The sequence below is a fragment of the Stegastes partitus genome, unplaced genomic scaffold (genome assembly GCF_000690725.1).
Source record: "Stegastes partitus isolate 25-593 unplaced genomic scaffold, Stegastes_partitus-1.0.2 Scaffold532, whole genome shotgun sequence".
In the NCBI taxonomy this organism is placed as follows: Eukaryota; Metazoa; Chordata; class Actinopteri; family Pomacentridae; genus Stegastes; species Stegastes partitus.
This window is the reverse complement of record NW_007578263.1, coordinates 20,174-92,262: the sequence shown is the minus strand read 5'-3', so window position 1 is coordinate 92,262 and position 72,089 is coordinate 20,174. Positions and strand designations below refer to the sequence as shown.

General features: G+C 39.7%; 1 protein-coding gene across 1 annotated transcript; it reads right to left on the bottom strand.

Moving 5' to 3' along the window:
* Window positions 1–41,062: 41,062 nt before the first annotated feature.
* On the bottom strand, window positions 41,063–43,477 carry msx2b (muscle segment homeobox 2b). Its single transcript, XM_008287970.1, has 2 exons — window positions 42,985–43,477; window positions 41,063–42,506 (listed from the first exon to the last, which is right to left on the bottom strand). The coding sequence occupies exons 1-2, from the start codon at window positions 43,364–43,366 to the stop codon at window positions 42,052–42,054; spliced, it is 837 nt and encodes a 278-aa protein (XP_008286192.1). The 5' UTR covers window positions 43,367–43,477; the 3' UTR covers window positions 41,063–42,051.
* Window positions 43,478–72,089: the final 28,612 nt, after the last annotated feature.

Here is a 72,089-nt window from a genome sequence, read left to right as displayed (position 1 = left end):
CTACGGACAATTTAGAATCACCAATTAACCTCAACATGTTTTTGGACTGTGTGGGAGGAAGCCGGAGAACCCGGAGAGAACCCACGCTGCACGGGGAGAACATGCAAACTCCACGCAAACTTCCACCGGGAAGCGAACCGGCAACCTTCTTGCTGCGAGGCAACAGTGCTCATAAAGGAGCTCCTTGTTTGTTAATAACTTCACTGTAACAATAAAAGAGACGATCCTACCTTGATTCTCCTTCACCACGTTGGGAAAAAGTTAGTTTAAACAAAGGTATATGTTGTTTTTGCCAGGAGAAAATAGAAGACAACGCTGCCCAGCTTGAAGAAGGGAGTCAGGGGATTAATAGAGCGTCTGCACAGCCAGGTGTTCATTCATCAAGCTGAAAACTAATTAATTAGAACAGCATCTCAACTAGATGGAGAGGTCAGACCGCAGTCTACATAACAAATGTGTTGATTTTCACTGTAGCTCCTGATTGCACGTAATCTTTCAGCGTGTCTGCGTTGCCAGCTTCTAATGACGAGACAGGCAGGCATGATGGTGATTATAATTGCACGATTATATTTGCTGCACCGAGGTCTAAGGATGTGTCAGTGGCATCATCAGGACGTGACCTCTATCGCACACAGATGAACCAGTTGGCTCCGATACCCCGGTGACAATACTGTATTTGCTCAGTGGAAAAGGTCGCCGCACTCGAGGTCTCAAGCAGGGTTGACCTCACAATTTTTTAAGACGAGTGCGCTGAGGTTCGGCACAGCTGCTCTGCAGTATTTACCAGTTGTGGATCTTTCATGCTCAGTGGGAAAGCTCATGTTCAGTTTGGTGTGACAGGCATAAATGTTTAGACTCTCCTGTTATCAGAGATTTATTTTTTTTAACTGCTTGTCCAATGTTTCTGAATCAATGACAGGAAAGGAAATAACAGTGACAATATCAGGCTTTTTATATTTGATCATTTCTGAGATGTTGTCGTTCAGACATAGCATCAAATTCAATCAGATGCCATTTTCATGATTAAAAAAAGTTTCAAGCAAGTTTGAGATGGTCGAGCAGATGTCCCACTGATGATTTGAGGTGAAGGCGCTTACCATTTACGTGTGTGCAGACAGGTTCTTCGGAGTACACGGCTCTTACGTATACTGTCAGTTCTTGCGAGTTTAATTTTTGTTATGTTTTGTCTCGGTTGGATACTATGATGGGCAGGTGTTTGACAGGCTGGTAATACATCTCTGTTCGCCGGCACTGCTGCAAAATATGGAAATTTGATATGTAACGGTGACACTTTAATTACGCCATTTAGACCTTTTTGTGTGTTTTTCTAGAAGTGGTGGGGATTGCATTATAATATCCTACAACTGTGTGAAGAGAGTCACATAAAAGAAAGAAAGTAGACACCTTTCATGGATTTTTTTTTTTTTTTTGGCTGCTCACTTGTGCATCACAAACCATTTCCTCACTTCATCATAACTGATGGCTTTGAAATAATCCGTTTTTGTTGTTGCATTTAGGTGTCTGTTTTATTATTTAAGCAATGCTTTAATCTTGAGCATCAATTTGTTTAGTCCAGAGACCGATGAACGCTTTAGACGTTCGACCACAATGAAAGACGTCTGTAATTCATGCCGCCCTCTCGAGAAAAAAGAATAATTGGCTTTCCTGACAGAACAGCTCCGAGAAGAGGAAGCAAACATTGACTTTCTAATTCGTCCTGGTTTGAGGAATACCTGTTTTAAGTTGGCAGGGTCTTTGTCTGGGCTGTCTGCCGCAGTGAGATCAGCTGACATCAGTCAGTGTCAAGATTTAAATCACAGGAAAAGAATAGAAAAAGTAGCCCCGGTAAAAACTTGAAACAGCAGTGGGGGATCTCCTCGCCGAATCTCAGTTGTCTTGTAAAGTTTAAACATTTTAAATGCAGTTAAAAAAAGATAAATAAATAAAAAATGTACAGATTTAGAGCCGATTGTCAACCATAGTGGGATTCATTAACATGTTGTAGAGATGCTTCACCTTTTGTACCTAAAGGCATGTCTTATCAGAAATACATAGCACATAAAATATGCTGCTGTTCAGAAAATATATAATTAAGAGTGCAATTTGTAAATTTCAACATTTATAGTAACACAATTTTGCTGTAAAATATCACCTTTAAGTCCTGTTTTTCACCTGCAGGCAAGGCAGGGTATGTGGAGAATGATAAATGTTGACCTAAAAATTCAACAATGAAATTTCTTTTATTAGACAAACTGTTAGCTTCGTGAAAAAGAAGAAGGAAAAATCCACTTGACAGGAACGTGCTGCCTCTGTTCTATTCATAGTCTGTATTGTATGCGCATATGAAGGAGACCCAGTTTGTTGTTTCATGAGATCTAGGCTGTTTGCTCTTCATCGTTCAAATGAATTGAGTTGTTCAAAGACAGAAATAAGCAGAAATGCAGATTTTTACTCACCCTCGCTGTTATATTCGACATCTCACAAAGGCCTAATTAGTTTATCACCTCACTAACTTGCAAAATATCTACAACCACGGCCGCCTCCTGCTGTTTTGGAAAAGCTCAGCTCTTGTTTTTTAGGTCGACCTGCTGAATCTAGGAAGGCTGTCTTACGAACCAGAATAGCAGGTCTTCTCCCGGCCTGAACTTCTGTCTTTCAGCGGTGATGGTGACTCACTTGTTAACTGGGAACATCACCATGGTAACACTTGCTGCACAGCTAAACTTATCTGGAACAGTTTGAGTTTAGACAACCAGGTTAAAGCTATTTAAGATGTTTTTCCTTGTCAGAAAAACAAAACAAAAACAAAACAAGAACCATTTATGCCAGATGTCAGTATGGATTAAAAACAGTAACTGCAATGCTTGACCACATAGGAGTTATTAGACAACATTACATATTCTGTGGACGATGCAACTAACTGACAGAACAGGAGTGTTTATTTCAGGACACGCCACAACAGCCAGCTGACAAGATAATTGGGGGCTTTAATTAATGGACATTATCGCATGAATGCAGTCGGGCCTGAACATGCAGTAGCCCTTTGTAATGCTTGGCAGGCCATTGTTTAAGTGCTAATTTAGACTCAATGAACTGACACATTCCTAGACTTATTGCTATTAAAGGTCATTTTCTTTTTTAAAAAAAAGAATTTCAAACAATTTAAACAATATCCTCTCTAACCCCAAGAGCAGGAACAGTCTGTGATCTGTTAATTATGTACTATATTTGTTATAATTGCTAGTTTTACATTGAAATGCCTATAGACCAAAATGATAATCCACATATATTACAATTTAATTTATACAGGGTTGTGCTCACTTTTGACTTTTACATTTATGCCTTTTATATTCACTTTGTATGCTTAAATCTTTAACCTTCCCAAATCACATTTTGTTTTCAACTGCAATAACTTCTTAAGAATTAGTGTTTTTTTTCTCCCTTATCTAGCATCAGATTCCTCATCATCCATTGGTGGTGAACTCTTCTCCTTCCTTGTAGCAGATATAACTATGTCAACCTAAACTAGGTTAGCACAGCAAGGTGATGAATAATCCCGTGTTAATTAGGTCAGGTGATAAATAATTCACATCCAAAAGCATCCGGTCATATATAATCCTAGCGCAAAAAAGCCGAGTGAAAAATAATCTGGTTGAAATGGCAGCAATAGCACACAACCAACCCTGTGTCCAGAAATGTACAGTCCTGTACGACTAGACTGCATCGTGTTTGGAGGAAACACTCCCAGTTAGAAACAGCCGCAAAATTCACATGAAGCCTCGAGCATACTCCCTTGCAGACAGCTTCCAACACCACAGACACGTAGTTATTTTACTGATTTATAGTCTGCTTGGAGGACTCTGTTCCACACGTGTGCGGTAGACCATCACCTATGTATTCCACGTGTTGCCAACCCAGTCGCCACAAAGTTCCGTTTCTATACACCTACACTGCATTCTCAACTGTATTTTAAAGGATTTTTTTTTCTGCCACATTGCATTATTTGTAGTTTTCTAGAAATCTGTTTTGAACAAATGCATCTTTCCTACTTAATTTATTGCTTCACACGCAACCAATCGTATAGTAGACAAGGCGGGGCTTGTCACCATGGTGACCCTAAAAATAGAGGAGAAGCTTTAAACATCTTGTTAAGGGTTATATTTGAAATTAAACCAGGATGTTTTCCTAAACCTAACCATGTAGTTTTGGTGCCTCTAAACTCAACCAGAAAGTTAGTGAAAACTGAACGTAAATAAAGACAAAACGTAACTCTGAGACTGATGGTCCCTCATCCATCACATGACTTGCCTCCATCCTCCCCTCCTGCCTCTTAATATGGACTTCTTGGCTGCTAAAAAGGTGATAACTTTACTTTTATACCAAAATGAAATTATGTTTCCCTCAAAATGTAATTGGGGATGCAGATTAGTTGTAGAGGAATATAATTTTGTGGAGACAGGGTTGTACATGCAAACTACTGCCCTTATGGCATCGTGGCCGCAGGAACTGTTTACACTACTTTTAGGCTGCACATGGATGTCTGCAGAATTGGGGAGATGACAACATTTACATCATGGGGATCCTATAATGTCCTGTGTGTGTCATTATTCTTAGATGTAAGATTTATTTGCTTTTTGTTTACATCAAAAATCCTTGGTTAGATGTAGGACAATATTACGGTTTGGGTTCCTTCGTTTTTTGGGTCAGCAAGGTGATGAGTACCATACTATCAAATATGCGTTTGGTTGGCTGAAAAGAAGCAATGAAGTCAGTGCTAAAGATATGTTCATTAGAAACCATTTCTTACACGCCATGAACAAACGCATGGGCGAAAGTACATTTCCTACTAAGATAATTGAGAATTCAGTTTAGTTGTGAAGAAACATAATTATTAGGAGACAGGGCTGTCATGGACATGGATATTGGAGGGGTGGAAACAGAACCCTGACAATGCTGAACTTGTGCGATTCACTTCGTGTCCTTACTTTAGAATGTCAAACTTTACTACTGCGTTAGATAAATTAACATTTGTCATGGTAACACAGTCACTTTGCTTGGCTCTGTTCTGACACTCTGCAGTGTTCTGGATTGTGTTTGCATCAGACGTCTGCACGTGTTGCAGCGTTTTTCTAATTTTATCCTTCTCTGCACTCAGTTCAGTGTGAAATGATCTATAGGCTGCTGATATTCAATCATAACATTTATTTTTGCTCTGCCCTTTCCAAAGGTGAATTTGGCTTTATTACATTGGCACTCACTCCTACACAGAGTGCCACTGAGATGCTGCGCATTATTAGTCATTACACTCTTTTAAGTATTTGTGCCTTTCACTTTAACGCCTCCTTATAGCAGCTAATGGAGGATAACATGAGGCTATGCATGCCTTAATGTGTTCATCGTATGTGTGTGGCTCAATGAGTGCGTCTGGCTTCTTGTGCCCACACAGGTCTGTCAGTTGATAGCAACGTTCAGCACTGTGAGGGGAGCTCACTTTTCAGCTGACGTGGCATAACATTGTGTTCTGCCTTTTTGGCTTCTTCGTCCTTGTGTCTGCAAAGGCACGATCACCATCCACCCAATCTGCCCGCATCATTTCCCTCCACCGGGCACCTGTTGCCCAGCCGAGGTATCCAGAGGTCACATTTTCACATCCTGAGCCACATCATCCAGTTGCAGACGCCCTATCCTTTCAGTGCTTGGTTATAGAAAACCTGGCGTGTGTTTCATACAAACCTTTAGCATGAATAAACCAAGGTGCATACCATGTTCTGCTCCTGCCCAAAGGGCCCATGCATAATAGAAAAGAGTTCTCTGTGCCATGTTTTCCTGTTTACACCGGAACCCACTACCAATGCTAATAAGCGATAGTGAGTCTCTATTTTCTCAGATGATTAAAAGTGAGAGGAATTCTTATACACACTGGAATATGAGCAAACAGCATATCATTTTTGCACATCATGCCTAATCCCTTTGAAAAAAACTCCAGTTTTTGTATTTAAATATAGGTGTCTACTTCTGACATGTATCAATCAAGCAATGCTAAAATCTTGAACATATTTTTTAATACAGGCTCACGGGAGGTTTGTGAGAGTTCAAGATGCCTTTGAAAAACTTTAGACATCCTGTGATGACAACCGCAGTCCCAATAAAAGACGTGTGTTATTCAAGGCCTCTCAAGAAAAGAATAATTGACTTTCCTGACAGAACACCTCAGAGAAGTGTAAGCAAACATTCACTTTCTAATTCGTCCTGGTTTGAAAAATACATGTTTAAGTTGGCAGGTTTCTCCGTCTGGGCTGTCTGCCGCAGTGAGATCAGCTGACATCAGTCAGTGTCAAGATTTCAATCATTGTGGTAAGAATGGACGAAGTAGTCCTGGCAGAAGTCACAAAAAGTTTGGGGAATCTCCACATGGAATATCAGTGCTCTCATGAACTTTAGAATTTTTTCAATTATAGTTTATCAATTCAATTCAATTCAATTATACTTTATTGATCCCTTACAGGGAAATATCAGTTTCAATAGTTTTAAAAAATGTTAAAACAAAGCTCTGATTGGCCCTGGTCAGTCTGTTGTTACAGGAATCTCTGAACTAGTGATCATTCATCTTTTTAAATTGGTTCAGAAGTCTTGCCAGAAATATTTGGCAGATGTAAGTACATATTCACAAGAAGAAGAAAAAAAGAGTAAGAATTTAATTTGCAAATTGCCACAATTGGAATAATGCAATGTAGTTGAAAATGTTGGAAAATGTGACTGTATGATCTGTGGAAACATCTCTACCTAAAAATATAGTGCTTATATACATAATCTGGTATTCATAATATATTCTATTTCTGGATACTGTTGTTTTCTGTACACTACTGATAGGATAGTACAAAGATAGTGTGTTTAGTTGGTACTGAAATCTATATCGTGTCGTGCAAAGTGAATTTCAAGGGAACAAAAAATAGTTTATCAAACTTTTTGACTCATTCAGGAACCAAACATGTTTGTTGCAACAGTGGTGCTGAGGTTTCCACAAATATGTGACACTGGCAGGTGGTTTTGCTTTCACTCTGTTGTCCGGTTCATCCCAAACTAGCTCAATGGGATTTTAAGGCTGGATACTGTGCTGGTCCTACCGTCTAGTTCTTCTAATGGTTTGGGTCGTTATCCTCCCGTCGGATGAACCCCTGACCATCCAGTCTGTCATCCTTTTGATTCTTTTTCACAGCATTCAGGTAGCAATTTTCAGTACCACTTCCTGCACTACAGTATTTTTCAATTCATGTGCCAGTGAGTGTGTAGCAACACAGCTTGTTCCAACACTGACTTCCTACAGACAGAGAAAGTGTCAGTAATCAGCAGTGTATGACTTTTGGTGACCTAATTTTACCTTGATTGAACACTGCTAAGTGTCGCACCGTTTGAAGTTATTTGCTGGACTTCAGCTGCTTTTATTGCAGTAAAATGTAGAGTTATGGTTGTTAGTCATTAGTATTTTATATCTGGGGGAAGAGACAATACCCAGGTGCACAGTACACCTGAGAAAAGGTGCTGTCTGTGTTCTATTTATAGTCTGCACTGTATGTGCTCATAAGGAAGACCTAGTTAGTTGGAATGAATGTACACTGCTGTGCACAGGTGTGGGTGTTTGTGAGATCGCAGTTATTTCCACCTCGTTCTTAAAGAAAGTCTAACTGTTCCAAGATAACAACCATTTTAAGCACGTCTTTTTATTAATGACCAAAACTCTAAAGCTGTATTAATTCACATGGAGATGCTTAAATGTGAGAAGAATTCAGATGTGTACCCGGTACAAAATGTGAGCTTACCATTTTGGTATAGTGGATAAAAACATGTCACCATTACCATCACATTTGCTCTGCATTTCTGTGCAAATGAAAGCATAGCTGCTGTGAGATTCTAAGGATGAAAGCATCCATTAAACATTTTCTATGTTAAACCCTGGCAGAGGTGTGTAGTGCTTTGCTAGATAATCATGATTGAATCCCACATTTGCATTAGTCCAAGTGTCCTTGAAGAGCTCTAAAATGCTCTTAGCTAACTGCTCCGACATTGCACATCCACACAGTACAGCACTTTCAGTTCTTCATTAGTCCCACATTCCTCTTTGAAGTTGTTGTTATTATTGTGACCCACCACATGGAGGTCAGCGAGATGGCCAGTTTTCCCAGCAGCACTGCCAGACATACCAGCGAGTCAACATCTTGCTCAAGGACGCTCAGCGGAAACCACGTATAGCAGTACACAGCTTAAAACCGAACATCGTGTCCTCTAGTGTTAAGGACACTAACTGATTTCCTCAATCTGGGGTAAAGCATAAATATTTGGCAGACAATGAGTTATCAGATGACTTCATATGCTTGGATTAGGCTATTGAGTCAGATAAAATATGGCTGTTCCCTCCTCCACTTGTAATTATCATAAGTAGGCCAGGCGGCTGCTATATGGCAGTGGAAATAAAAGCAGGAAAGGGTTATGCTGAAATAGATGGCCATCTGAGGAGCCCTCTGGCCATAGGAAACAGACATTCTGCCTGGTTAAAGCACACCCTCGGAGTTTGGCCCAATCTGTCACCTCACATAGTGCCTCCTGTTTTGGCTCACCATCAGTCTTTCTCTCTTTTTGTCCACTTGCTCCTCCATCCTGTCCGCTACTGTACCGTCTGCAGGGTCTGTTTCTATTTAGTTCACTGAGCAAACAGGTTGGAGAGGCTCTATCTGTGCCCTCCAGTTGTGTGCATCGTGGGAGTCCAGCAGGCAATGTGCCCAGTCGTCTGCTTGCAGGCTTCCCCCAGAAGTTTTTGACTGTCTATGTTTTGCTTTGTGTGGCATGTTTCTATTTGTCTTCATCCGTCTGTCGCTCGGTTTTCTCCCGCTCACTCTCTCTGTCAACGCACGGCACGACGTCGTTAGTGGATCAAAATCGGAGCGCGTCCCTGGCAGGCTTGTTGCATCAGCAGTCACAAGCAGTGCTTAGAAATGCATGCATTGTTCATGATACTGAAAGAATCCTTTACTCTTTCTGGTTTGAGCCAACCTTTTAAGCAATCAGCATTTGACCTATGCATAGCACCATCGCCCCGAGGGCAACATGCAAGCTCGTCTCCACAGTCTCTGTGTTGGCTGAATTCCCATCATCCTCCTCATATCGCCATAAATCCACTTTGATGGTGGTTGGCACCGTATGTTGTTTAGAATATTTTATATTCCTGTTGTCTGTTTAATGTGTATTTTTTTTTAATTTATCGCTTCTCTGCATTGCCAAGGAAGGGTGCATTATGTTTTTAAGTTGTCCCACTGTTTAACTAAATGGGACGAGGGAAATTCTTCAAGTTTGACATAAATCCTTACTTGGGCTCAGCAATGAATTGACTAGAATGCACATTTTTGACCATAAATTAAGAATTCGTACTCCAATTATGACTTTAGGGTATAAACTGTAATAATTTCATAAAGATTAAAAGTCAAGTCTGGACAGACCACAGTAATTCAACCCTTTGGTGAAGGTTTAAAGCTGTGGGGCAGTAGTTCTGGTTTTAGTTATGTTTCAGTTTAGTAGCCTGGTATCTCAGATCATCATTATAATTTGGTAGATTAAATGCATTACACCAGGGATAGTTGAACATATTCATAGTGACAAAGTACCACAAAATAGTCTTTTGACCCACTTAACACTTAGAATTCAAAGCAGAAGCAGAACCACAATGGTTAACACCTTTAAATATAAAAATACTAAAAGTTATTTTTGTAATTGAATCCATTTGGTATTAAAATATCCATTAAAATAAAAATCATGAAAAAAATGAAAAGTTTATTTTATGCATCCATAATCAACTTAAATCTTAAATAGTGCGAAAATAAAACTATGCCTTAAAACTATGGGATCAGATTTTTGCTACTATAGAAAACATCATTTAAGTTCCATCACTTTGCCCCATTTATTACTATAGCTTTACAAAGATTGTTATATATAATTGTTGCAAAACAAATTAAAATCATCAAGGCAGTTATTAAAAATAATCTAACAAAAATATTCACTAAACTTGTCGCTCTGCACATTTGGAGCCTTTGTGAACAGCCCTGCTTATGTGGAAAATGGAAATGGAGTCAATTACTGCGATATACTGTGTCTAAATTTGGAAGCCAGGGCTCCACTCTCCAAGGCAGAACAGGATAAATGTGAACCGGCGGCTCCCATGGGTAGGAAAACATCTGCCAGCCAAAGCATAGGGTGGGGGGTGAGCTTCTCCTCTGGCCACAGAAATACAGTATTTAGGCCTGCAGGTCCGACACAGAGCTACACTGCTGCTTGCTCATCACCAATGTTTGGAAGACACATTTGCGTCTGAGTGAAGCAGAGTTCTGTTACTTTTTTTCCATTCATATGCCGCAAAGGAAGTCATGGCACATCCTCTAGAGGCCTGTATATTTGGGACGCATGCAGGCTGCAAACAAATTGGTGATATTTGATTCTGTGAGAACGTGTCTGCCAGTGCAGATAGTCTGTTTATGTATGGAGGATAAAAACAGGAGAAAGATTACACAAAAAACATGGGAGGCAGATAGGGAGAAGCTCTAAAGCTGTAGTTACAGCCGATGCCTCTTCTGTTAAGACTTTAGCAAAAGTTTCCTCTCTGCACCGTAGATATACACTTACATATTAACCACCTCCTCATTGTAATGCTACATAAAATGTCTTAGAAACATCTGTTTTCACCTAAAAAAATAAATACAGCAGAGCCTAATATTTTCATCTCCTAAGTACATACGCTTGAAATGCTTGTGACGTGATGGAACCCCCTGGGAGAACTGCACTCCGTGCAGCCAGCTAACGTCCTTCTTTTTCCTCTATCTTACCATATTTGGTACTCCTCCAAATCTGCTGTATTTTTCTCTTAATGAGTTTATTGATTTTGTTTGTGTGCATTTAACCATTCCCATATAAAATGATGGAATTGGCTGCAGTGCTAATCTGTTTTCGTTGTTTATATGCATTGGCTGCACACTGGTTTTCTCACAGGAAATCAGTAGAAGAATGAAAAAGATACAAGACTACAGCCTTTTACCTGTAGGTTAAACATGGAAATAGCACAAGAAAAGAGACAAAACTCTACCGTATATGTTCTCTATGCAGTGCTGTATGTTGCATTTTAGATGAAAAACAGAACACTTGTCTAGCAAGCACACTGTCTACAACCTGTCAACCTTCTTGACCTCAGCAAAAGGATCTCAGTGGCTTTATATAGATAGCAATCAATGAGCAACACCACGCACCGTGCATCCACGATAACCTGCTGTCTAAAATAGATTTTGCTCAAGCAGAAACCAAATTTATCTTCTTGCCCGAGCAATATAAGCCATATGGAGAGGCATGTGATAGATGTCCCTGCGACCCTTCGATGCTCATCATCGCTGTGGTAGGAAAGCACTTTTAAGCCACTTGAAATGTAAATCTGGCGGTGATGGATAGTAAGAGATCATAGGTTTTATTAAACTTCAGAGAGAGTGCAGTCGAGACCATAAGTATTTTGACAGTTGCATGTTTTTTTGCTGCATGAAGTGACCCATAGACCAAAACAGCCTCTTTCCATCTTCAGTGGTGATGCTTTCTCCCCAGATGCAACCAGCTTCAGCCCGTCGTTGGGTCTCGCTACTTTTGTTCTCGGCTCAATCAGACTGAGATCAAGTGACTGACTCATTCAGTCGAGATACCTCAGAACCTCTTCCGATGTTTTGATCGTCAATGATGAAATGTCATCCAATGAATTTTGATGCATTTGGCTGAATCGGAGCACGGAACGCTCCTGTATGTCTCTGCAATCATCGTGGTCATTGATCCTGCAGCTTCCATTATCAAATGTCAATATGTCATTTATAGTGGCTGCCATACATTCCCATATATAGTAGTTTTTTTTAAGATGGGTAAAAAAAAAAAAAAAAGGCCAATCTGTGATGCCAGTTATAGCAGCTGTAAAGGTCACATACAGACCGAATGTATTGAAGCCATATATATATACTGTATATATGTTTTTATTTCTTGTCAGAAAAAGAAAAGAACACTTGTCTTGCTGATCCAAACAGTTCCTGCAGTGACTGTCTAAATGTGAGATGTGATGCATTAAAACACATCTGTAGCAACTTTAATATTGCAATGATAACAAATGGTGGTTTTCTTAAAATTAGAATGAAATCACATTAAGATTGATGTAATTTGTAATTAGTAAGTATTCCTGAGATTTGTTACTTTCATTTATTTTTTTCACAATACTTTTTATGCATACAATATAAATAATGACACTTTATTATAAGTGATTAACAGTCAGGTCAACATTACATGAAGGACAACTTACAACTGTATGTTAATTGCAGAACAAAATACATTTTGGCATTAAGAAGTAATCATTTAATGGTGTGACCTGTGCATCACAGTGGTGAATTCATTCTCCTGCTTTTTTTTAATTGAGAGACACTAAAAGACGGAGTACATTTTCTATCCACAGTCCTCCAGGTCTGTGTTCTTATGGCTGTAAAAGCTTGTTCTGACAAAGTGACAAGAACCACGAGTCCCTGCTTATGAAACTAACCAGGCCTCCGTTAAAGTGTTCATTCTGCAGTTCGTCTTCCAAAAAGCCACTTTATCATCTCTAAATGAGGTATTGTTTATTTCTTACTGCACCATTATGTTTGGCCCTTGTTTTGCTCGCAGCCTGCTTCTCTCTTTTTTTTTTTTTCCACATCTGCACTCCTTCTTCTTTTTTTCCCCCCCTTTTTGGCAGAGTTGCTGGAAATGAATCGCTGCTACCCACGCAAAAGGTCACGGCTTTGAAAAAACATAACTACGCTTTTAAAATGATGTTGAACTAATGAGACCAGTGAGAGCATGAAGTGGTAAGTGGCTTTCGAATTTCATGACGAGTGGAAACAGTGTTGCATTCACAAAGAAGAATATTTCACCATCCATTTCTGTCTATGGGAGAAGAATGAGGATATGCTGTGATCTAATTGGGCCTAACGGTTGTTGCATATTCTCGCTAGGTGCTAGGCTCTTGCCGTGTTTTCTAGAAAATGAGGCAGACTATGGCCTTTTGATGGTGGAGCCTGTACCAGCTTAATATGGTCATTTTAGCTGCTATGTTAAAACATTCAAACAATGACTGTATCTAAAAAAAAAACAAACAAACAAAAAAACAACTGTATAGTCTGTGTAGCGTGACATATGAGGTGTGTCAGAAAAGTTCCAGGACTGGTGTCACAAAAGTTAGATTTCAAACCCAAACTGCAAGCTTGGAGTTTTTCCCTTCAGATGATCAACCAGCACATCTACAAAGAAATCCTGCATCGTTCAGTGCACGAGAAGAGGTGAGAGTTGTGGTAGGACAAGTCGTGGCTGCTTCACCATGACAACGCGTCTGCTTACAACGCCCTGAGCATCCAACAGTTCCTGGCTGAGAAGAACATCGCCGTGCTGGAGCTACCTCCCTACTCATCCCACCTGGTTCTGTGGGATTTTTTTCCTCTTCCCCAAGCTCTAGGGGGTCATCAAGGGGACCCGTTTTGAAGACATGGACAACATGAAGATGGCTGTGAGGAAAAGCTGAGAAGGATCCCAGAAGAATCCTTCCAGGAGTGCATGGCGGCGGGGCAGAGAAGGCTGGGGAAGAGCGTTAGATTCCAGGGGGATTAAAATGAATAAAACTTGTAGTTTGGATTTGAAATAAATCTGTTGTGACACCAGTCCTGAAACTTTTCTGACACACCTCATACACCGCTGAGCAACAACAATAAAACCACTTACAGAAGAAGTGAATAACATTGATCATCACGCTGCAATGCAATGTTCTGCTAGGGAACCTCAGGTTCTAGCATTGATGTGGATGTTACTTGGACATGTCAACGGCACAAATCAAGAGCAGTGACCTTCCCCTGCAGAAAAAAGGCAACCTGCCACACTGTGGAAACTGCTCAGGAATGGTTCGAGGAGCACGACCAAGAGCTCTAGGCATTGACCTGACCGCCAAACTCACCACATCTGAATCTGAAAGAGGATCTGTCAGATGTACCGTAATAATCCTGATCCCTAGAGGTCCTGATCTGTAAACCACAAGATCCAAAGAATCTGCTGCCAACGTTCAGATGTCAGGCACCACCCTCAGAGGTACTGTGTTCACACCCAGACAGGCCAGATCTGGTTGGTGGCATGAAAGGGACTGAAACAAAGTTAGGCAGATGGTTTTAATGCTTTAATGTTGTGGCTGCTAGATGTTGACCTCTCTCACAGCATCCAGCCTTAATCAATTATTGCTCAACGTTGTTGGCTCATGAAGATCAACCAGTTACTTTAATGAGGTTTGTTTGTGGGGAAAAAACAAAACACTCAACGACAGTGTTTTTGTGTTCTAGTGATTTAGATTTTATGTCCTCTTTCACATTCACTGACAATGTATGAATGAATGACGGTCATTGAAACCTTCCAGTTGGTATAGACCAACCAAACCATTGGTATAAAAGCAACAGTATGCAGTGATTCAGTCAGATGATGCTGATATTGTAATATAGGGTTAAGAAAACAAGGGGATTGCTGTCACTGGAATTCTTTTTTTTTTTTTTTTTTTTTTTAAAGAAATGGTTACACATGTTCGCACATCGATACTTTGGAATTGCCTGATATTACTTTGAAATCTTCTCAAATTTGTCCATAATGATATATTGACCAGGTTGCACCAAAACATGTTGATGGTTATCGGCTCAAAAGGTGAAGACGACACTTATATGGAGAGCATCATTTGTGATATGGACAGGCTGACTGTGCGATCATAAGCCTGCTCCTTCAACCATTAAGCCGCTGCTGCCATCGAGGAACATCTGTATGTCAATTCGTGACGACAGATTGAGATTGCATGGATACCTTCCAGCATAAAATGCCACATTCGTGTAATGCATTTTCATCAACAGCTGCTATTTTTAGTGTCGGGACCAAGATTAATCCATCAGCCCTGGTTGAGTAGTTGTAGAAAATAGGTGGTGACATTTGGGGTTTCTATGTATATCAGTCTGCAAACATGTGTGACACAAGCAAGGGCTTACAGTAAAGAGATATAAAGTAAAATAAAATAATAGAGACAGTATTTCTGCTTGTTGCAAGAGATCAAATTAGCAGAGTGAGAAACAAGTTGGACACATGCATTCGAAAACACTGTGCAGCCAGACTGACAATGACACTTGCTCTGGGAATTTAGCACACAGGATGAAGATATTACCAAATGCTTTAAAGAAATGAAATCTGAGAGTATCAAGGTCATGCCAAGTTGATATTGATGTATCCGGGCTGACAACACACTGAGAGTAGATTCAAGTCAATAAAACAGCCGTTAAAGTAATGGCAGCCGCGGTGACCGGTGGCATGTCCCCAGTCGTGTTACTTACAGTAAATACGCCTGCAGCCATCAGTACTGAAGATACCTCAGGGTTCAACCTGAGGCCTGTTGCTGTAAAAAAAAAAAAAAAAACATCTCCCCGCCATGTAAACAGAGCAGTGTGTTCTGCAAGGTGTTGCTGTAAACCCTGGGGCTTTTCCAGAGGAAGCAAAAAAAAAAAACACCAACAGAAATGAAACACCTTAAACTGAGGCCAACTGGACACTTGGTCGTAAAGTGTCACACGTATAGATGGGTGTGTGTACACACACATGCTGATGTGTTTCTGCAAATACTTTGCGGTTGTTTAATGTGAGACCAAAGCTGTACGCCTGGGGGCTCTGGTGGAAATGACATTCATTTTTGATTTTGAGAACTGTGAATACAGTCAGGATGCATTAACATGACAGCGGTCTGTGTGACGTTTGGCATCTTACATTACACGAAGGGTGACTCTTATGCAAACATTTAGTTACTCAGAATGTACAGATGTCCCTCAGAAGTGGCGAGAATTTATTTTATTTTTTTCTAATGTTGACTTTTATGTTACCGTGGTCATTTTTAAAATTTAAATTCTGTAAATAATGTCTCCATCAAAATCTGTATTCTTAAAAATATGAAATTTGTTCTTCTACGTTAACTGTAAAATTGTACAATTTAACTGTATTTATATTGTCCAAAAATAACATAATTTTGCATTCTCCAATTATATAAAGGGAGAATTGTCTAATATAAATTCCTAAAAAATATTTTTTTTTTTGCTTTTTCCTATTTTGATAAGTTACTGTTAATATCTTGTAAAATCACAGAGAAAAAAAAGTATTAATTTAAATTTTGACTGATAAATGGATAAATAAAACTAAGCAAAACTATCCATAATGTCAACATCAAAAATCTGTATTTGTACAAACAAACAGTAATTACTTCTTTTGCACTTTGGAAAACTAAAATCCCACTGTTTTGCTGTGTTAAAAATCTGATAAAATATGACTATTTTAGAGATATTTCTCTCTCTCTCTCTTTTTTTTTTTTTTTTTAAGTATTTTTATTTTTGTTAACATTACACTGCTCCACTGTATTTTAATGTATTTTTCTGGGACCCTTGCCCTGCCATATTTACACTATTTCTTTACAGACTTTTTTTTTTCTTTTATAGTAAAACACTGCTGCTTGTGACCACAGGGAGAGTCAGTGTACCGTAAACTGTGGCTGCACAGGCACTAGTTTGCGCCACATTTGGAAAGGAAGCTGGAGGAGCTGGTTCATCAGCTCTCTCACTGACCGCTGCAGAGATGAACTGTTACTCTGATTATGACTGCAGCCTTGGGTCGACATAGCTGTCACTGTGGCTGTGGTGGTTTTTAACCGATGCAACGCTGACTTCACGCACGATTGTATGTGTGCTGTGGCAGATTTGCTGGCCGAGCGTTGTATTGAAGTTAGTATATTCCTAAACTCCTGCGGTGTGTTGATAACATATCTGTCATAGGAGCGCAGCAGGTTCAAATAGCAACAGCTGGACATATCCACAGCACCGCAGATTGAACCACAGCAGCAGCTATAACAATAGCCATCTATCCAGCCGCAGCCTTACCTATCACAGCCAGGCAAAGCTGCTGCAGCTGTGCTCACGACGAGCAGCTGGACACTATCCAAACAGAGATCGGCCCTTTAAAATGAGTCATAAGCTATAAATGCAAAGTAGTTTCCTGAAATGTATTATACCTGGACTGCAAAAGTATTGCGAATAATGCAGAAATAATCCAATTCTCGCTGTTTCTCTATTGACACCCAGCAGATGTCCTGAAATGGAGGCTACTTTAATGATTCAGCACGGACGAAGAATGATATCTGTTAAGTGACAGTAGTACGCGTTCTGCCACCATCTCAGCTACAGTGAGCTTTTAAATGGCTTTGGAGAGTTTCCTTTTTGCAAATAAATTAAATGTAAATCCATTGTGGAATAATGGCCTGTTTTAGATTATTTTATTGGCTACTAAGTAGTTTAAAATAAGCCTCTTATATTGTCACGTTTTACCATGAAGAACAACATATAAGCAGCTTGCAGTTTTGCATGTGCTATTGCAGTAAATACACGCTTCTGCACACTGGTTCTTGTGGCCTGATGAATGAGTCTACATTAACACTTTTGCACATCAAAGTAGCAAAAAACTGGAATCTCGTTTTACATGTGCCACGCATGAAATTCTACTTGTGTAAGAAGCCTAAAAAGTTGGCAAAATGTTGACCAAAGACTGAGGTTTTTTTTTTTTTAATATTAAATATGAATGCATTCATATTCATACACACTGACAGAAACTTTCTCCCAATACCACCTTAGTTTTTTAAAAAGCTTTTTTTTTTTTTCAAGGGTCATAAAAAAATTTTTAAATGCTTTTGCTGGAGACATTCAGTAATTTGAGTGTGCTACAAACAATTACGTTCTTGAACTCTCCAAATTTCATGGCGTAGGGAGTTATAGTTTTTGCTTTCTTTATTTGTATGTATGTATGTATGTATTTATGTATGTATGTATGTATTTATTTATTTATTTATTTATTTATTTAGAGGGAGAAATAGAAACATTCCCAGGGCTAAAAACATATGAAATTCTCAAATTTAGTTCTGGTGGAGCAACATTGCTATCTGAAATGACTACCTTTCATTCCTGATGCTAAAAATCTACTGAACAACTAGTTCAACTAGTTAACAACTATATGTAAGCCTTTTGCAAAAAAATAAATAAAATAACGTCAGTGTTTTTTAGTGAGACATTTCGGGAGTTTTACTTCCACACAGTCCTCAGGTGTGCTGCCATGACAATAGTCAAGAGCTGAGTTTTGACTGGAACCAAAGGCGTTCAATACCGATCATCCTCCCTCAACCTCAATTTACTAAACATCAATTCACTCAGTAGATGCTGCTTATGATGAAAATTAAATACATTTGAAGCAGGTGCCAGGTGTTTTGGCACACGTGTGGTGGCCCACAGCACTCACACCAGTGTGCATTGGAAAATTAATTCAACAGAAAGGCTAATTAGTACCAACTCTGCAAGCACAAGCGAAACCTTTCACCAGGTTTCTGTCTCCTTTTTTTTGAATAATACAAAGCTGTATTTTTAGTAGGATATGTTTTGCGGAGGTGTTTGATGAAGAAATGTAGATGTTTGAATGTAGAGGGGAAATCATTTAAAGTACTAACCTTTTAAAGTGTGAATCAACTCGTACCTCTAATGAGCTGCTTCACACCAGAAAAGATGATAAACAAAGGCTTTAATTAAGGTATACTGTGAATATTTGTGACTATATCTCTTAAAAACAAAGATTAAACATGAGTGCATGCATAAATAGTTACTTACAGAATGAGTTAATTCTCCAATCTATGTCTTATCCACATATACCTGAGCGAGAGAAATATAATTACAGTGTCGTTTGGCTAAAAAAATTAATCGATTTCGAATCAAAATCACAATTTGAAACAATACAAAAGGTGACATGCATAGGCTACAATACAATATGTAGCACCTTTGACCCAGGGGTTTTAATGAATTCATGTCATCCGCAGTGAGGCCACCATATGTTTAAATGTAGCTAAGATTGAGCAGAAGCAGGACTTTAAAAAAGTAAATAAAAAATGCTGCAAATACTTAACAATTAAAATATCTGTAAAAGGGGAAAAAAACAAGTCACAATCACATAATTTCTTCAAATCGTTTAGTTCTGTAGTAAATGGCTTCATTTTCATAACTGCTCCTTCAATATAAGCGGCCTGAACATAATAAAGCAATCAACACACATTCCTGACAAAGTTGGTTTTTGTGAATGTCTGCAGGACTACAATTATTTCTCACATTACTGCACATGAAATAATTGGTAACACTTCAGAAACATTGACGCTGTGCAGCTAAAGAAAGAAATTAGTGACCCAGCAGCCAGATGTCTATTGACTTGGTTCCCCAAGAGAACGTGTTTATTTAGTCAAGCGCCTTTTAAACGGTCCGGATAAACCTTGCTGCGCACTCGTAATCAGAAGGAGCTTTCTGAATGGAGAGCTCCTCTTTCTCAGGCGCGTGGCCTCTCTACTGGTGATGGAGGACCTCTTATGTCTCTTGTGGTTTTTTCCATTCTTCTGTTTCACTTATTGATTTTCTCCAAACTTGCCGTGCAGTACATCTTGTAGGAGGCAGGGGTGAAAAGTGCTTTGTTCTGTGGCTGACCTGGCTGTTGTACAACCCCGCTGTAATGTAGGGGAGACGCACGGCGGCTTCTGGACGGTTAAACTATTACCAAACTTCCTTGAGGTGGTTCCATAAAGTGTTAGATGCGCCGGTTCATGAGCCATGGTAAAATACATCAAGCACAACTCCTGAACAAAAAGTACTTGTGGCTCTGAACAGATGGTACACAGGCAGTGAGTAAAATGGCTGAAAACTGTAAAACTCATTTCACAGACCATTTGGAGTAGAATCAATGAGGACGGATACAGAGCAAGTGTGATACGGTGGAAAATATACGCTTAAAAAATGAGTCAGCCGCGGATTAAATTAGCAAGAAAACATGCACAGGAAGACAGCAGTGTTGTGGAGAGGTGCTATTTTCTGAAGAGTCCAAATTCAATTCTATTTATTAATGGAATCATTAGCTCTGAAGAATACAGAGGAATTTGGATGTAAACTTAAATAAATCTGCTGCAAAATAGTTAACAGAAGTGGGTCTTTCAGCATGACAATGATCCAAAGCATGTCAGTCTGATAGACTATATCAAAGTCTTGATTGGCTTTCCCATAGTCCTGACTTAAATCTTTCAGAGGAAAGTAATTTGTTTATGAAACAGGGTTGGATTTGGATGCCTTCTAGACTCGCTGGGGAGATTATATTTCCCATCTGGCTCAGGAGTGCCTCAGAATAGTTTGGTTAAAAGGCTGTTTCTCTGTCTATCAATAATGTGCACAAGTGTACAGACCACCATAATTAAATCTCATATACAGCAGATTTATTTCCCAGCCTTTTGGGAAAGTTTTTCTTTGTATCTCACTTTATCATAATCTAAGAGGAGGAAAAATGCCATAAATAAGTGACTAGTTATTGTTGCAGTTCACATTCATGTCTGTCCAGACTTAACCTTTGACATTTTGGATATGAAATGTCATTATTTTGTGATTTAAAGAAAAAAAAAAACAACTCCCATATTTGTTTGAAATTGTATCATAATTAGAGCATAAATTCTGTTATGAGCCAAAAAAACATATTTCATGAGGTGACAAAAACCTTTGACTTCCAAAGTCACCTCTGAGCCCTCATCTATGTTTGTCTCAGATGTAATTAAAGTCCGTGCAGACCTTCTTGATTTATCATGTTCACGTGAATGAGATGACCACGAGGTCACAGCGCCTTTGACATTTGCCCACCAAAATTCTAATCAGTTCCTCCTTGAGCCCGAGTGAATGTTTTTGCCAAATTTGAAGGATTGTCCTTCGGGCAATCTCGATATATCACGTTCACAAGAATGGATCAGACAGACAGACAGATCGACAACTTGAAAACATGGCGCCTCCAGCTTCGACTGTCGCTGGCGTGGAAGAATAAATAAATAAATAAAAAATAGCTATTAGGAAACACTGGTGATGCTGGGAAATAAAGTGAACGATTATGTAGTTTGGATTTTGTAGTGTTGATTGTTTAGTGTTTTTGCTACAAATACATAATTTCTGGTCATGTAGGAACAGTTAAGATGCTGTTATGTTGAGGTTTTGTGTCTCTAAATTGGATAAATTGGCATTCAAAGAGGTCTACACATATCTCTAATAACCTCTCTTAATGCACGCCTCTGTGTGTAGAGAATAGAAGCCTTCTTATCCCGCGAAAGGAACGGCTCATTAGGGACCTTCACTGCGCTTTTGTCTTCCTATTATAATAGGGATCATCATTATCAGCTCTAGTAGAGAGAAGACAAACGTAAGTCTCTCAACTTTATTAGGTTATTAGTTTGACAGTAGCGCTGTGTCTCGGAACAGAGTGGAGTTACACCAGATGCTGATGTGTTGTCAGTTTAAAAGATTGACTTCACCAGTTCCAGTCTGTGATTGAGGTTGCGTTGAGTGGGCGGCAGGGCTGACCTCAGCCGCACCACGGCGGGGGGGGGAGGACTTTACAGCTCGGAAACCTTAAAGAAACCACAGAGTAGCCATCGGTGCTGAACCACATCCGCTGGAAACAATCATCACAGAAGAATTGTGTGAAAACATTCTCTTTTACTGTAGCATGAAAGCACAAAAAGGATCAATACATATATATATAATGGGAGCATTACAGATCTTCTGAAAACCAGTTTATGGTGTCTTTATTGTGCTTCACATACAGCCCGAGGTGTTTAAGTGGAATCAGCACCTCGGGCTGTTCATGTCGGTTAATATCTGTGGAGAAACTACTGGAGATAAATTGTCCATGTGTGTAACGTTTTAAAGCAGCGATGTTTGATTAAAAAGTGCTTCAAGGATGCTTTGAGGGAAAAATAAAGGCCACGGTTTTATAGCATTTCTGTCTTCAGTAAAAAGTTACAGCGCAATTCCCTCTCGTCAAATTGCTTCTGACCTCCGCTGGTGCTGCTCAATACAGCTGAAGGCAACTCTCGCTCTCGACACACGACTGTTCCTGTTGATATAATACGCAGAGGAACAATTCAGCATTTAATTAAATAACACCTTTTTCCTTTCCGCTCCTCTGACCGTCTCCGTGGATTGGTTTCGAGGTGAACGATGCGGAGACGTGTCGCTGTTTTCTCTCGATCCGGTTTCTTCAGTTCATCTAACGTTGAAAGCTGAAAACAGAGAATGGGGTTGGATGCCAGGATGGCGTCGGTAGAAGCCGTTCGCAGAAGTGTTGTGGGTATTTGGGGCTGATATGGAAACAATATTGGTAATGAAATAATCAGATCGATGCTCTTTTATTTGAAAGGGCGTTTGTGTTGGCTTGTATTGACATTTTGGTTAATTACAAAGTTCACGGGGTTCATGGTGTAATTATCAGAGGTTAATGCAACATAGAGGATCTGTGGTGTTTGCTTTTTGCTCTGCGCAGTTGTCTGAAGACTTATTTCAAAATTTTACTTCATACGAGAAACTCTGATCATGTGCCGCTTCACCCTCCGCCAACAAATTTTCCATTATTCCCCCATTACAAGCTGGAAAGAAGAGGGATGCATCACATTTGCAATATGAATAGGATATCAAAGCACCAGGCTTTGAGATATTTTGTTTGAAGAGAGAGAGCAATTATAGTTAATTGCTAGTGTGAGGGCAGCCTATGATGGCAGATTGCTGAAAGGAGCATCAGCTGGTAATAAACAAGTCATTAGGTATTAGATTCTGGGTGGCCAGAAAGCTAAGATAAAGAGAGAACACCATGAGATAATGAGCACTGATAATAAATATATGTGTCTTTAAATATATCTATATGTGCTGTGTGATTTGATTTGATTTATTTTAATCTTTGTCTGGCCTGTCAAGTCTGCTTTTAGAGATACTGGCACCTCTTGTCAGCTCTCCCAGTGTGTTTCCACTTGGTGCACATAAAGGAAGAACTTGGTTGTTGCTTTGAGGAAAAATATATAATCACATATGCACCTTTTTTTTTTTTTTTTAAATATGTTTTCCCACTCCAGAGGGCAACCATGACAGAAGGACCACTCCTATACCTGTATACTATCAGGTAATTGTGGCACCCGCTTGCCTGGTTACACATTTAGGCAACACCAAGCAATATGGACATCTCATTGGATTTGTCTTTTTGGTCAAATGATGAATTTATTTTGCAGTAAATGGAGCAAAATAAACCATGACTATAGCCCTCAAATAAATGATGTTGCCAGTCAGAGTCATTTCCACTGATCCATTTTACCAGAGCTGTCATTTTTCCACCATTACAGTTGTGCTATTCCCTCACACACCACATGCTTTAAGCCTATTTTCACTTTTTAAAAATGTATATATTTCCCACGTTCATCAATAAAATAAAAAAATATTGCTAGACTCAAGTAGCAATATTAAGCTGGTGATCGAGATGAGAATGTCACACATTTAATTTTATCTCCTGTAACGCAGTAAGTGTCACAGATTAGCGAAGACTCTTATCTGCCAGATGTTCGGATAAAATCTGCATAATATTGATCGTGTGTCTTCTCTTTCTCAGCTGTTGTGTCAAAAAGATATGAGTTTAAACCTTTTGTTTCACAGTTAAATACCTGGTGTGAATATGGTATTGATGCTATAAGTAACTCGGTGTGTTGCGGTATCCAATTTTGCTCGGATCCACATATGACAGGAGCAATTCAAGTTCTGACGCGTAGGCAGTTATTCTTCGTTCCCTTTATTATTTTCAAAAAGACAGATTTCATAATGTTCATATCAGACTATTGTCAAAAAACTGGTGTCCTACCACTCCTGACAGCTCATTCCCATCACCTGTCTCCTGTGAGTAAATCAGGCTCACAAAAAGGTGGAGTTAGCGAAGACCCATTCAGTACCCAACACCAAGCACCTGGTGACATTCTATCCATCCATCAGACATATGGATCAAATCATAAAGGGCTGAAAACGGCTCCAACAAGGTGCGATTATTTGCATTACACGTAGGGCTAGAAATGATTTCCAATGGAGCACTCCTCTGCATTAATCATAACAGGAGAAGGACACGGAATAAACGGCGTCGTCTATCCGCTGGTACATACTCATTTTGAAAGTCATTATTCACTGCACTCGAAGGATTCAACTACGGGGGACAGAAATGGATAAGAATGACGTATTGGAAGGTAACCCGCCCAACAAAACTGCCAAAACTAAACCCCTAATAACTTTAGACAGATTCCTGAGTCTAATACAGTTCCCCATATGTCTCTGAGTTAGATTACCATTTCCCCAGCCTCCTGTGTTGTCCTCAGATTTGTCATTGTCCTGGCTGTAGAACCGTCCACAATGACCTCAGATAAAAAGCTCATTCTCCACACACCATTTGTACTCCATTAGCTCCAGCTTAATCTATAAACCACAGCTGAGAGGGGGATGCTCTGTCAGCAACCTCTTTCATGTACCTGCCATAACTACTGAGAAGTTCTGGACATGTACGTCTGGACATTCAGTCGTGCTCACACTTTCTTTTCTTTTTTTTATCTCCGTCTATCCAGATTATGATGCACATTCTGTCAGTTTGCGTGTGTGTGAGGTAAAAATAAAGTCAAGGCCGTGTGTGTTTACAGTCTGATGGCATAATATGCAAATAAAATGGAGATTGGCATATGGTTTATTCTTGAGATATTCATGAGAATACAACAGATTATTTTTCTCTTCAGTGGGTTGGGTTGGTTTAATTTCCTCAGTGTGTGCATGTTTTTGTCCATCCCTATCCATTAACATCATGATTGGCATATTTCTGTAGCGGCCCACGTTTGACAGTTTTGTTTATAACGGTATTATTTATAATATCCTGCACCAAAATGAAGCGCCATCGTCTTCTTCTGAATAGAACTTAATTTAGCTGTAAGAAATCACGACGCATTACATCACACACAAATGCAGAGCACATTCAAGTGCACACACCATAAATATTTTTGTCCCCGCTGCTTAAATTATCATTTAAAGCTCTCTTATATTTCATCGCATGCCGGCCATTTCCTCATGTGGGATAAGTTTTGTCCATCAGTGCTTTTACCATTCATCTCCTTGGAGTGGCTTCAGTTACTAAATGAAGAGAAAAAAGATGTGACAGTTGAAGCAATGGTCCTTTTCATTTAAATAAACATTTGCTTTGCCATTCCCCGTTGCCAAGTGCAATAACATAAGTGTTTCAACATTCTGTGTACCCATTTAATGAAAGCTTTTCTATTAGTCGCTGTAAGCAAAGAATGTCAAGTAGGAAGAGCGAGTGATGTGTTATTGCAGCTTGAATCGGGCGTAAATGAAATAAACAGCTCAGGATTTAAGCGTGAGCAAAGTCGTAGAGCACCACCTAGAGTAACTCAAACTTCACAGACAGAGAAACACGCTTCGCTGTGCGCCGATTGTTTTGTGATGACTGAAGGATGTCTGGGAAATGTAGTTCCAAACCTGCTGCAGCGATTGCTTATGTCTCTCACACACACACAAAATACACACAAAACAACCACATGAAAACACCAACATCTGCTCGGTGATTTGCACCATCCATCTCTGTTTTCCATTTACCTCATAAAGCTGAGGCATGTTCCCTTCAACCATTCTGCCTCCTGTTTCACACCTCTTGTCTTGCCACTTTCCATTAGCGTTCCCTGGTCAGGGGGCCGTATGAAAGCGAGGCACACACCTGCCAAGTCCTAAGCCTGTCGCCTCTCAACAACTCAGTTCAGTTTGGCTGGATAGGTGTTTACTGGGCTAGCATTCTTCTTAGACTGATGGATAACTGACTGTTTGGCTGGCTGATTGACCGCCCAGCTTACCAACTGGTTATGTAAGTGCACGACTGCCTGGCTAAATAAATGCCTTCAGGGACAATGTCTCTCTCAGCCTTTCCCTCTTTCATTCTTTTTTTTTTTTTTTTTTTGCGCCTCTTCCTTCCCATCTCCTTCGCTCCCTCCTGCCCTCCCCGGCCAAAACTAAACAGCAGCTGCACCAGAGGTAGGAGTGTCAGAAAGTGCCACAACTGTGTTCCCTCTGTTTTTAGGCAAGTTCCTAGAATAGAACAGCGTTCACAGTGTGTAGAGTGGAAGCTAGACCCCAGAGGCTGGACATTTCACTGACATCCTCTATTCAGGAGCAGTGGTACTTAAGCTAGCTGCTGCACACACACACACACATCACACACACACCCACACACACACACACACACACACACAGAGTGAAGATCCAAACAAAATGGAATGAAAGTGTGCGCACTTGGGTCCATAATTGAGTGCAGAGATGCATGCATTTGCAGATATAAATATTAACACGCACACTCACCAACACTTGTATGCAAGGAGCAACAGATCATACCAGATAAGATTTCAGTCTTTAATATTGAACATAGAATCATTTATTGATAGAAGCTATTTTAAACTGATTTCCCTCCAGTATTCTAGTTGGTTGAAAACTGTACAACCGTACAAGGACCACATGAACGTGATTTTCTAAATATGGTTGAAGTGGGAGGAATAAATGAACTGTGTGGTTGTGTCAGTCATGACCTTCATGTGTCTGTTATTTTATTCCTTCTGTGCATTCCAATGCTCCCCGTCCACCTGTGTATCAGCGTTATGTGATAGGTGGACATGCCTGCGTGCTAACTGTAACATGAGGTATTTTTAATGATTTAAGGTTGCTATTAGTGCCGATGTTCTAAGATGCAACCAAGAAATCTTAATGCTACATCTCACATCTTTGACAGTAGTGTGCCTCGAATGATAGTTTGGGGAATGTCATTTCTTGTTATAACATGACAATTTACCACATTCACAAACAAGATCTATAAGGGTTTTTGTTTTAGTTTTTTTTTTGCAGTAAGCAGTGTTAAGGTGACTTGGACAGTTTAGAAGTGTTCGGGTTGGGTATCGTTTCTATTTTGACAAGTCGGCTGTAACGAGCTTCGATAGGCAGTATAACAAAAGGTCTGTGTTTCGTATTTGCGGTCACAGGAGAGAAATAAAGAGTCTGTGTTCAAATATTGTTACTGCAACATCCTCCTGCATTCTTCATAGCAGAGTTCATCACTCTGTTTATGAAATGTCAGTAGCCAGAAATAACCCAGAGCTAGATTAAATAATTGCCACAGTTGTGTCTTTGTGTCAGCCAATTCCCAGTGCCCAACCCTAACCAGTGTAGGTCCAATATTAATGGGAGTGGTTTTGGAATGAGATTTATAAAACATCATATTATAATATATTCAGGTGTCCATACATAGATAGACACAGTTGATCGTGTTTGTAAATGTCCAACCATCCATACCTGCTTATGTCCTTTTAGGACTTCTGGGGGGGTGTATGAGCTATGCATGCATCCTCGTGTTTGACACCTTCGATCAACAGGAAACTAGTACAAGACTTAGTACTTGTGACTTACTTTGCACAAAAGCAGATCATTTTTTTACTTGATTTGCAGCTATACAACTTGTTGACACCTACTTTGATCTAACGAGGCTATGTGCCAACAAGCGGTCACGTCTTAACTACATGAAAATGTCAATACACTCACTGGATGATGAGTTTATTGTTTACTTAGTTTGTATCTATGCGATATGTGTACGTGGAGGTGCAAGAGTTTGAAAGGAAACTATAGCTGCTTCCCACCACTGGATTTGTTTTGACAATTTTCTCTGTTGTTGTCCATCCTCCGTTTCTTGTGAGCCATGAAATCATCAAATGGGCGCCGGCAAGGAGAGGTCTGCTGGCCCACATAAAACCCTCACAGACATCCGAGATTAAAAGCACAGAAAACAAAGGGGGAAGTCTATTTTACAGATGACAAATGGATAAACTCTAAAACTGTAAGAATGGCCTATATCTTCAGAAACCCCTAGGTGCTCTTCAGATGTTAACAGCTCTTGTCATGTTACATTGCCCTTTGAAAGGTCACACACAGCAAATTGCCCTTGCAATGGTACGAAAAGGGCCAAACGGGCTTTGTCAGACTGACAAAGCAGGCAGCCACCACCCTCGGGTCATCTTGCCTTTAATGTGACGCAGCAGTGGAGAGTTCTGCTGACTCTTAGGAATGCACAACGTGTAGGATGCTGACTGACAGCCAGACCCTCCTGCTGCAGACTGCAATGTGGGAGGTCTTCCCTCCTTCCTGTGAGTCACATACATCTATCCACGCAAGGGCATCTGGCCCTATGAGAGGAAATGTGGATAATGAAACCCCCGAGGTTATTGTACACACAAAGTGGGATGTAAAATCTGACAGACACATACTGTAGAGCATAGTCTGTTTTCTGTCTGTTTACCCCTCATATAGTCCTGCTTCTACAGTAAACTAGCTCCACTAATATCAGCAATAGACCGAGTGACTAATGTTAAAAGACTTATTGTTGTATTTGCTTTGCAGTTATTTCTCATCAACCCAATTTCTAGCAGAAGCAGCCAAAAACAAAATTTTGATTAACCACCTGTACACAGTTGGCCCGGGACCAAATGGCCAACAAACAAAGTTAGCAACGAGCTTGTGAAGAAAGTAGAACATCTAACATTAGAAGCTGGAGGACTGTTCTCAGGAACAGGTGGTGACAAAAACAGAGCAGGAGAAGGACGTGACTCCAAAGAAGTGCTGATGTTACCTGCACCAAGTTATCAGAACAACCATTATTCTTATTCACAACATGCAGCTAAGAAATAACAATCTAGTCTTGACTATTGGTTGTAAATGGTAATAAAGGCTATTTTTGAGTCATATATCTAAAAAGATGAGTCTTCAGAAGATGCTGTCTAGCTTCCTTTTGGTCACGATCGGTGTTTTCACTATTTGTCAGGCTTCCTTGCTCCACATCCCACAGCAGCAAAAATATCTCATCAGATGTATGTTTTTTTTCCCCCTTTCTATTAAAGTTGTCTGTTAGAACTATCAGTCAGTTTAAGCTCTACATGCTCATCGATCCTTCCTTTGTTTTAGTGCCTCCACTTGCAAAGACAGAAAAGGCCCAGGGGTTAGAAAAGGTTATCACGCACAAGCGTATCATCATACATCATCTCTTGAGATAGAAGGACGTCTGGCAAAGATTGACTGTGTTTCTTTTTATGCTCAGATGAGATACTGTATATCAGAAAGAAAATCAATTTATTAGCACCAATCTGTTAAAGCCACAGTGCAAATGTTGTGTGCTGGCAGATTTGTTCTCGTTTATGACATCGAAATGGCTCCACTGGGAACCTTCCCTTTAATGAAGTCTTTAACGAAATGTGTAAAAATGTGTGTATTTCTGTAGTCGTTGGGGACAAGTCGGTAACTATTAACTGAGCATGGCTCCTTGTATACACTGCCTTCATTGTGACACTGAGTTGCCGTAATTCTGGTTGTATTCTCTCGTGTTTGCCACATGTATTTGTGTCACCACAGTGATCTACTAAACATGCATTAAATTATATCACAAAAGCCATTTCCTTTTACAAGCCAGCTCATGAATTTGTAATTGTTCTGTGTAATTCTACTACCAGCTTGAAAATACCCTATTGCTCTGCAGGCTTGCACATTCAGCCAAATACATGCATGCACGTATTAAAGCACCCGCTCCTTTGCTGGCACACACAAATGGGATAACTTGGCACAATTGCTGCACCTTGGACAGAGGGTCAGAATCCACAGCTGCAATCTGTGGGATTTCTGCCACTGTCAACAATGAACACGTGTGTTGTACTTGTTTCTTACAAGTCACAGTGGATCAGGAAACACATGTGGCATAGCAACAAAATGCGTTCATCATAAACTATAAAAACAGTTGGTAGTGTTTTTATTGCTAATTGTGGAGCCAAATCTTTTGTGACATCCCGTAGGAATCATACAAACTGATGAACATTCCTATGAAGCTATTTGTTTGTGTTAATACACCACAAGAAGAGGGGGTTTTAAAGCAACATTCCTCATGCTGTAAAAACATAGATACCACTTGCCCAACACTGGTGCTTTGGGAAAATGTGCCAGTTGAGAACAAACAGTCTTCAGTTTCCAATGACACCTATAACTCAGATTTATTTTATGATGGAATAACTGAAACACATGCATCTTTGTCAAAAAAAAAACAAAACAACTAAAAACAATCATACATTTTGTTTGTTTCATAGATTTATTACAGGTCTTCTTGAAATATGAAAAAAATCTGCTAAGTCAAAAATATACATACAGCAACTTGAACGATCAGTTTCGGTGTTGTAGAAAGTTGTGTTTGTCCAGTGGCATGGACGATTAACTTCTTGTGAGTGATTGTGATCAACTACTTCTGAGCCAATTTAAATGGGGCCCATTTAAGCACCCATTAGACTTAGCCACAAACACTACAATAGGAAAATCTAATGAGCCCAGCACCGATCTGAAAAAGCAAATTCATTGACTCGAACAAGTCAGAAAAGTCACTTGGAGTCACTTCAAAGCAGCTATATATCCCAAAATCAACTGAGCAAACAATCATTTTTTAAACATAAAGTCCATGGCACAGTACAGTCAGGAAGAAAACACAGCTGCTGCTGAGCGATAATTGGTCAGGATGGTCTAAAGCCGACCAAGAATCACCAAAATGCAGATCCACAATTAATTGAAAACTGCTGAAACCCAGGTGTTAGTGTCCACAGTCAAGTGTTTTACATCACCATTGGCTGAGAGGCTGCCATGCAAGAAGGAAGCCCTTCCTCCAAAAACGGCACCTTCAGGCTCATCTGAAGTTTGCTGCTAAAAAAGGCCTGCTGGAGGAAAGTACTGTGGTCAGATGACACAAATTGAGCTGTTTGGCCACAATGACAAGAAATATGTTTGGAGGAGAGACTATAAGGCCTTTGATCCCAAGAACATCAAACCTACCATCAAGCATGGCGGTGGCAGTATCGTGCTCTGGGGCTGTAAGTGGAGCTGGTGCTGTACACAAAGTAAATGGGATCATGAAGAAGGAGGATTACCTCCAACTTCTTCAAGAAAACTTACAATCATCAGCCAGAAGGTTGGGTCTTAGATGCAGTGCAAGTCCAAGTGCACATCAGTAGTGGTAAAGAAATCAGGCTAGAATACAGGTTTTAGAATGACCTTCCAAAGTCCTGACTTAAACCCCATCGAGAACCTGTAGACTGTAATAAAGAAACAAGTCTGTGTCAGAAAGTCAGCAAATGTAGTTGAACTGCACTAATTCCGTCAAGAGCAGTAGTAAAAGATGCAACCAGAAGCTTATCAGAGGTTTGTGGACAACTACCAAAAGTGTCTTGTTGATGTGAAAATGGCTGTAAGACATTAGGGACACGTTATGGTAGTGTTTTAGCTCCGCATCAGCAAGCTCTTATCTTTGTTCGCTCATGTTTCCAAGCCCTTTTAAAAGTTCTCAAAGAATTATTACTTCAGTCGCCATGGCAATTTTCCAAGTCAAGGTCCAGAGGGCTTTTCAGCAGACAGAAACCGAAAAAGTGTCAAGGATACCATCATGAAGGGAGGATTAACTTGCTATCTTCCACTGTGAGTTTGTAAGTGAAGTGCAGTTTTGTGCAGATATCACTGACATTCTACTGTAAAATTGTATGTTATGAGAACTTATGAGGGAAGCCCTTATAGTTCAGTTTGCTTTCTTACTCTCCCGTGTTTATTATCGCTGGAGTACACCAACACGTTTACATAAATTAGTGCGTCTGAACTGCAAAATAACATCTGATTTATAAATGGAGAGACTGTGAAGTACGTGTAGGTGTTTTTTGTCTTACATCATGTCAACCCAACCGATGCACAACAATCCATACAGTCTCTTGCATATAACCTTTTAATCCCTTTGTGCTCTTGTGCATTTCAACGGCAAACAATTACGCATTTCTCGCCTTTGCCGTCGCCTACTGATCTCATCCTTTTAGAACCTGCGCAAACACATTTGCATAATCCACGCTAATGAGTGAGAGAGGGAGAGGGAGAAACCCAGTAGGCAATCGCATGAAATCATACATGTGAATCTATAAATATCTCTTTATCCCAGAGCTATGTTCTCACACATCATATGGCTTCAGTAGCCTGCAAATCACATGGCTCCAAACCTGATTCAGAACCGACCTGATGGAACGTGAATGCAATCGACTGCTAAAAGATCACATTGCACAGTTGGAGTCAAAGCTATAAGTGTTTTGTTTTTTTTTTTCAAAGGAAAGTTTTGACAAGGTGAATTTCCTACAATTCAATCTAAGTGGCTGTTATTGCTGTCATGATAGCAATAAATTATCACTTTGATTAACCTGGTCTCCCAAAGATTCTGTTCTTGTACATCTAAACTGCACTCTTGATTACTTTTTGAAACAAACATTACCTTTATCTATGAGGTAACAGTGTGATGTTGTAGTAAGTTGTTCCATTTTCAAAGACCCACAGAGTCTGTGTTGGGAAGATAAAGAAACAGTCACGACTAAAGTTCAACCCAGGAACCGTTCCGTGTCCTAAGTGGAGCATTTTAGACTTAAAGTTCATTTTCACTCACTGTTTGGTTTCGTTTAGACACCACAACCACTTGGCTGAGTGTAGAAAAATGTGCTTTGGGTTAAAATGGACCTTTTGACAGTGTTAACTACTCATCGGAAGTTTAGTCTGGTTTAGGCACCAAAACTATCCTATTTAGTTGGGCTTGGGACTACATCATAGTTTGGGTTAAAATGCATCCTGTCACAATGTGTTTGAAACTTCTCCATTTTTGGGTTTCCAGGGTAATAAGTCTCGCCCCATCTGTTATATGATTGGTTGGCTGAGTGACAGTTGATAAAAAAAAAAATTGGTAAAAATGTTGATTACCCCAACATATTTGTGATACATCACAAATGGATGTAATCTCTCAAAAAATACATTTAGTCGTATAGGAACATAATTTCTGGGAGACAGGGCTAATTTTCTCTCCGCCCTAACAAGACATACTGCTGTCTATAAAAGGTTCAATCCTTGCAGAAGTAAGTGTAGCAGTGAACATTTTAATCAATCACTTTCCGTGCCGTTGAGCTGCAGATTTGTAAATGCCGTGTTTTTCGCAGTTGTGGTAAAGTTAACGTTGCCAGTATCCCACGTTAGCAAGTTAGCTGAAAAGATAAATTCACATTAATCAGTTCTGATCTATGAAAAAGTGTGCATGTCACAAAATAAATCAAACTCATTTGACTTGTTTTTGATTGCACTGCCGTGATCTCATTACGTTCTATCTGGATTTATCACATTCACTAACCTGTTGCGCTTTAAATCCTTTTACCGAATTGGCATCTCTGTCAGCGAGATGCTTGACATGTTGGTTTCCTCCCTCTGCAACGGTAAAACATCTTTTGCAGACAGGTTCTGTCGTGGGTTCGCCCCGACTGTCAGCCGCGTAGGCGAATGAAGGGCCATATTTTGCTTTGTAGATAATTTGTGGATGGTCGGAGCGCTTGAATTTGCAGCCATGCCTTTGTCACTATGAAAGCTGCAGTGTGCTTGTGAGAGAAAGGGAAGAAGGTTGGCACACCCACTACGCCGGCAGGGAGTGGAAGCAGAGTGCTGCACACACACACACACACACACACACACACACACATCGAGGCAACTCATTCACAGCTTCTATTAAAACACCGTCATCCTTAAAGTACTAGTACTAATAAAATGGGGTTTAGTGTTGTTTTTAGTGCCAGTGTGTTAGGATACCCTTGTAGTATCTGCATATTGTGCAACACGACTTGTGGTATGCATAAAGTCTTCAGCATTGTTATTTGAATTGCAGATTTTCACCAGTTAATTGAATTATATTTTGACTGTCCCCTATAACTTTCATAAGTGAAAACAGGTGCACTCAGTCTTTACAAAAGACATCTATATTCACCAGAACACATGCAGGGAAAAGGTGCCACTCCATAGTTGCAGAATATCTTTTAAAAGAAAAAAAAAATGCATGAGATGATTTATTTTTTTACTATTTTTTGGAACTCTAGAGTGCCATCTATTTTCCTCACTCTGTTCTTGAGAACATAGATACCTCTTGAAACATGTCTGCCAAAACCTTATCAGCTCGTGTTAGTGCTGGGCTTGTGGCTCGGAGCGAGGGAAGGGAAGAGGAGATTAGGCAACAGTGCAGTGGCAATAATAAGTATGTGTGTGTGTGCGGCAACAGAGGATGTGTGTGTGTGATCGAGGGGGTCCGTGTGTGAGGTGGGAAAGTGAGAGAGGACACTGGAGTGGTGTGTGCAGCGAGCGCCTTCCTTGCACTGACATGTCGGTCTCTATCTCCGTGACATTAATTTGTGAGGCAAAAAAAGGTGCTGCAGAATGTGTGTGTCTGTGGCAGCACATATGGCGAGCTCAAGTCTGGGACAACTCGACTCCTCTGTCTTCTCCCATAAAGAAGTGAAGGTTAAATGAGCGAAGGATGCCAGAGCCACAAAGGTGGAGCTTTCATTCTTTCTCTTCCTCTATATACACTGACTTAAGGTTGCAAAAAGCATTTCCTCAGCTGCACACAGACACTTGTGGGGAGGCGTTCTGCTGTGTAAACAGGTGTTGGAACAATATGGCAGTGTATACATATGCCAGGATGTTTTCTTTTCCCTATGCAGCATCATTTGCATTTTTGAAGACGCACTTTTTTGCAACTCATTATTCACAACGATAACTGTTTATGCTGATTATGAAGAGCTTCACCTCAGAGATGTCCCGCTCTTTTTCTTCTTTAAAGGCCACTGAAGAGTGAGATTTCATTCAGTTTTTATTTTCGCTCTATTTTAAGAACAGCGGCCAAGTTAAAGCAGCCTGTTTGTGGATGGTCTCTAGTGAATTGTTTAGGTTTCATCGGTGCACAATGAGGCGACTCCAGCTGAAATTTGTTGCTATAGTGACGCCTTCTGGATAAAAAAGGGAACTTCAGCTTCGCTGTCTTTTAAAGTCCTATCTAGTTCTACAACATTCTACTTGAATTATTATTAAACATATGTTTGCTTATGTTTGGCATTTACTGCATTACAGCATAAACATATATTTTTGTCCTTTTTTAAAAGAATTTCCAGCATGCCTACTCTGTGGTCACTGTCTTTCCACAGCAGTGGATATTGTTATTAAGGTTAGATCATTTTCAATAATCAGCAGAACTGGTTCATGCATTTGACAAGAGACGGATTTGGCTAATACTCCGTGAAGGATGTCTCCTACTCTGAGGCAGCTGATTTTTTGTGACAAGCTCAGATGGCTTAAGAGACTGACAGACTGTGACAATGATATCATCGAGGCATAATAATGATCCAATCCATATGTCAGGTGTTCTTCAAAACTCTGAAGCCTTCTCCAGCTTCCTTGTTTATTTTTCATTTGCAGTAAATGTTAATTTGCTGAATATATTGGCATAGCTTGTCTGATTTTATTTTATTTTTTTAGCAACTTTATTGTTCTTAAATTTTGGTTTATGATGATGTCGATGTCTCATTGATTTCACAGCAGAACCTTCTTTACAATGCCAGGGGCCTTAAAATAGAATGAAATCACAGTTTCTGCTTTTATACCTTGACAGTTGTTCTTCTATGGTAAAAGTGGTGAGTCTGTTTATGCATATATTTGTTTTAAATAAATACTAACCAAAAGAAAAAAACAAAAAGCATGCTAAATATGATTTATAATAGTCAGAGTTTTAATGTGAAATTGGTTCAGAACAGGCTTTAAAAAAAAAGCTATCTTCAGTTTAGAAATTAAGCAAAATAGAGGTTTCACAAAATTTTAATGTTGATTTATTATTTTTGTTGATCCATCCATCCATCCATCTATACACCGCTTAATCCTCACTAAGGTATTTTTGTTGATACGTTGCGGGTGGAAAAAATTAGCAGACAAATTAGACAATTACATTTTTTATTAAATATGACATTGCAGACAATAAACTTGTCTGTTCAACTAATCCTGAAAAAGCAACCTGGTTTCCTTAAAAACAGAAATTAATTCAACAAGAGACTTCGTTGAAACATCTTTTATTGCTTTGTTTGTACAACTGAGGATGCAAGTTTGTTGGCTTTAGCAGGTATTTGTATGCTGTTACTACTAGGATTTAGGTTTGCACCACTAGATAACAACTTGTTGATTAAACTAAAAGTATAAAGTTGATCAGACTCTCCTGTTAGCTTCAACTTTGTCACCTCAATTTATTATTGTAAGTTCTAAGATCTCAAATATATGTACAACTGGAGGTTCTTAACGTGCCAAACACAAACTTTTAAGGCAGCCAGGTAACATTAGCTTAAGCTAAATTAGCCTTTTTGTTTCTGTACATGTGTAGTGATTCTTTATTCAGAGTACAAAGCAGGGACAAACCCATTCAAATGCTCAAAGCTGTTCTTTCAGGCTGATCATCTTGACATCACCGTTCAAGTCCCGCTCTGCCTCCATCATTATCAGAAACCGCAGAAAATACAGTTTGAATAAATTACCAGAACAAATGTCGTCAAAGTATTGTGGGGTCACATTATATAGACTTTTTCATTGAGTTTATTCAGTCTTATGTGATTCTCTCCTCTAGTGATTCCACAATCAGCGTGGTTTTGTGTTCCCTCTCAAAGTAGAAAATCTTAACCACTTTACCACAGCCGCTCCACTTTACCGCCAGCATTTATGTGAAGAACGTAATTCTAAACCAATCGAGCTTAAATCAACATCGGTCTCTTCGCTTCCTCTCCAAGTATTGCATCAAGTGCATCAGTGAATACCTGAGAGGCCACAGTGGTTTCACATAAGAACGTATCACATTTTCAGCGCGTTCGTGACGTCAAAGGCCCAGTGGAAGTGATATAAAGGGCCATTTAGCAGAGCTTTCAGAGGCCTCTTTGAGTTTTGATTTTACTATTACTGAGAAATGCATTTAAGCGCGACTGTGACTGAGGAGCGTTAAATACACTGTTGAACTGAAGAAGTTCCTCGTTTATAAGCCTCATTAGTGGGTCTGTCGATGCTTTCTGTGTGAAAAATGTTAAATGAGTCATTTCGTAACATTTCTAAAGTGACTGCCCATCATCATCCGATCCCCTTTTATCTCTGTACGTGTGTGTTTTACCTGTATTTGAGCATCGATCAATCTTTTTCTGCTTCGAGCTCATGTACATCTTATGTAATTAGCTGGAATCCCTCATAGACAGACAGACAAAATGCCAAATTAGCAAAGTGTTTCATGTTTTTTGTAAAAACTTTACTTGAATTTCAATCAAAAATGCAAAATATGGAAACATTTCAAGTATCAAATTAAACAGAATTAACCTCAATCATTTTCCAAATAGGATGAGCACATTTGAGCATGATACAAACAGTCAGATCTACACAAATGGAAGATTGATAGTGCATCAAAGCATGTGGTTTCCAACTGACTACAAACATGTATCAGTTTAAACTAATTAACACCATCATGAAGGAATAAATCATTCTTGGAGTGGTGCACGTTGCAATAGAGGTGTCAGTGATTCAGTGCCATTTCTGTTCAAGTGTACGAATCCAGTTTAGAGCTTTAATGACATTATTATTCTTACTGTTGGATGAATATTGAACATGCAGCACAAAACTGGAATGAGAAAACAAAAAATGCTTAAAATTGCCATCTTCCACATTTTGCAGTGCATGTGTTTGTACTTTTGCGACGATTAAACTGAGAGTTTTCAAAGATAGTTCACAAAAAATTATTCGTTGTGTGTGTGTGTCAGGCATAATCTTCAGAAGCTTTGGCTGTTCTCCTCTTCCACTGGCCTGCTCCGGGCAATTTCCCTACATCTGCTACTGTGTGGCTCTCAAGGGGATATCTCTAAAAACCACTCACACACACCGACAACAAAATTCTTGTGCATCGTGTCCCAGTCTGTACATGGAAACTCACAGGGGGGTTTGTTGTTTGTGGGCGGCGCTGCCCAAGGCTTCATTAGTATCTGTAAACAAGTTTAAAAGAGAACAAATCATCATCAGCAGACGGGCCTAATTGCTGTTTTGTATTCTAAAAGAGAGAGATGACATTATCTTTGACAAGTGAGAATATATTGTGAGATACAGATTTGCATTTTTGGAATATTCAGGGTTGTTTTTCCGTCTGTGAGCGGCTGACCCCAATTAGTTTATGCAAACAAAACAGTGTCCGTACCATCACAGCATTATGAATGTTGTTTCTTTTATTCTGACACGTTTACTGTTGGTGGTCCTGCCGGACTGAGGAGAGCCTGACTTGGATTAAATCTCACATAGAAGAATGAAACAACAGAAACAAAGTCAGGTGGCCTATTGAACTGACAAAGTCCTGTACTAGAAGGTCATATAGCTGTGACCTGACAATGGTCAATAAATTAAACAGCATTTACGTGATTCTGAGTTGCATCCTCATTGGAATTCTTCTCCTGCTCCCAGTAATGGAGGGAGGGACGTATCTGTTGTATATGTGTACAAATGTCATGAAGCAACACACCAAAACGTAACTTTTAATACATTACTTGTATTAGTATGAGTGACACTGATGTGTTAGACATAAGCAATCAACAGTTAAAATTCAAACTAAATACCCTCTGATTAACTGATGTGTTTGTTGTTTTGTTTTGTTTTGTTTTTTAGGGCTGATACTGATTATTAGTGATCAAGGAGACCAATATTTAAAATTGATAAAAATTCATAAAAATGACAATCCTGGTGTAAAAATTTAGAAAAATACAAAATCCAGCAAAAAAACCAAAAACAAAACTATATTGATACATGTTTCTGTTTATGTTCTACATATGTTTTAAAAAGAAAACTTTGAATTTTTATTTTTTCGCGATGGTAGGCTAATATTTGTTGCATGTAGTTAATCAGATAGTGTTGTGGGCGGGACATTGCTAGAGATAGAAAGAGGCAACTGCATCTGAGCCAAAGTAGAGCACTTTTAAATGAATTTATTTTATTGACAATCAGCTTTTATGTTAATGACAATGACAATAACTTGTAAAATGCTAAACATTGGAGTCAATAATCGGTTTATCCCGACTAAACAATGCCCTCTGAAACTCTGGGTTAGAGATATGGTATCAGTTCTACTAAACGTAAAGTCCATCAGGAACAACTCTTCCAAAAATCTAGATATTTTTTCAGTTTTTACTTATTATTGGTACTTATATTGACGAGTCATGACGGTGTCAGTTCTATGTGCGGTTGTGGTTCAGGTGGATTTTCCTCTGATTGCAGGGTTGGTGGTTCAATTCCCAGTTGTGACACATGTCCATAAAAATAAATCAAACGTGTGTAAGTGAGTTCAAAATATTTGTGCTGTGGGATGTATTTGTGAATTAAGTTAAATGTTTTAAAATCCTGATTTTTTTGACTTATATATAAAAAAAAAAAAAAGTTTAGCACTGATTCTAGACACACATTTTTTAGATTGTTCAGTCAGCACATACAGTCATGTTTTGGCTGCTGTCATATTTTTTCCAGAAATGTTATAGTTGTGACTTGTGCGAAGTGGTGACTGGATATTCATCTGGAGCTTCAGTTTGCTGAGTAGCACAGGAATGTCTTGTACTAGTATTCAGCTTGTAATGTCAATAGTCATTACAACGGAAAAGAGATTTTTATCAGGGAATCAGCATAGTTGCCTTGTTTAGTTTCACTATGTTTAATGACACCCTCTGAATATTTTAACTTGCATGGTGCTTCAGAGAACAAGCAGGAAGAGTGACGAGGAAGGTTTTTCCCATGACGCTATATTACAAACAGCCACTAGAGGAGGTAGGAGACAAACACATGACTTGGTTCCAGAGAAGTGCTCAGTCACATGTTGTGTTTAGGCAACACACAAAACCACAAATATGCTCAATCACTATCAGATGAACGGCAACTAACAATGACAAAACGAGAAATCCCCAGCCCTAATGACATCCCTCCAAAACAAAAATATTGCCCGTTTATTAAATTCGCCACCACGCGCTGGAACACGGCGCTCCTCCAGAGAGCAGCACAAAGTTGATGTTTCACAAGCGGTTCGGAGTCACTCCTGCCAATCTGCACTTCATTAAGCTGATTGCTTGCCTGTGTAAGCTACTTGCTTTGGCTGCCAGTTCCCTCAGCCTGCCTGCCTGCCTTCCTGGCCTCTCCGCCTTGTTCTGATTAAAGAGGAACCTCATAAATACGCTGCTGCCCATAAACGATTTCCTCGTTACATCAAAGTCACACGGAAGTTGTAAGCTGCTTTTACAATTGCAACAAAGTGCAGGCACCACACACCATCAAACTCACCCCGCAGCTCTGTGGCGCTAAGCCGGACGGGTCTGGTAGAATTTGGCAACAGTGGTCATTAATATTAAGGTTAATAAGGCGGGAAGAACACGAAGCTGATGAGAATAAGAGCAGAGACATGGGAGTGAATGTTAGTAGGTGAGCAAACCAGTGTTGGCTAGATCACATTTTTACCAATCATCACCTCTCCCACAAGCAAATTAGAGGATTATTATGGATTATTTCCAGTTAAATAAACAGTGACTGCCAGTACTACTTCTTCCCAGTGAGCTTCAGAAGTTTAAAGATTTGACAAAGAAGTAAAATTATAGGCATCGGTTACAGATTCTGGTGAGATCAATGTTGTTGTGAGTTGTAAAACCCCAGCATTAGTCATTCGTGCATTGTAACATGCATACAAAACCAAATTATTCAAGTGTATCTTAGCTTTATGGTGGGAAAAGAAAAAAAAGAAAAGTTTGACCAGTGTGGTAAATGACAGCTCAGTAATAACGGGAACTATCTGTGAAGTTGGATAATTTACGAGTATCATTTATGGTTTGTCAAACATTGCCTTGAACTAACCACTGTCTGATGGGAAACACAGACGTGGGATTAAACCACACAAACACACACGCACAAAGAGCTGCTATATTTGCAAAGGGCTGAGCGAGAAGAAAAAGGAATAGCAGCTGGTTGCTTTCGCTTAAATATTGCTCGAGATGTCGTAGCTGCACTTGTTTACATTTTGCTACTTTTATTTTTCACATAAAATGAAATGGCGTTGCTTTGAAGGAAACAGTCTGAAAGGCTTTAATTAGTTTGTTCAATGATAAAACATAGGGGTGGAAAACAATATATCTATACACACATATATATATAAACTGCATAGCACAATGTAGGCCCTTTCAAAGGGACGCTCAAGGAAGAAATATAAATACACTTTTGGTCAGAAGATTTGTACCATATTCTCATAAATACACAACGTGAGGCATTCATACATTTCCAGCATCGTATTTCAAAAAGAGAATAAATATGTCTCCGCTCTATAAATGTGTTGCAAAGAAAATGAGGGAGTGATGAAAATGCTTTTATTGCTACGAGATAAAACATTAACAAAGTTTTAATTACAATGGCGTAAAGTTTTCATTGCGACGAACAATTAGAGGGTTAAACCTGAAGACACCACAAACCTGACAGTATTTCAAGGCAGACACTTTTTTGCAAGAATGGATTTTCTTTTCTTTTCTTTTTTGAAAATGCTTCAGTGATATGTTTTAATCTGGCCTGAGTTGCTGAAACACCCATTCATCCACACAAGTGTCTTGATTTTAAGGCCCTTTTTTTTATTTATTTTTTTCCAGCACGAGGCGCTGTATCTGATGAGGAGCAAGGCTTAATAGAACAGTTGTAGTCTGTTTTGGTGCCCAGTGCAAGTCCTCGCCCAGCTCAATTATTGCAGAAGTAAACAAGTGAAGAGTATAAACAGCTGGACAGTAACACCCCTCCTCTTATAGACAAGTCATGTAAACAGGCAGTCCGAAGGGGCAATGGAGGAGGGTTTGGATTTTTTTTTGTCCTCAATGTGGGAAAAAAAATAGATATTAAATTTGACTTGAAGTGCTCGTAAAGCTGATTCAAACACCTCTTGTGCAGTAGATATATTATAAACATAGATTGTTAAGGACCACACGTCCTCTGTGTCCATTTTTGGGAATCCATGGAAACACATTTCACCAAAGTCTGTGTGATATTTCCGCTTTTTTCTTTTCTTTTTTTATGATAAGTGGTACATGCTGTAGCCCAGAGGAGCGGCGTACAGTCCCAATGGTGAGATGGGCAGTATGGGTCTGTGGTGGTGATGGTAGGCCGAGTACGACTGTCCGTACAGTGACATGGCACCCAGAGAAAGCGGTAACGTAAAGCCGGGGTGTAAAGCTCCTGCGGCGGCGGCTGCCACCGCTGCTGTCTTGGCATCAGCAGCCATCTTGAGTTTCTCCAACTCGGCCTCCTGGAGCCTCTTGGCTTTTGCCCGGCGGTTCTGGAACCAGATCTTCACCTGGGTCTCCGTCAGGGTCAGGGAGGAGGAGAACTCGGCCCGCTCTGCGATGGACAGGTACTGCTTCTGCCTGAACTTCCTCTCCAATGCCAGCAGCTGAGATGTGGTGAAGGGAGTGCGCGGCTTCCGGTTGGTCTTGTGTTTCCTCAGCTGACAGGCAGGACTGACATGACCTGGGGGAAAGAGACGAGCAAGATTAGAAAATGAGGATGAAATTCGTAAATGTACACAATCATTTGGCTTTCACAGCATTTGATTTGATTTAGTGTGGACTGAGCAGCCACAGATGATTAGTTGAACTTATAAAAGGATCTTACAGTCTACATTTCATGAATGCCACACATTTTGATCCTTAGGCTACATTATTAGTAACAGAATAATCACTTTATCCTTTCATCTACCTCATGCTTATCATTTACTGTCCAATAGGAGGCAGCTTCCAGAGAGTCATGCTTCAGCAAACTGAAAAGTTTGTCCTTTTCATCACATTCAGGCTCAAACTTGAAGGTAACTCTGATATGCAGGCTGCAGAATAGTAATAAATAATAATAATAAACGATTTCCCTTGTGGATTAATAAAGTTTATCTAAGTCTAATAAAGACAAAACATGCTGACCAAATTACAAAATCATTAGTAGAAATATGACTTACGTGGTTGTGTGGAAAACGCGCTGCTGGTGACCCAGTGTGCGCAATCCTCTGACTCTGACGCCTCCGACTTTACCGGCGACGAGGGCGCAGCCGTCAGGCTGTTCCGGCTTCCCCCGGGGGGACTGCACGTCCCCCGACAGAGATACAGAGAGTTTAAACCGGTGGGGGACGCCGCCACCGGACTTCGTTTCGGTTCGCAGCAGGCGGACTCTGCGCCGCGGCTGTCCGTCTTCCTCCCGGACATGAGCGCCTCCACGCTGAACGGGTGATGCCGACGCGCCGCGGGAGACGGACTCTTCTCCTCCGGCAAGTCCGCACGGCTACTGTCCTCCTCGGACGAACTGCTGCACCCCAAGTCGTTAAAAGTGTCCTGGGAGGCCATTTCTCCCTGCACGTCTCCTCCGAAAAGGAGAAGGGGAAAAAAAAAAAAAAAAAAAAAAGCAGGTGAACTTAGTCCAGACTGCAGTCAAAGGGCAGCCGGCTGAAACTCGCTCCGGTGTGCGCAATGTTGTGAGCTGTCAAGTTGTAGGCAATGTGGGAGTATGTAGACGCAGCATGTTGACACGGCTCAACTTTGACCAATCACTGCTGCCCAAAATGTTTATGAGTGCGCACATGCTGCTTTCAGGGAGTGTAGGAAAGTACTGACGTTGCTTGTGTTGTTTCTGAGGAGTTGCAGTGCGACAGAACCTCCAAAAAATCACTAATAAACATTATTACTAGACAACGATTAGAGTACATGAGATATGTTACTATCCTGTGTGTAGGTCACCAAACTATTGTGCACTTTGATCTCATTTTGTGAGTCTAAGTTCCCTGATTTAGGAATTTACAGAGGTTAGTGAAAGCAGCAAAAGTCCCCCAGGGTCACTGATGTGGTCCAAGTAGGTCTTTCCTCCCCAAATGAATCTAATGAATGTTTAAATCAGTTTATTTCATTCAGGACGAACGACAACAAAATCATACAAGAGTGATCATTCTTGAGCAAAAGTTTCACGTCTGTCAGCTGTTTCTTCAAACCCAAATCTTCAGTGAATTAAGTAACATTTTCCAGATGTTTGTTTTGTACAGATTTTTGGTTAACTTTCATTCTGCATAAATGGAGATATCAATACAGATTGCCCTCATGTCGCCTCTTTGGTCTGTGGAGTAAATTCAGGGAAATGAGCTGCAAAAATAATAGCTGTGCCGCAGCATTATCACATGTTAAGCTTCAGTAATGGATTAGCTCTAACTCTAACCTCATGAGACTGCATGTGTAAACACGGGCCCCATGCAGATAATTATGGAGAATTATACCCGGGATGAAACACTGATCCCTTTCTTCTTTATCTCTCTCCCTGATTTGTTTGGTGTTCTCTTTATTGGGACTTTCCATTGTAACTTACAGTGCTATTGTGCTGCTTGTGTCAGACGGGCATTTCTAAAAGGGTGTCACACTCAAATTACAGAGTAAATTGCTTGACTAAATTACAGATTTAGTTGTTAAAAATCTTTCCCTCGGTCCAGCTGGTGTCTGAGGCGCGACTGGACGCAAACTTGATTAGACGTTCACATGTCTCTCTCCGGCTGACTCATTCATCTCCTTCGTCCTATGATTCAATCCCATTCACTACACACGTTAGACTTGAAGTAACTCTTTGTGATTCTTATGAAATAACTCCTCGAGATATTTCCGTGGACAATTTGGCGTTTTGTTGGATGAAAGTGACCATCTCTGGACACTTGTTCCAGCCATTTATCGGAATAAACGCTCCTTTGATAGTGGTTGGAATATTTTAAACTGAAAGGATGTCTGACTTATTTGAAGATTTTTTTATTTTATTTCTTTCCCATGGTCATGCTTGCTTAAGTAATTTCTTATCTGCTGCCTGATTGCTCATATTTAACACCCGGGCCATTGCTAATTCTGTGGCTGAATGCTAATTAATTGTATTTTCCCATCACAAGGTCTGATCCAGTCATATTCTGCTAGTGGTTAAATGAGTGTGTTTGGTTTTTTCTTGTGTGTGTGTGTCATACACAGCAGTGCTTCACAGGAATATGTTGTCTTTCATAATGTTTTTCTTAAAACTCACCGATGGCAAAAGGAAGTCCCACTTAAGAACTTCAGAGAGACATATAGTTCACTACTGTGCAGCGATATTTCATTTTCAATATAGCCATTCTTTTTAAAAGAATCCCCTTTCTTGTTTTTTTTTCTTCCACCATCCCTGAGGATATTCATTTACAGTAAATGTTGTACTTTTTTCCTCTCTCTCTCTATATATATATATATATGTATTATTATTTTTTATTTTTTTTTAGGTGTAGCCAGCAGGCCTGAGTAGCTCGTCTATGTCAGACTGTGGAGCAGGACTCAGTTCCCAGGAGGCTGCCACTGCTGCCTTATTAAAGTGGGGTTATTTCACAGACAATCAGAGGTTTGTGAAGGCGCCAGTGAGCGGCCAGATGAAAGGACTGACTCCTCAGGGGAGAAACTGTTGCCTTTTTCTTTTTCTTTTTTTTTGCAGCTCTGTTCAGGATCCCCACCTCCTTCCTCCTCCACCCCCTCCACCTCTCTCTATCCGACCATGCCCGCACGCCCTGCAGGCACCTTGTCAGTCAGTCACATAACTCGTTTTTGGCTGACTGTCAGTGGTGTGTTTCCTCCTCTCCTCTACCTCCTGTCTTCTCCCTCGCAGCCTTTCATGCCAGCTAACTTAAATTTACTCTTTTTCTACTGCATTCATTCTTCTTTCTATTTCACTTTATCTTTTGCCTCCATAAATTCTTTATTCTCAAGTCGTGTTTATGCTCCTCTTGACCCTCTGTCAATCCTTTCTTCCACCCCTTTCTTTCCGTATTCCGTCTTGGCTCGGCTCCTTCATTCTGTCTCCTTCTTTTATTTGCCATATTTGGTCTCACTGTCAAGCATAAGGATCATCTCAGTCAGATTGAAATAGATTATTTTTAAATGAGGCCGCAGTTTCTCACATGAGAAAATCTTTGAAAACTGTGACGGAAAAAAAAATTAGCCTTATGACGATCAGAGTTTTATTAAAGAGGGATGTTTGTCATCATGTCTTTCAACACTGTTGCATCAAGAGAAGTTCCAATGGTAGATATCTCTTGAAAGCACTGGTGTTTAGTCAGTTGTTTGACTTGGAAAGCACAGTGTGGCACAGTGTGTAGTGACAACACATAATGTCAGATGATGTTTTGTTTAGATGCACTTTGAAAGTGTGATTGCAGTGGGACTAAATACCTTCATATCATGTCTAAAAACACTGCATGTCTTGCATGCATGTTGAATAATATTTTAGATATGCAGATAAGGGTGTATCCATGAATCCCAAGAAAATTTAGCAAGAAAAAGTAGAAGGAGGAATAAAGGAAGGAAGGAAGGGAGGAGGAGGAGGGGTAGAAATGAGAGGGGTGCTCTCCTGGGTGTAGCAAAATTACCCACACATCCCACTTCCTTTTTTCCATAATATCATTTAAGCTTGATAATAGCGAAAGCAATTTGTCTGAGCATGTTTGTGTGTGTGTGTGTGTGTGTGTGTGTGTGTACTGTGTGGATATCTGTACAGTATGTGTGTGTGTGTGTGTGACAGAGAAGCTTAAGAAGCCTCTGGTTGTGTGGGTCGGGCACACCTCAGAGCATTGTAATTACAGCAGAAGCTTTGAAGTGGTGGAATGTTCGGTTGGGATAATCAGCAGGCTGGGCTGCGCTCACACACTATTTACATTCCCATTAAAACACTCATTCATGCCATCACACTGGCAAATTTTATTATCTGTGCTGATACAAAACTGGAAAAGTAACATGTTAAAGAGTAAAATGTGGTCAGCGAGAGGAGTGTTTTTGCAGTCGATACAGTATTGTTTGGCACTTTCTCATGCAGTTTTCTTCTTATTCGGAGTTCTTTAAGACCTGAAAACAAACATAAAGAAAAACCTACAAGTGAGCTCATTACTGTAGAATAAATAAAAAAAATCACCCACTGTGGATGCACGGAACAATGGGTTAGTTACACAGTGGGTTTTTTTTTTCCCCCTCGAGTAGTTTATGGGCGCGTTTTGCCTTTATAAAGTGGTGCACAGTGGAGATGTGACAGGAAATGAGTGGGAGGGGGGTTGACATGCAACAAATGTCTTTGACTGAACCAGAGATTAATAGAGCTACAGCTAATGATTATTTGCATTGTCCATTCATTTATTCATTTGTTTTTATTGATTCATGATTTGTTGTTTGTGCTATAAAGTGTCAGAAAAATGGCGTTAGATTTGTTCAAAATGGCATTCTCAACTCGTCCTGTTTTGTTCACAACCCAAAGGTTTGAGTTTGCTGTCATAGAAGGGTATAGCGACTGGAAAATATTTCAAGCAGTTGGAATCAGAGAATATAGATTCTTCTTCCTGTTTACTTTCTGCTGTTTTCACAATCTCACAACTTTTTGTAACTGTATCCCTGCAAGTTCATCAACATGTGGCCCCTTCCAGATTTTGGGATATATCTATTTGTTGAGATTGCATTTTAGTCCTTGGAGGTTTTTAGCAATTACATCTTAAAGAAGCAATTTTTGGGCTACATTTAAGATTGTTGCTATATGGTGTTTTCTAACTTTCTGTATCTTATTGGAAATTGCCATTCAGGACAATGATGTTTTGTGATTTGTGCCTTCCTATAGTATGCAGGGAATGTCATTTGTTATTGGCTGTTGAAGATGACTTTTTCTTCGTGACAAACCATTTGCCTGATGAAGGTCTAGCACCAAAATACAAGTTAGACTGTGTACGGTCGTCTGTTTAAAAAACTAAAAACTCACTGTAGCTGATTAATCAATTATCAAAATACTTTGATTTAATGGTTGCCGGCTAATTGATGAATCAATTAATCATTGCAACTGTAGAAATTGTCCCGGTACAGAGGGTATTCTACATTTTAAACATCATAAAGCCAAATTTGAGATTCAAGACTGTAAGAAGAAAACAGATTTTGGTTGACTTAGATAATGTCTTACACCTTCAGGCCACTTAGACAACCAGTTGTTTATTGGTTTCCCAAAATATTTCTGTAGGAAATGTGTGTAAAATCAAATTTAGAATGCAATTTACAGTGTACTAAACTGTGTTATGCGGTATTTTGGAGTTCTTGGAAAGTTGCTGTCTACTCTAGAGTTCAACCCAAACTGTACTCTCCTTGCAGATAGGAGGGCCTTTGTTGTTAACTGTTCAGCCGCGGTGTAGTTGAAACCATGAGGCATTACAGCCTGGTTAGGTAAAAATCCTGGGAGCCAGGCGGCATCGCATCCCACACGATATCTTCTGAGAAATAATGACCAGACAGGCCCAGAAGATTATTTTCAGACCCCGCCCAGGTCCTCTACCCGGAGAACCTCGTCCTACCCTCAGGCAGACGCTCTACAGTCGCCAAGTGTTGGCTGAATGGTTTAAAGACCTCTTTTGTCCACTTGTCTATCAGAGCTTTAAATAACAAGCTGGTTAAAGCAAGTTAGCTGCCTGCGATATTAACTTTACTCATTTATTTATTTACCTTTACAGATGTTAGGAACTCCTCAGAGTCTTCAAAAGACGAGCGTGATTCTGGATGAGTAGGAAGGGACTGTGCAATGTTTTGTCAGTGGACATCAGATTGTGTGTTTTTACTTTGAGTGAACATGGCTGACAAATGTGTGTACAGTGTCTGTAAAAACATATTCACCCCTCCTGGAAGCTTTCAACATTTAATCATAGTCAATTGAATTTAGCTTTTATGATAAAAAATGTATTAAAAAAAAAAAAGTGACTATTTCATGTCACAGTGGAAAGCGATCTCTACAAAGTAATGTTGATTAATTAAAAAAAAAAAAAATACAAATGAAAAGGACTCACCTGATTCAACACAAGTGCAGCCAATTGGTGGCTTTTTATAGACACAGTACATTTTTTTGTTTGTTTATTTTTCCAGTAGCAGATACGTCAAAGAATAATTTCCTTCAGGACATTAAAGTCTAATCTTATCTCAAAACCAAAACTTTAAACCAGCTCATTTTTAAGTCATATTTTGTATGAAAGCCTTTATTTGGACCACACAATGTAAAATTACAACACAATGCAATTACATGTCATGAAACAATTTTTGTTGACATTTTAAATTATAGCTCAGCCCTGCTTTGTGCGCCGCGTCCCTCTCCTACACGCATTTAGAGGAAAACGCACATGCATGGATGCACAACAACACACAGCGTCGCAAACACACAGTTAAGTCACGTTCTTCTCAGTAAGACAACTTGTCAAACCAGTGGGACATGTAAATAACTGACACATGCACACTCGAGCTAATCACATTGTTTTGACTCGGATCCAAATTACTTTAGTACTGTCACCCACCCCGCCTCTCTCTCTCTCTCTCTCTCTCTCTCTGCTCTCCCTCCCTGAGCTTCCCAAGCCCTCAGAACCTCCGCCTGTAATGCAACTAAATGACTACCTTGAATGCTACAATGGCGCCAGAGCCAATTAGCTGTTAACACTGGAGACAGATCTATTCAGAAGCCAAAGAATGAGGCCTCCTGTAACGTGAAAGATTGATGCCCACTTTGCTAATGACAAGAGAAGGAGGTAATCTGTTGCTTGACTCAGTCCTGGGCTATGTTACAGGATAGTCAGCTGATTGCTGTGAGCCTGCAGGAGGGAGGGCTCTTGAGAAAAGTGGCAGTGGATTATAGGTCACTGCAGGGGTTGAATAGAGGACATTAAAACACACGTACCTGCACACAGCTGTGGAGACTGTATGTTTGTAACTCACAATATGGTGATATGTAATGAGTAATTAAAGGAATTTCTTTATTATTCAAGGTTGTATCGGGGCACACGCTGGCAATATTATAAAATAATTAAAATCAAATTTGCTTCGTGACAGAAGAAAGGTATCCGTTCTTGTCTCTTTGCGCTGCAATATGAAGCAAACTGTTCTTTTGAGGGTGATGATTGCCTGGATGATCGCCAGCTGCAATTATATTTTTTGGAACAGTTCTCTGCCCTTTGATGAAGTTTGGAACACAACCTGTGTACTTACGCACTAATATGGGTTCATAGCTTCACATCACCGTAACCCATCATTATCAGGTCTTCCTTTCATTTCATGACTAAAATATTGTACCTTGAAGGGTTTTGGAAAATTGGCAGCCACCTCTTCACCTTCCGTGTACCCAAAAGAAATTGTGTAAATAGGTTCACATTCTTTCCATATGCAGGTAAGCCCCAATATTTATCTGTTGTTTATTGTCAGCAGCATCCCAGGAACATAGTTTGAGGAAAATCATTGAAGTCGTACCTACTGAGCACCTCACAGTACAGTATTGTGGATTTCCTTGAACTCTATGTGGCCTTTTCAGTTATTACAATAATCACCACATGACGCATAAAGGAGAGTAACTAAAAAAGACATTTAGAAAGTTTTCCGCAGACTTTCCGTTCAGCCTTTTGGAAACGATCCATCGAGTCCCATCAGGTTCAAACATAAGGAGCATCATTGCACTTTTATTATATGACTCAGTGTGCATCACAGGCCTCATGACTTCAGTTTCCGTGTCAAACTCCCAACCTCCACAGAGAGTGAAAGAGACTAGCCAGAGGCCATCTGTTCTTCGCACAACCATGTAGATTCCCTGCGACACACTATATCTTAATCAGTTCTGACAGGTGGGATTTATGACAAGGCCATCGTGTAAATCACAAGGAGGCTTGTTATTATGGAGAGGCACTGAAATGGTATAATTGTTTTTAAGTGGCGCTGGAAGGGCAAGTGTTCATATACTCCTCTGTGTGTGTGTGTTGCACGTGATCGTGTGAACGCACACAGTATTCTGGGAAGTTTTCCAGAGATTGGGGAAATCCACCTTCCACACAACAAACAACTTAAACCACAAAAACAAATCTCCTTAAAAGAAATTTTTGTCCCATTACAGCAAATAACATTTCATGGTAGAAAAAAGCCACAACTTTGCCAGCTATTATGACTGAATTACACGCACTCTTCGGGTTATATGAGAATGAAATGTGCTTACACACAAGAACTGAAGTGAGACAAATATAGTTTATCGGCGCAATGGCAACAAAGAGACTCTGTTTTTTTGAAACTGTGACTGGATGGAGTGTCTCAAAAAGTCCTCATAGCTTCTTGGAAGACGTGAGGTTCGTTAACTCTAGAAGTTACACATCTATTTACATTTCTAAAACTGTATGTTTTGCCCATTAGACCACATTGCTTTACAGTTTAGACTGAGTTCAGTGTCAAGTCTATTATACTAGAATGATTAATAATGCTGCAGTAGAGTAGGCGTATTTTCAATTTAAGCTTTTTGCAGCATAGAAATACCAAGACAGGCCTATATCTCTAACCCTGCCCTTAAATCTTCTATCATTACAGTTTCTTTGTCTTGCTCCCTCGTGCTCGTCCTCAATATATGCCGCCAGCCTTTTTTCAAGATTTACAGTACAACATTAAAAGTCCACTCATCTTTACCGAGATTCAAGTTTCAGTATATGTGTTTGTGTTTAACTACCTCGAGGTGAAATCAGTACGAGCCGCTTTGCCGTCGGTGTCCACTGAGAGCTTCTTTTATAGCGTCATAAAGAACAAAGCACTTAACTGAATAAACAAATCAGCCACTATCCCAAAAACAAGGAAAAGGAGACATCAAAGCCAGTCGTAACCATTTTAAAGGTCAGCAGTTGGGAAGTGACTGGCTGACTCACTGGTTAGTTGGTTGCTGTTTTTTTTTTTCTTCACTGTGTTGGATTGCTCTGTTACTGGTTGAACAAATGATTATCTGAGCAGAGTCAGTGGGAGGACAGTTGATCGAAATCGTGGAAACATAAAACGAGGCGCGAACAAACGTATGACCCGACGCTATTTTTGGCTCAAGATTCTCTTCATTAAAATCCTTCCTGCATGCATGTTCGGATGCACATGTGCGGCAGACTCAGGACTTGGACACACCGCTGTTTAATGAGCGAAAGACGCCAGTCACAGTGGGACGGAGCTCGGCTATGATAGAGAGCGCAGAGCACACAAACACACACAGCTACACTGATCTTTGCTCCGACCCCGCAGAGCCAGAAGTGCCACAGGAGGACTTGGTTCTTACCCTTTGCTTCGCCTGCGGGGTCAGAGGTTACAAATCTTTGCGTGCACCCTTTGAAATGGAGCAACAGGATCTTGCTGTTAGACTGATTGGCAGTAACCAAGATGCCATCTACATAGCTGCAGCCGTTAAAAAAAGAGAAGGAGAAGAAGAAGGCGGAGAAAGCAGCTTAGCAGCAAATGTAAATAATAGAGAATATGTCCTTGACTTGACCCTTTGCTGACTAAAAATAAAAGGGGCATAATAAGTTTACTTTTTTTGATTTATAAATAATGCTTTTGCTGCAGTTTTGGCATCTCAATATGACACTTTAATGGCTTTCGGAGTGGATGAAGGTTGTCAGCTTTAATCGCATCCATAACACATGCTTTTGTGAATTTATGAGTAATCATTCCCGGAAAACACCTCGCACTGCTTTTGCACAACGTCGTGACTCCCTGTGTGTTTATAAATACCCAGTGGTGAACATACCTACCGCTAAAACAATGTTGTGTTTTGTTTTTTTCATTCCTAAAGTTAGATCATAACTGTAATAGCAGTTTGTTTTTTGGCTGCTTTCCAGATTGGCTATACTTTTGCTGCAACATTGTCTTCCATCATCTGGCCATCTAATTTTGTATTCCTGCTGAGATGGATTCTTTTATGGATAAAACATTTTTAACCTTGAATAAATTGGCTCACAGCGCCGTGTTATCTAAAAATAAGTTCGTAAGGCTTCGGAAAAGCTTAGACTTTGGCCCGTGGACATGGACTCCATTTGGGGTAGCAACACAGCGATCAGATGACCAGACAAGTTGGAAATAAACCCATGGCACCCAAATTATATTCACCAACAAAACTGAACGGACCTACCAGGGACAGTCTGGGTAATTTTAAAGCCGCTATAATGAATATTTTTTACAACAACAGTGGATGAAGTGACTTATTTTAATAAGGGACATATGAGGTGATAAACCCACATAATTATCACCCGACTTTCTAATTCTTCTCAGCTCTACGGGGGCGTTTTTTATTGTCTTTTGCCTCAATGTTTTTTTTGACCCACAACTGTGTTTTGACTCACTTCCATCATTCTCATACAGAATTGTTTCCAGACACAGCAGGCAGCTTTTAAATACATACCCAGCACCAAGTTTGCAGCTAGCTCACAAACACAGTAAAGCATTTAACAGCTAAAGAATAAGATTTCAAAAAAAATAAACAAATAAAATAAATACACATGAAAAGAGGATTTAAGTTTTTCTTGTGAGATGGACATGACTCCATCCTGATGTTCCCCCATAGCTGCTGGATGCCCAACATTCACCCACTCACCTAAAATTTGTATTTTCCAAATTACGATGTACTGACCAATCGCTGGGGGTATTTTGTTCGGATGCAAAGTTTTTTTTCAAATTAATGTCATATCAGAGCCTCTGGGTTTGTATCCCGATTCCAATCTGTGGCTCGGTTTAGGCATGAAAGCCCTGAATTTCAGCTTTAAGGAAAATCTGAGGACTTTTCCATTGAAACACTAATTTTCCCTGACAATATGCAGTACCAATAACCATATACATTTTACAGGCATTCACCTCGGAAATTGAATATGTTGGAGGAAAACTAATAATCAACACTTCCCTTGTTATGTTAATAGACATCTTTGCTTTTGCTACTCCCAAATATTGAATTAATGCAGGTTTAAAGGCCGGCGATTGGCACCAAAAGAACTTAACGAAGGTAATTTCAGAATGATATAAAGTTCTCTCTTGTTCTCTCTGCTGCTATGTCGGTGCCCCTTCCAAACCTTTCAAGTGAGGCTGTCTGCTGATCTGTAGATAATTGTTGACTGTAATAGTAGCCAGGAAATGGAATGATCAACTCCAGATGACGAGACAAGAGCACGGAGAGTAGGAAAGATGCTGACAGAAAATGGAGAGAGAGATGTGTGGGCACATCTAAGTAGGAAGGATGTACAGTAAATGTGACAATGACTCATTGTTGTCCTAATAAAGTTTACCATCAGCCTGTTGACATTCACTGCAAAATCTCATTCTGCTTTGATTTATGTAAGATGAGCATAATGTGTGCGTTAATTGCTCTTTAATATTTATGCATTTTTTGTCGCACTTCAGTTTGTTCCTCACCTAATTGAAGAGCAATTACTCATGATTCAGTAGGACTTGAGCACCACTTAAATCCTATTTGCTTGTAATTTCCCCGGGGCTGTGTTTTACTACAATGACTACATCTGCCAGCTTGACCCGGAGTTTGGAGAAGTGAGTGACATTGTTTGCCTTTGGAGTAATGGCTGTCATTATGGTGAATTACTACTCTACCCAAACACCGCTGATTCTCTAAAACCACCCCACAGTGCTCTGTCTCTATCTTGCTCTCTGGTCCTGGTGCCTTGTTACAATCAATTAAGCTGATTACAAGCACTATCTTCACCACTTCAAAGGAGGGCCATTAAAGCGGGTGAGACTCGCTGTCTCTTAACTCCACTGCCCTGTTGTTTGCCTCAGAGTGGGAAGCCTTAGATATACTATTCTTCAGCCACTGAGATGCTGAAATCTGTTGATATTTTAACAGAAAATGCTTTTTTTTTTTTTTCATGCTAAGATTGTAGGATAACATGACAAGCAATGAGCTGGAGACAATTGGTGTCGAGGGTCCTCTTTAAAGTTAAAGGTTGACTCGTCGTCGGGTCAGACAACAGGTCACACAATAAATGGAGGGACACAGCGAGAAGAAGCGAGACACCAAGTCTAGACGGCGTATTTAGGGACCCTCCCTGATTGCTTTGTTCTGCGCCATGTCTACAGGTAATTACCTCGACAAACTACCGGGAACCCTGTCAAATCGGAGACAAGTGATGGGTGAAATGGATGAAAAATAAATGAAGTAAAAGAATTAATTAATTAATGCATCCGTGCCTGGTGGTGTGTGTGTGTGTGTGTGTGTTTTGTCTGCCAGTAAGCTGTCATGCATGGATGTTTGTTAGGGCACGAGCATGTGAGAGAGGCCGACTTCTAAAAATATCTGCAGTGGCATTAAAGCGAGAGGATGTACAGTAACATGTGATGCTGCAAAAGAAGAAAGAAAGAATAGAAAGTGCAAAGTAGCACATTTAAATGACAAATTAACCAGATTCTGAATATGTGCTATAATGAAGTACATTGGCACTGCAAGTGTAATACATGCTGCACATTGATAGTATATATTTTAATCATTCAAATAATGCGCTGATGAATGCATTAAAGCTGCATTAAAAAACAAAAGTACTACAATACTAATAGACCACATGACTATGTTTACTGTGAAAGATGTCACTTGTGGCGATAACCACAGAGAATTAATGCCACATTGAGCACTTCCCCTTCTCTTGTTAGCATTTTCAGTTCATTGTTGGGGTTTGAAAGTGTGCAGCTTTTCTGTTTTGCTCTACTCTTACTACTCTTGGTGTCTGGCTTTTCAGCAGCAGCAGACAAGTATGTTCTGCAATAAAAAAAAATAAAATAAAGAGCTGTGTTAAACAAACTGTATAAGCAGAAAAGCAAGTTAGCAACCAACTTGTACAGGGCCAAAAGTAATAACTATTAATCAACTGGAGAGAAATGTGACGCCAAATGTTTGTGCCATATCGCCTTGATGTGTAAAGCTAGGGCTGTTGAAATTGTCCCATTGATTGAAACAAGTTTTAAATGACGAGTATCAGCATGAACCTAAACCTGATCCTTTGTTCACGTCCGCTGTCATGCAGGTGTTGTATATTTAGAAAATGTCTTCATAAAAGCAGCATTGCTAACAATTAGAAATTAGCTTACCTCACAAATTGAGTACACTGGATAGTTTCCATGTGCTGATACTACCATTTTAAGCCATAAGCATAGACGTAGGATCTATTTGTGCCACAGGAATGTAGAAATCTTGTTTTAGTTGGTCCCGGCTTGGTGTACTGTTTGTGCACTGACTGAAAGTCATTAAAGGTCACCGCAGTCTTTGTCATGGTGCCCTTTTACTAGCTAGTCTCACATAATGCTCTCTGGTTACCAGCATGGAACTGCCTGCCCCTTCTGGTCAGTTCAATACGAAACAATAATGCCTCTTTTCCGCCAAGAAGAACCAGGTGCTAGTTTGTTGCTGGTGTTAGTGCCAGTGCGTAGTTTGTTCAAATCTCACACCTCCTAAGAATCTGTTTGCTTTTCTATTGGCAAGGAACCAAGTCAGAACCACGCCATTACGCCATCACCGTAAAACGTCAGGACGTCACTGCATACGTAGTCGTAGCCATTTCTGGTCCCTGTGGTCCTCTTTTAGTTCCTTGAGTTTATTGAGGAGTTGGTCGAGGCTCTGCTCGTACCTGGCTGCAGCCATCTCCCATTGGATTTTTTTTCGAACACAGGCTTGGTCCAGAGGCTCCTTCAAACTTATTTTGGATTTCAGTTGAAGACCACATTGCCAGGAGTCACTGGGTCTCATCCTCAGATCACTGCTGCTTGGATTTGGTGGCCATATTTAGCCATTTAGTTTTTCAAAAATGTAGCTACTTGCTTGGCTGTTGTTTTTAAAAATGCTGGTTCTGTGTTTCCACCAGTCTCATTGGTTATTATTATTATTATTATTATTAGTAGTAGTAGTAGTAATAGTAGTAGTAGTAGTAGTAATCAGTTTATTTAAAAAGGGACCATGTACAATGTTAAACATGAATGTTGCCATTTGATGTTTTGCTCCAGAGTTAGCTTTAAGCTAACTCTGCGATCACTTCGCCCCCAGCCCCTGACTTTCTTAGCTCTGGCCGAGCAAAGAGCTGGTGCAGTTTTGAGAACCTGAAACTTAGGTGGTGGAAACACAAAGAACTGATGATAAGTCAGGCTCTGGCTCTGAACTAGCACTGGAACCAGCTCAGTCGAAAAGGGGCATAAGAGGCTTCACCTGCTGGCCCAACCAGGTACTACAACAATCCACGACACTTGTGTGTACTCTCTAGGAAAATCAGGACATCCCTAGTAAATATGTACAACTCATACCATCTTTAAAAGGTTATATTATTAACGCTGTGTTGAAATGTTGCACTGGCAAAGTGTGTCTTATGTTAATATGTTAATTTAGACTGAAAGAACATGCAAACTCCACACAGAAAGATCCTGGTGAACCGGCAACCTTCTTGCTGCGGGGCATCAGTGCTACCACCTGCATCACCTTGCAGGCCTCGATTGAAAGTGATATTTTATTTTGTGACACTTTCCTCTCATCAATTGTGTTTCTCATTCTTTGGTCTCAAAGCACTGATTCAGTTCATTGTTTTTGTAGTATCCGTGAGAAACACATCCGTACAAATCCCTTATAACAATAATACATGAGTAGTTCACTCACCTATTGCAATCATGTTTTCTCTGACAAGACAGTTGTTCCTGTGCTAGTGTTGTTACAGTGGTGTTTACAAGAACTCCACCTTACCACCACCACCACTGACTTAATTGCACTGTGACAGGATGATTAGTCTACGATTATATATTCATGTAACCAGTCAGACCTGTCAAGTGTTATTGGAGCAGTAAACACAGAGGTGTCCTCAGCCACCATGTGCACACTTTACAGTTATATTACCATTTTTCTCAGAATTAGTTTTTATTAAAAATGCGTCACACCTATGAATATGTCACAGAGGTTGGTTAAAGCTGCAGGTGGTTTTGGTTTCGGATAGTTTCCCAACATTGGACATTTTCCTTTTTACATCTTCCAAAAACTGCTAGATTCACTGATTCATGCATGTCAAAATCCCACTGACCTTTGCATCTGTCATTGGTGGATGATCAGTGTCTTCACAGCATGAAGACACATCTGGAAATAACCTTCAATAAAATGTGAGGCGCCAGTTGTAGCTTTATCTTAATTGTATGGAAAACAGTCATGCGCCGCCCCATTCTATAAAGATGGATTGATTGTAGCGAGCTGTGTCTGAAATGTCAGATCGTTAAAATACGACGTTTGTGTTGTAAACTGCTGTACATTTGTTTGGGGAGGGGGGGTATCTACCAATAAATGCCCTTTTTTGGGTATCTACACCCCAAATGCATCTTTAAATAGATTAATTGAGTTCATGAATCATAACACAGTTGTGATGACTGTATTTAGATACAGACATGATAAATGATGGTCGGTCACACCTGGATAAAGCTGATTTGTAAGCCTTTCCGGCGCTCTTTTTTTTTTTTTCCACACTTACGCTGAAGAACTTGTGTTACAGTCCTATTCAGTAAATAATATGTACTCTATGTGGTGTGGCTTTGGCAATGCAAGACAGGACATTGGTTTAACACAGAGTGATGCTTATCTGTTATGAGTTTTTTGCTCTTCTGATTATAGAGGGCTTTCATGTAACCTAACATTTTCAGCTCGCAGCTACGAGGCCCCAACTTGGGCATTAACTGTACAGGACGTTGGCGACATGAGGGCTTTAGATTCTTTACCCCATCAAAGATTACCAGATAAGACATCCTTCTGTGTCTGTAATGAATGTAGACAACTTCCAACTACACTTAGCACAAAGGAGATTTATTATCGGTAAACTCGCGCATTAGTCTGAGGCACATTTAAAAGGGGAAAATTTGTTTGATGGTTGATGATTTAATCCATTATCACAGGATTGTTCCCTTCAAATATATTCTCCCTCTGTGAAGCTGTGTACAAAATCCATACTCACACACACTCGCTGATGACAGAGAGATAATCTGCTTCAGAAGTTGGCGAGCGTTGCGTCTCAACTTCAACCCCCTTTGTTAAATTTGCAAATATCCCGTCAGCCGCCTGCGAGTGCATATTGATCACATCACTTCTCACTTTAAATATCAAGCCCATAAATCAGCAGAGTTAATTAAAATCGCTGCAGTGGCTTACAGAGAGCATCAAACATTTTTTTATCTTGCACTTATCAGTTGATCTAAGAGTTTTGTATCTGGTTGCGTACTCACTTGGGATTGCCTCTTTTTGGACTCGAGCCTCGTGCTGCAGGGACGTCAGCACCTGCGCTTACAGTAGGTCAGAGCTTCCAGAAACCTGCAGGGTCATGGAGGTGACCACACATTGTTATCTTAATCCCTGAGCTGAAAGCAAAAGGGGGGAAGTACGGGAAAGTGCACTTTCAAGGCATGCAACCTCAGTGTAACGGTGGAGCTTTGCACTGCTTGGACTACTTCCCAGATTTTAAAGAAGAAAAACTTGCTTTGATTTAACAAACAACAAAATTTTAAATCTTGGTCAAACTGTCTTGCAGTGGAACAACTTCCTCATTTTATTGCCTCTCTTTGATTTGCTTTGCCATCCTAAACCAACTCCCCCCTTCCTTCCCACCCTCCTCCTGCCTGGTCACCACCCCTCCTCGCACGCACACTCTCTCAGCAATATTGCTTTGTCAGCCGACGTTCAGAAGATTAACCTCGAAATTGCCCCGAGGGCGTCCCATCTCCCCTCCAACCCACAGCCGCTTCCCTCCACCTCCACCTCCCCCCCCTCGCTCCCTGCACCTTTTCTCTCAGTGCCTCCCTCCCTGCAGCTCCCTCTCTGCAAAATACTTGCGCAACAAGTGGCGCCGCTGTAGAGCCCCCTGGGTATTAGAGGGTTGAGTGGCGTCCCAGAGAGCCGTAATTACACCAACACTCAGGTGATTTAAGGGTCCGGGAACATGCTGACCCATGCATGGCACCAAATCCTACATTACATTGACACCTTCTCTGTGTTTCTCAGGACGCGCTATTTATTCTCACATGTAATGAGTTCATGAGTGCAACAACTTTTCTGATCGCTTCTTACTCTGCACAGCTATAAATTATTCTTTGCAGAAGCGAAACAAACTTTGTCACATTTTTGCAAACGTTTGTTGTCAGTTCTCTGGAGGCAATAATTTATAGTGCAGGTAAAATCCTTAACATACTCCTGCAGTTAGAAAATCAACAACACTGAGCTCACCTGTTTGGCTCCGTTTCAGAGGAAACGCAGCTTTGTGATCATTTCTACAGCTTTATTTTTATCACCGGTTCTGTTTACTGGACACCATTAGGAAAGAAATTATAATCATAGGCGAGCGCTACCAGCAAGAACTTGGACTTGACAGGCTATAATAAAAGAACAGGTTGATAATTGGGTTCGGTTGACTCTCCACCCCCTGCAGACATTGTGGTGACAACAGGGAATGTTTCTCTTTTAACAAGGTCTCAGTTAATAGTGCTTAATGGAAAGGGGATGTTCCTCTGCCCCCGCACTCTTCAACTCTCACCTTTCTCTCTCTTATCTTCTCCCTCTTTTCGGTTTAACAAGTTGCTGTGACCCAGTGATCACAGCGCTGTGCTAAAGATTCACTGGCTTGTGTCTGCACAAGACTTAAAAGTTTCACGAATTTCCCTGCAGGAATCTTTAAAGTTGCATTGACTCTGCCCTTTTTTAAATTTTGTAAGCGGTTTCACAGTATGCAACAAAACCTTGAGACTTCCCTCTAAACAAATACTTGTACATAACAGAGTCCTGAAGTAAGTTTTCTGCCATCTTGGGCCATAAAACACTGAGTAATGTGGGGGGAAAAAACATGTAGTAATGTTGGAGAAGGCAATTAATCCATTCATGTCAGTTTAAATCATTGCCTCGCAGCCTTGGTGGTATTTTGTCTCCGGGGACCTACAATTTAAAAAATAAATAAATAAAAGAATTTACATTTGAGGGAGTGTTGCTTCATTTAAAAAGGGGAAACAAAGGCGAGTGAAAATAGAAGCGAGGAGGCAAAAGCTTGAAAGACAAGCGTTAGTACAAAGACAGATTATAAATACTCTCTTTTCACCCAAGGTTTTCTCCGCGTTAGCAAATGAGGTATTAAAGGTTCCTTTCTTCCTGTTAAGATTTTGTTTCTGACAGCACTGGTTAAAGAAATTGTGCCTTTTCAGTTGTAATCCCTGCAATTAAGGCTGTAGGTGCGGCTCCATTACCTCAGCAGGATTAGTAATGACCCAGGAGAGAATATAATTGCTTCTTAATTTGAAGTTGTGAAGTGCATGAAATACCTGAGGCTCAGCCTGCCGTCTCAGCAGTGGTTAGTTCGTGGATTAGCCGCCTTTGTCCTTCTCTCTCTCTTTTCTTTTTCCGAACCAGAAGTTTGAGGGGTCTTGTGTTTTATATTGCTGTTTGCACTTGTTACCTTATTATGTACACATGGATCCCAATGAAATAACTGTAACCCCCAAAACTGCTGCAAAAAGATAGCAATGTATAAAAACTGAAGAAAAGATGACATGGCAAAATGTTTAAATGTATTCTGCTTGATTGACTTCTGTTCGTGTAGCTGGTTAGTTTTATATAATACACATTAGGAGTAAGGAACATCGATAAACTCCTCTGTCACTGTGCGTTTATGTAATTTTGCGGGATTATATTGTATTATACCTATAAAAAATGATGTAAGACACAAGTTTATAGATAAAATGACCAAACAGGAATGTGAAGTCAAGCCAGTTTGGTTTTGAATACCTCAAGTTTGCTCCAAAGAGTTTGACAGTCTGTGCAGTACGACTGGATACTTGGGGGGGAAAATACCTAACTGCAATTTTGTAACTGCAATTTGATTTGGGATATATATTTTTTTTTTTCAAGTCAAGCTGTAGTTCAGTATTCACTGTGTAAATCATTTAAAACGTGATTGAACTTGGCCACACTGTCACACAAGAAGGATGACGTGAATTCGTAAAACCACTGACACAAAAGTTTAAACTCTGGGTCAGACACACTGCAAACTGCACGAGACAGTAGAACCATCTGAATTCTAAAACCCCACCATTTGTCACAGGTAGAAACAGAGAGAATCAGCAGGATTGGCCGACAGTCACTTGACAAAAATTTAGAAACTTTTTGGATGAACAATGCTGAACTGCAGGCTGTGCATAGAAGTAATTAAAAAATATATAGGTAGTCCATTTTTGTCAGTCCCGGTATCCACTGTGGACACTCAGATTATGTTTTAAATGTTTATTTCAGTTTTTTACATTTTTTTTGGTAAAATATGTATTCAAAGAAATCCAACTCTTTTTTTCTTTTTCTTTTTTTCCCCCTTTTTTATATCATTAATGACATTATAGCGTTGTTGTACTGCACATTTTAAGAACATTTTAAGTTAACTCTACTTCTAGCCTTTGTTGTGCTGTTTCCATTGAGGTGCACTACTTTAAATTGCAGTAAAAAAAAACAAAAAAAAAAACGTGAACCCACAGTGAGGAAAAATGTCAGGAGAAAAAAATGCCCAGAAACTGCTTGGGGTTCAGAGGTTTAAATTAAAAGACTTCTGTCAGTCCAACCACAGCATGTGTGGACCACAGAGTCTACATCATCAATAGACAAGCATAAACAACTCGTGGAGGTTTCAGTCTATTTAAAACGAATAGATTCAATTAAAGCTTTAGTCTTATTACTTAATAGCCACATCTTGTGTCCTAAATTGCAGTGATTTGCTATTTGTATTGCTTCAATGTGCAGCTTTAATCTGAAATGCAATATTTTTTCAGCTGAAGAGTGCAGTATAAGCTACCTGTATTATCTCTGTGTTCGACTCATAGCACACTGTATAGATGTAAGAGAAAATGTGATGCTTTACCTATTTTTTTTCAAATCTAAAAGCCATTTCATGAACCAAAGTCATATCAGATAAGAAAAAGGGACAAAGATCTGAATATAGTATACTGTATCTAACAGAGTATCAGTAAAGAGAATTATTACAACTGGCAGTTCTATTTGATATGAAGCATCATCAGGCCTATGGAGGTTTTGTAAGACAAGCATGAACATTTATTCCACATGTGTAGAACTGACACTGTTGCCACACAGGCCAGCAGGTGAGACAGTAACACCTTTCATTACTCAGGCCTGACATCTGTCCAAGCTGACTAATACTATATCATTACAAGGCCTTTGACCGGCCATGATAGTCTTTTAAGTCCTCTCTTTTGTCCTCAGTGAGACATTTTTAAAGTGTCCATTAGCAACAATACAACAACTGATACTTCACAGCCAAACACCAGCTAATCATTATATAATAATGTGATTTGTTGGATTTCAGTCAGCTTACATGAATCATCTTTATTGCCGTGTAGCATTTGACACACTGTGTGACTTAAGCACAGAGAATGATTGAGTGTGTTATCAAGTCTGATTATGCAGACATCGCGTTGAATCTTTTATCTATACAGAAGTGGATCTTTGTCACCATAAAGTTATCAAACCCTGTTTTAGATACTATCTCGGTCTGTATTTTTTTCTTTTTCTTTTTCCACCGTGGCGTTTTAATGTCTTTACATTCGGCAATTACCTCAATATAGTTACACAATCATGGAGAAGCCACCATTCCCACGCTGCACACAGGATTCACAGAAAACAATTCATGCCTGTAATCGCGTTACTGTTGTAATTTTATCTCGCTGATATCGGCATCGCTGTTTACTCCTCGCTCTGATAGCACAGTATCAGAGCTGTGTTGTTGATGCAATGTCCTATTACTACTGTTGCTGCTTCACGTTAACGACGTTAGGCCGACGGGGGCTTTTGCTGTGAATCGGTCTCAGGAAATGAGATTTTTGCTGACCGCAACTGGTAATCAAATAAATGTGTAAAGCACACACTTTACGGCGTTGTTTCTCAGTGGATGAGATTTAAATATCTCAGAGAGTAATGACTGACTTCTTTATTAGAAGGAGATGATTTGGTTGTTTAGTCAAACTTACTGTTATAGCCATGAGCCAAGGACTTTAATTGTTATAGATGGTTAAGATTATGCCCTGCGATAGACTGGCGACCTGTCCAGGGTGTCCCCTGCCTTCACCCTAAGTCGGCTGGGATAGACTCCAGTCCCCCCCGTGACCCTAGTGAGGATTAAGCGGTGTATAGATAATGGATGGATGGATGGATGGATGGTTAAGATTATATGGTTGCATCACAATGGAGATTCTCAAAGATTCCAACAAAGTCTATTTCTTATCAGCTAAACCAGCAAAATTCTGCAAAAAAAAAAAGACATAAAAATATGTGTGTTTGGTTCTATTAACATATAAGAAGCCTTCCTGTCTGCATCGATCAGCCCGCGCAACCCGCATCACCATCAAATGTTTCTATTGAGACCGGGTCAATCCGAGACATCGATCTGGTTTCGGCAGACAAAAAGTGCTGCATTCAAAAACAACAGAATCATTTTCCCAGGCCTCACGTGCGACCGGCATTGTTACTGTGAGAACGAGGCACCGGCGTTCTGATCGAAGGAGCAGCAGAAAAAGAAAAGAGGCTGACAAGCAACAGGATGTCAATTACACGGCAGCAGTGAAATCCACACTTCATGTTGGCTTAAAGCTGTCAACTGTCAATAGAGAGGAATGCCAGACAGCCGCGCTGGAGTCTGCTGGGGTGGGAGTGTGTGTCTGTGTGTGTGTGTGTGTGTGTGAATGTGTACACTTTGTAACTGTAATTGGAAACATTCATTCATCCATGCACAAGTGTGCTGCACAAACAAACTCTCACATACACACAGAGTCAAGCCGTCTGACAGCAAATTAATAGAATAAGAAGTCGTGTTCACATTTGCCCACATGCAATTATCACTGTAGCTATTTTCTGCCTTGGCGTTACCCCGTCTTTGCCCTTTCAGAGAACTGTCACAGAATGTTACGCACACTGGTGTGTGTTCTGCGTTTGCTTCTGGATAAAACTCTGAAAAGATTAGCGGCGAGGTAATAAGATGTTATAGTGTGTCTCTGCGGGATCGGTTTGCATGTCTCCTGTCAAAAGCGTCTCTGAGTTAACAAGACCAAAGGTGTGAAGCTGCAAGAGTAGCCCTGCAAGGCTCAGTGTAAAACTGATTTATTACATGAGTGGAAATATGAGCCAACTTAGCTATTTGTGGATATTTACCACTAAGGGAGACTTTTGCCTGAGGAAAGGCCGTGTTCTTACTTAATGAAGCATTTAGTTCGCATTCACCCTCTAGATGGTCATAAGTTTGATCAGACTAAGCTGTATTAGTGAATTGGAAGTTCACTTTAGCATACATTTACCATGTTGGTCGCTGAGCATAGGAACTCACTGCACTTTTTTTCCTAATGCAGTCAGACACTAATATTTACTTCCATCCTAATATTTAGAGTCTTTCAAGGATTGTACAGCATCACCTATGTGTTCTTATAATCAAATGCTCTTTTCTACTTTAGTTAATGGAACTCAATGTTAAAGTAGTTTTGACCTCAGCTGTCCACTGCACTTGTTTCTTAATCAGATGTTGCTTTGCATATGTTAGATGTGGATTTTTGTCATGAGGTCACAGGTAGAGTCTCCTGCACTCATCATATGACACCCTCATGCATAGATCACATAGATATCTGTACTCCTTTTGACACGTAGATGTATACATCAGTACAACAGAAAACTATTGCAACAAATTGCAAATGATATTGAACAGCTAAAAACAGACTGGATCAGTGTCTCAAGTCTCACACCTTTGCATACCAAACAGTGATATGTTTTATTTGCTTTACATGAAAAGTAAACATTGTGAATAACTTAATGCATTTATTGATGAGTCATTGCAACTGGAGTCGTATTATTTCATTCGCAACAGAGACATCTGGTATTACCAGATTAAAGCAGTTTCAGTGATAATCAGTGGGCCAAAAGACACTGCAGTTCAAAATGAGTTCATCATCTAATGAATCTAATATAGTGCTGACCTACTGAGCTCCTCATAACACAGTAAAAAAAAAAATTTTTTTTAATCTGTCATTTTAAGGATTTTTTTCTTTTGCCTATGCAGTTTTTATGTTGAAAATTTTAAAGATATTTTTCAAATCTTTAAATGTATTAATAAAACTTCATTTTATTTTGAAAAAAAAGTCTGTTAAAATAAATTCACAAATGTATATGTATGTATATATTTCTAAAATGAGGTATGACCACCCACAGAGTAGTTCTGTAATTTTACATAGATTTGTTTGTTTATGAAGTGGTATCTTATAATTACACAAGTTTACACTGCAAAAAAGTTAAATGAAGACATTTTTATCAGTGTACAATATCTATTATCACTGGCAATCAAAATGTAGTTTTTATCATAACAGATATAGTTTGTCAATATAACTATATAATTACATATAAACATCATAAAATTATTGTTATTGTTGTTATTATTATTATAGTATTTCTTTTATATATAATTTCATTGTTTTACACATGCAAATATTACTAATAAAACATTTTTTAAAATCATGTAAAATTAAGATTAGAAAATCAAATATGGAAAATTTCTTTTTAAAAAATTTAAAAAAACAAAAAACAAAAAAAAGTTTTTTTTTTGGCAAATATTCTTTTTTGCATCGCAGCAGCTCTTTGCTTTTTTTTTGTAACTTGCTTTATTTTATTAATGCATTTCTGCCTTAGTTTTTTTGTTTGTTTTCTTTTGTTTTCTTTTTTTTCTTTCTTTTTTTTTAAAAAAATTAAAGAAGCCAAAAAAAAACAAAAGTTACTTGATTACACTCAAAAGCAGGAGATAAACAGGATAAGTGGTGACTGCTCTTCTCAATCACACGTCGCGTCCTCTCCATCTGCCGCTTGGTGTTGTGTAATCAACAGAGAGCGATTTTGATTAATGGTCGAAGCCCTCTGGACTCTGCATGCTCTAATTAACTAACCTCAGTAGGTTTTAAGGCAACCTCCAACCAGACACCCGAAATCAGCATAAAAGGAATAATGAGGTTGCATAATTAGCGATTACATTAAACTCAACTTGATTTACATGGATGATTTGTTCAGATGATCACAACTCATATTATTATCTCCACGCGTTTCCTTTCAGTGACAGAAACTTTATAGTCTTTATGACCTTTAGCTGAAATCTCCTGAAACTGGACCCCAGAATGTGTAGCGCAAACAAGGACACACACACACACACACACACACACACACACACAAACCATTATTTAGTGGGGGAATAAGTCAACCATTGACCTTGTGTGTGTTTGTGTGTCTGCCCTCTCTGGTGTGTTTCCACTAAATTAAGAACTTATTAGGACTTAAAAACCCTATCCTATTTCACGCAGGGAACCTGGATTACTCTTCAAAGCGTGCGGTTTGGCTCTTTTTATGTTGTAACACTTAATATTTTATGTCAGTGTGACAGTTGGAGCATTTAAGAGAGGTCATATGTCAAAGTCAGATGTTAACGCTGCATATAGGGGTCCTGGCCAGTAGCTAATTATGGATTTGATAAGTCCCAACAAACAAGAAATAAATTACTTCCAATGAGCCAAGCTGGAAAATATTTTGATATCTTCATTACACCCCAAAACACATTTTGTTTGGGAACGCAGTAGCAACATTTCTTCTTATTCTGTTGCTGTTTGCTTTGAAATGAAGTCTTAAATTGCATAATTTGACAGGTTTTGGGGAATTAGACTCAGTAAACATCCTATAAAAGTAATTAGATCTCATTCATTAGAAGCGTTGAATTTATACTCGAGTCATTTTAATGACACTAAGTCCTCAAGGCAGCACTGATGTTTACTTTCCCCTCCCCAGATCTAAAACCAATAGGTGATAACACATATAAACACGCTCATTCAAGCCCGTATTTTAAATCAGAGCAGCATCGTAGAATTACTGTCAGCCGTTATTGCAAGGAATTTTTCCCACAGCTATAGATGTAGCATGAAGCTGGCATGTAGTGTGTTGTTCCAACCAGGGCCTCCCGACCATCCGTCCCCATTTCCCCTGCAGTAAATACGTCTTCACATAAACAAGCAAAGCAGGGAATTGTAGCGCTGGTGCAGGGTGGTGTGAAGCCACACAGCCGCCTCACTCGCAAAAAAAAAAAATTCATGATTTAAGGTCTATTACAATAAAAAAAAAGACCACAACCATGATTAAAAAGCCTTTTAGTACTTCTAGTCACTGCCAGTACTAAAAGTGTTTACACACATGCCGTAATTTGGAATCAGGCTTTTGTAGACCGTAGTTAGAAACTCATTCGACTACAAAGATTGCAGTTAAACAAATACACATCTCTGTAATTACCGGCTAACCTATTTGGAAGATAATGAAACGCGAAAGTAATGTTACGCGGAGTAAAAAAACGGGAAGAAAGACTGGAAAGAAAGATGGGTAAATTAGCCTATTGATGAAAGCCGTGCTGATGAAAACAGATAATAACGCATGAATCATCGTGTTTTGCTCTCTTGTCGCGTCATGTTTTATTCAGAGGCCTCTTTTTATTGTGAGCAAAATGTCTTTCCACCTCGTTCTACCTGTCATCATATTGCATTAGCTTTCTGAGCTAAATGCGTCGAGGGAGGGTATCGCATTTCTGACGGAGATGAGACAAAGATGGACAATGAATCAGAAAGACAGAGACGGAGCCCTGTTGGAGACGGTCCTCATGTTCCTCTTCACAGCTGCTGCCAACAGCAGGCCAGTTTGGTCTCATTGTGTTATTTAGAGTCTCTGACACAACAAGGAAACTCTACCTGTCTCCATTATGATGGATTCACTAATAAAAATGTTGTGGCTCGGTTTCAAACGGGAGAACCTGTTTTGTGATTGTGTAAGCCCGTCACTTAAGCTGCTCGCTACTTATCCCCATTAAAACTGTCTCTGCAGATATATGCTGAGGGAGTGTGTGTGTGTCTGTCTGGATGTGTGGCTGCAGCAATGGAAACCAACTGTTTTCCGACATATTTTCAACTCTGTTTCCTGCTGTTGTTTGTTTTCTCTGTTCAGACACAAACAGTTTAGTCTCTTCCCCTCAAATTATGCAAAATCAACAGTTTATTATTGTGGCTTGACATTTGTTAAGTTCGTCCGCTTCCTCATTGTAAGAGGGGCTGCAGAAGAGAGCGGGGAAAAAAGGAAATCTATTTAATATTTAATGTAGTGGAACTCTTATATGGACAGTATGAGTTAATACAAACTGAGAAGCTACAGCGGGACTTCTTTTTTTTTTTTTTTTTTTGTCCTCATGTGACATCAAAGAGCTCTAAAAATATCGACGTCCAGCGGCTTGAGAAATAGGGTTTTATGACAGTCCCTGGGCCATTTGTGAGTTATAAATGTGACTTTTAGGACTCCATTATTTATGAACTGCGTCTTTATGTCCAAGTTATTATTCCGTGAGAAACGACCAGAAACATGAATGAATGACTTGTGTAAAAATAAATAAATCTATGAACTGTATTCATTCACCGTGATGACTTTGCTGTGCAATGTCAGCTGTTCAAAAAAAAAAAAGAAGCAGTGCATCGTCGTTACGTCGACAGCAGCTTATGCCAGAGATTTCAACTGTGTCCTACTGTCTTTATCAGTAGGAGTTTTCTAAGTTGTGACTGAAGTATGGAAGTTATGTGGTACTATATGGTTGTGTATGTATAGAATTTACACAATTTCTATCATTTTAGTCACAGTCCTTTACTTGGAAACCTGCAGTTTCACAGATAAAGTGAAAGCTCTGTATCAGTAGACGTTTAGGCCTGCTTGGTCAAATTAATTTCCATGGTTACGTCTGAACTTCCACAAGCACTCATGTCAATGTCTGGCCTTTTTCAGAACATTATAGACTGGACATACAGTGATACAGCAGTCTGGCAAACCCTTACTACACTTTTATTAACACCGTGTTGCAACTGTGTTACTTTACTTTTTCCATCAAATCCTGGGAAAGATGTAGGAATCATTAGTGCTCTCTTTTGCCCCCAGCGGGTTTGGTTAAGTTTGTCTTTATGCAACTACCAGCTGTCGTGTTAGAGGCTGCACTTTATAACTGTTTTGTAATGACTTAAAAAAAAAGAAAAAAAGAATCCGATTCTTTGCTCAACAGATGCACGCCATTTAAAGTTACAGTGACTGATTAGCGTGCATTGGTGTGTGCCAAACTTGATAGCTTATGGATTAATTTTCAAATCAGTATCACAGACTTCAAACTCCAACCAATTAGCTTGTTTCTTCTTTAGACACAAAAATGTGAAGCTACAAACTAACTGAGATACTCTGTGGGTACCCTGGTTTGGCAAGACGGAACTATTGTATTTCTTTAGTGGTTCATGTTCACTAAACTTTTGGATGTCAAACTTGAGCAGCAAATTATATTGTACAAGAGCTCCCCCTTGTGACGAGATCAGATGCTCACAAGTGCAGGCTTATTGCTGCCACTTCAGATTCTGATCGGAGGCATTCCACTGTGGCTGATCATTTTACAGCATCTGAGTGCCGCTGACAACATATATGAAGGAATATACGGGGGGAAACAAGAAGACATGATAAGATTTGTTAGTACATTCAGGTAATGTCCTTCTAACAAATACTGCAATACCATGGAAGCAATTTATGAACTAAAAATAAGCTCAAAAAAGTTAGTTGTGCATCTTTCATAAATGTAATGACAGAGGCAATTTAAAAACTGAGCACAATTTCACAGGAGAGTTTTGCATTTCTTCTTTCTTTTTTTTCTGTACTCTTCCAACTGGGTTAAAGCGGGAAGTTGAACTTGTTGTGCACTAAAATCTCTAAATCTCTGCATAAAAACAGAAACTTTGAGTAGTGTATCGATAGCTTGTGTTTTACCAAACAGGTCTGATGGCTGAATTTTTGCCTCAGTGGTTATTTTGTGGCATTGATTTGTGTCTTCTGTTGTCTAAAGCAGGTAACTACGATACTGTCTAGATATGCTGCAGTTTTTTTTTCCATCATACTCTTCTTTATGTGTATTATTCCCCCTGTACTCTCTATGGACATCTTGTGTCCATCTGTCAGAAACCAAAAGTCCTCTAAGGTTGAAGTGGGTCAAGTGTAATTCAGTAGCTTCAATATATAGTTTTATTGTTCTGTTTCCACACCTCATTGAATCCTAATACAAAGATATCTGCTGCAATACAGCCTACATTTCTGCTTTAGGTCCCCTCGGTAGAAAGAAATAAACGGTCTCATTTTTTGTGATCCAAAACAATCATTTCCACTGTGTAACAAATGCAACGGCAATAGTTGAGGTCAAATTAAGCTTTTGATAGCAGAGACGCTCTGTTCCCTGCAGATAAATCAGTGTCCTCAACTATCAAAAAGCAGCAGCAGTGTTGGACTAATGTCAGATAATCTCACTAAGTGGAGTGGGACATGAAGTGAACACACACACACAAAGAGGCTAAATATGACATTTCCAACAATAGCCAACGAATGACACAAGGACAGATGCAAAATATTTAATGGTATTATTCTATAGAACATATTAACAAAGTCCACCTTAGCAACAAATAATTATAATGTAATTATTTCACCATTACCCTGTGTTGTAGTACAATAAAAGAGAATAGAATATGAATGAGCTGATGCCTTTTTAAAAGTTTATTTTGCCCAAGACTGGTTTGAAAGATTCATTTGTCATAGCAAAAGTGTGCTTTCTGAGTAGCACGTTGTTTAGCATGTAGTGCTTTTCTGTTAGGAAAGCTTAAATTTACTCAATTCTGATCTCAACACAGTTTAAAAATATAGTTTTAGTGAAACTAACACAGCAGTTATTTATGAATAATTGTTATCCTTTGTAAGAGTTGTCTGAAGACTTTGTTACGCTCCCGGTAGACAGATGATAAAACATGTGAGGGAATGACAAATACATTTACAGTCATCCTCAAATGTATTCATACCCTCCCATTATAGAAGGAAAAAACAGCTGTCATTGAAATAAGTTGAAACTAACAAAAGTAATAATAAATAAAAATGTAATGAAAATCATGACATTGCTTTTGAATTGTGGTTCAACAGAAATATAAAAAAAAAACCCACAAACAAACAAACAAGCAAACAAGCATGATGGGATTCATAAACTAACATTTTGCTGAACAACCCTTTGAGCCAATCACTGCACTCCAGTGTTTTCTGTAACTCTCAATCAGACTTCTGCACCTGTTAACAAAGCGCTCTAATTTGTCCAGGACAGTTTTGTTTGCTTTT

Bases quoted from the DNA above. Each gene is read 5' to 3' on its own strand.
- msx2b (XM_008287970.1), bottom strand. From the start codon at position 43,366: ATGGCCTCCCAGGACACTTTTAACGACTTGGGGTGCAGCAGTTCGTCC. The intron at 42,507-42,984 runs GTAAGTCATATT...TCTTTCCCCCAG, and splicing joins CGCGTTTTCCACACAACCAC to GTCATGTCAGTCCTGCCTGT.